The 72089-nt window shown below is 42.1% G+C and overlaps 1 protein-coding gene and 2 long non-coding RNA genes across 4 annotated transcripts; 2 read left to right on the top strand and 1 right to left on the bottom strand.

The window, feature by feature from the left end:
• The first annotated feature begins 15123 nt into the window (after window positions 1-15123).
• crb2b (crumbs cell polarity complex component 2b) lies at window positions 15124-37407 on the top strand. Of its 2 annotated transcripts, none has more exons than XM_040196155.2 (13): window positions 15124-15403; window positions 18608-19303; window positions 20009-20204; window positions 21650-21789; window positions 23048-23233; window positions 23324-23437; window positions 29659-30615; window positions 31420-31964; window positions 32662-32827; window positions 33869-34730; window positions 35207-35323; window positions 35488-35614; window positions 36868-37407. In XM_040196155.2, exons 1-13 carry the CDS (start codon window positions 15334-15336, stop codon window positions 37087-37089), a joined length of 4398 nt encoding a protein of 1465 aa, XP_040052089.2. In that variant the 5' UTR covers window positions 15124-15333; the 3' UTR covers window positions 37090-37407. The 2 variants fall into 2 exon arrangements, with proteins under 2 accessions (XP_040052089.2, XP_077943442.1); XM_078087316.1 differs by having other exon boundaries at window positions 15197-15403; window positions 18713-19303.
• Window positions 37408-41347: 3940 nt separating this feature from the next.
• On the top strand, window positions 41348-64606 carry LOC144386364 (uncharacterized). Its single transcript, XR_013452066.1, has 3 exons — window positions 41348-41471; window positions 63675-63720; window positions 64473-64606. It is a non-coding gene; the product is annotated as an uncharacterized LOC144386364 (long non-coding RNA).
• On the bottom strand, window positions 63090-66202 carry LOC120831329 (uncharacterized). The gene is made up of 3 exons (XR_005714047.2): window positions 65785-66202; window positions 65601-65661; window positions 63090-64669 (listed from the first exon to the last, which is right to left on the bottom strand). It is a non-coding gene; the product is annotated as an uncharacterized LOC120831329 (long non-coding RNA).
• Window positions 66203-72089: the final 5887 nt, after the last annotated feature.

Below are 72089 nucleotides of genomic sequence, written 5' to 3'. Positions count from 1 at the left end.
TATTATTGATTGAAACCTGTTGAAGATCACGTGTGCTGCATTTGAGAAGAAAATGTATTTTTCCGCAGTTAAAGTGCTTCTGCTGTAAGTTGAAGCACTTAAAACTATTCTCAGACCGACTCAGTAAAAAACACCCTGTCATCAACAAGTTATAGGCTACTGTATAATTTAACTGTCATGTACAGGAGCTTTAAAGATTCTTTAGCATCTACAGACATGTTCTTTGAAGTTCCAACTAAATACCACTGCAGCTGTAGAGAAACCCAGAAGAAGCAGAGGGGCACAAAACAACCTCCACAACCGGTTCTCATTTTACTAGTTCTTCAAGGAGTGCACCTAGTGACAGTGTGGTTCCATGGTAATGTAGCTCTAACAGCTTGAAGGAGCAGGACTGAGGGGCGGGGCTTAGCCAAGCTCAATGATGGTTGATAAATTTTGCAACTGCGGCTCCTCTCTATGGTGCTGATCGAACGTCGTTTGCAGGACGGGAGTTGTGTGGTGAGCAACTCCATAGAAACATATCAGGTCCCAGTGTGACAATTCTCCATAGTGGTTGTATGTGTCCGTTTGTGTATGATCAATGAGTAAAATAAATACCCTTCCGAGGTAACAAATAAACATGATACGTATATTTAATCTTAGCATACTTGAATATACTTGTAGCCCTAGTAGGACTTTGGCGGCCACTGCCTTCTCTGGTTCTTTTGTAGTCAGACATTTTATTCCAATCCAATTATCCAACTATGAGTGTAGTTAATGAATTACTGTGGGATTTTAACAGTATCTTACAGTATTTCATAACAAAGTGTAACAAACAGTTAAATGTTCATTCATTGCATGTAAATGTACTGTCAATGTTGTAAATGACCAGATAATGCAATAATGTGTACGTTCTGTGCATGGGAGATAATTTAGTGATTTATTGTTTACATTCAATGGTAAGAACTGCTGGAAAAATAGGATATCAACTCTCTTTTCTTTTTTCTTTTTTCTTCAACAACTTTTCTTTTCTCTGTTTTTTGATTCTATAGGATGCAGTAAGGTAGGGTTATCAGATGATAAACACATCTTAAAGATAATTTCACTTTCATCCTCAATTGTTCTTCATTTGTTTAATATAATTATTTCCTATTACATAATGTTTGTGTAAAAAATAACTTGCCAAGACAAAGACAATTTGCCTGAGATTCCCAAAAACATATGCTCATGCACACTGTAAATTAGGGTTATCATTAAACATCCTTACTAGTGGCTTGCTAATGGATAGAGCATACACTTTATTCCCAGAAACAGTTTTCTCTTCAGTTCCTAGAACATCTGTCAACAGACAAAACATTTTAGAAAAGGTAAGATCGGGAAAAAAACTCATCATCTATCATTTTGAATGTTTGCCTCAGTAGTGGGCGATGTGCTTCATGGCCAGGCTTCCATCCATCCATCCATCCACTAGTGAAATAGTTGCTTCACAATTATAGCGTAATAGGGTGAGGAACCTTTGACATTACATTTGGCCTGCAGCTTAATATTGCGGTTTTGCTCTGCAGTTTTTTTCTTCTTAAACTGCACTGATTGCTGCACATTTGTCTTAGATTATTTTTTTCAGATTATAATACTAAAGCTCACCAAGAAGTGGACAGGATGGTGGAAGTAGTCAAGGGGAAGGAGAGGAAGACGATGAATGTTTATTTCTGCATTAATGTAGTCAGTCTTGTTTTATATTACAGAGGCCATGATGGCGACCCTGCGACCCCCCTCACAAAAGGTCAGAGTTTGCTCTTACTCATGTCACTGATGTACTGAGGGTCCTGGTCCTGGAGAGCTACTCCATTGCTTTTTATAAATACCAATTATTGTGCAATGTTTATAAATGAGGCCCCAGGACTCTTCCTAGAGTTGGCCTTCCAGCCAGACTGAGCGATCGGGGGAGAAGGGCCTTAGTCAGGGAGGTGACCAGGGGCCTCATTTATAACCAATGCGTACGCACAAAAGAAGGCGTACGCCGCTCTCTACGCAATAATTGGTATTTATAAAAAGCAAACTTGACGGAAAAATGTGCGGCCCTTTACGCAAGCTCGGACCCATGCGTACGCACAAAAACGGGTGAAATGAGAACCGTCGGCAAATGCAAGAAACGCACAAAACGTGTGTGAAAGTCTGTAAAACTAGACTGATAGAACCACCATCAGACATAACCAGCATCAGATGTAACCACTGTCCACAGAAACCTGGGGGGAAAGCACAAAGTCAGTAATGTTGGTATATGATGACAGTATTAGGAATGCGACTTATAATAATAATAATAATGATACCAGCAGTAGGGGACAGCAGGGCCATGGCAGGAGGCAGCAGCAGGGCCCAGATAAAGCAATGATCCATGGAAACCTGTGAGGAGAGACAACACAAAAACTCCATCAGTGATGTGCATTGTTGAGATATGAATTTGTATCAGGGAGAGAGAAGAGGGGAGAAGCTTAGTGAGTTGTAGTTATATGAGAGTCTAGGCCTACAGCAGCGTATCTACAGGCTGGTCCAGGCTGACGCTAGCTTAACTGAATCGTTAGTCACATGACAAACATCCAAATTGACTGAGGTGTGTGCTTGTTTCAGGACCCTTCTCCGGCCTTCCCCTCTCAGTGCCTCATGTCTGCTGATTGTGGTGGGAGATTTGGTCAACAATGGGGGATAAAGAATACAGTCTAAATCAAACATGTTTTTCTCTGTTTATTCCTTGGAAGGGGAAAACAGTTACGTGCTCAGACAAACAGGGCAAACAGGGCAGTGCAGGTTCTTTTTCCTCAGAAGACCAAATCCGGTTACAGATGGAATCAACAGAAATCTGATTAGGTTCCAAGACAGGTGAATCATCTTATCTCTACATTTCAACCGTGACACTGGAGACATCTTCTTCTTCTTCTTCTCATCTTATCACACTTCAGCTCAATACGAATAACATCCGACCCAAAAATGAACCCACAATAACGTTCAGATTGAGGGATGAAGTCAGATCATTCAAATCATTCAGAGTGACTTCAGACATACCAGGTAAGTAAACCATATGTCTGAATACCATATTCATACATAGAGGTCATTTAGCAGACCCTTTTATCCAAAGAGACTTACATTACACTTTAAACCCATGGCTTTTTCACATTTTTGCCCAGGGAGCAATTAGGGGTTAGGTGTCTTGCTCAGGGACACTTCAACATGGAACATGGGGCAGCCTGGACTCAAACCACCAACCTTTTGCTTCCCAGCACACCTTCTCTAACCCCTGCGCCACAACGACATTGTAAAATTTGTAAAAGAAATGCCAATACTGCCTCTCATAAATAACACAAACACCCGTTTGATCTGCAGCGTAAAACAAACAGAAATACAAATTAACACATTTTCAAAAAGAAAATTGAAATATGTTCTGCAATAATATCGGCATGTTATACAATTCATCCTCAAAACACAGCTGTTGCTTGTCAGATGCAATCAAACAGACGGTAATAAAATGCCATGATGCCGTCACAATGCGTAATGACACTGATGGCTGATCTTGCGCTCTTAGAAGACGCGGCACATGGAAGGATTGGCGCTGTTGTGCAGCGCACCGTCGGGCTGTTTAAGGGCAGATGGCGCTGCCTCGACTGCACTGGAGGAAGGTTATTGTTTACTCCTGAAAGGTGTGCAAAATTGTGCTGCATGTGCTGTGCTACATAATGTGGCACAACTTCCAAACCTTCCTCGACCCCCTGACGCCGATGGCTGTGTTGGCCCAGACCCTGTCCCCGATCCCCAATCATTGCCGCCAGTCTCTCATCAAGAGGGGACAGCTCCGGTGTCAGGCACTGCTCATCACCTGGCCAATACCATTCCTACAGTGAAGCATGGTGGTGGCAGCATCATGCTGTGGGGATGTTTTTCAGCGGGAGGAACTGGGAGACTAGTCAGGATTGAGGGAAAGATGAATGCAGCAATGTACAGAGACATCCTCGATGAAAACATGCTCCAAAGCGCTCTGGACCTCAGACTGGGGCGACGGTTCATCTTCCAACAGGACAACAACCCGAAGCACAAGATAACAAAGGAGTGACTTCGGCACAACTCTGAATGTCCTTGAGTGGCCCAGCCAGAGCCCTGACTTGAACCCGATTGAACATCTCTCGAGAGACCTGAAAATGGCTGCGCACCAACGCTCCCCATCCAACCTGATGGAGGTTCTGCAAAGAAGAATGGGAGAAACTGCCCAGAAATAGGTGTGCCACGCTTGTGGAATCATACTCAGAAGACCAGAGGCTGTAATTGCTGCCAAAGGTGCTTCAACAAAGTATTGAGCAAAGGCTGTGAATACTTATGTACATGTTATGTTTTCATTCTTAATTTTTAACAGATTTGCAAAAAACAGTTTTCACTTTGTCATTATGGGTTGTTGTGTGTAGAATGTTGAGGAAAATAATGAATTTAATCCATTTTGGAATAAGGCTGTAACATGACAAAATGTGGATGTGAATACTTTCCGGCTGCACTGTATAAAGAGATCATAACCCAAAAATAAAAAGCTCACCATCAGAGATACTCTTAGACCTCATTTAATAAATTCCATGTTAAACATTCAAATTAAACGTGCAAAGTGAAGCAGCTTTTAACTGTTATTTAAAGTTATCAAAGTGAAATCTGTTTTGTGCAGGAGCTTTAAACACTCTTTTCAATTATGAAAAGAGCATTAGGAACCAGGCACGTGCACCCAAGGACAAGGTGTTCATGGGGCAGTGAAGAGCATGTTAGGTCCTACTCACCTTGAACGGCCGCACACTGATGCCTGCACCTTGTAAATTGGTTGTCATTTCATGCTGCATTATTATAGAGGCAGGAGGCCAGTACGCCAAACCGAATATTAAGATAGTGGACGACGGGAGGACGTCGCATTTGGTGGGGCAGCCAAGGAATAGTGGTAATCGTACTGGTGGAAAGCATTCCAGTCCAAATTGAAAATATTTCTACTTTTTATTGTCCTCCACTGTGGAATTTGAATTGGATGTAAGTTTTCTCACTCTGGGGATGTTTGCTGTAGAACATAAATAGTACGCAGCATTTTTTACCTTCCAAGCGTTGCAAGATGAATTACAGATAGGGAACTGATGCAGAAAAGTTATTAGATTCCTTTTAAACTGCATCTGATTGAGGATTCTGGTGCTTTTGATGAATTTAGTCTCTCACCTCTATTCTGTGTTGTTTTTGTGTGATACAAATTCATTATTGGTCTTTCTTTCTTTAGGTGAAAATAGTCTCATCTGAAATGCAATTGAATACCTTTACATTTTCTACGTACTGTATGTGAAAGCAGATGTTTAGGTGTTTAAGCCTTCCTGACAGCTCAGAGGTCTGCATGTTTATGAATCTACAGGTTTATGATTTTTTTCCTTTTCTGATTTGGAATAATTTGGAAAGCCTCACAAGACTGAAAGTTAGTCACTTATACTCCTGATTCTCACTGCAACTCAACACGTCAGTTTGTATTTGCAGCAAATGTCAGCCTACTGCACAAAACAAGAGCGGAAAGGAAACAGACACAACTGATGTTTATGGAATGCCGTTTTAGTCTAAATGAAAAAATACGTAAATACATGAAATATGCATTTGAAATACATCATGAAATAAATAAATGAGGCAATAAATACATAAATATTAAATACATTTAATCATTTCATGGTACTTTTATTTCATAATCCAATACATACATAAATATTAAATACATTTGATTATTTCATGGTACTTTTATTTCATAATGCCGTTTTTCATTTCCAGATTTCCAGTTTCACGTTCTTATATGCAAAGCAGGGGACGTGGCTACATAGCCACGTACGTAGCGCAAATGGCCTCCAATTCATAGAGTGAGATCTCCGCAAACGTCGCTTTGCCGCTCGAGGGGTGTACACAATTTTGGAGGAACATACCGGACAAATATATCCACGCAAAAAAAGGATAAAAAAGGTTAGGATCGCCCTCTCTGCCAACCTCCAAGGTGTATGTGGACAACAAGACCGGGTAAATATACAAACCATGACTTCCACACACACAGACATCATTCTCTTGGTAAAACGTTACTCCACCTAGTGTTGGCGGTGATTTGCTTTGCAACATGCGCAACCCTTTTAGAACCATGAAGTAAAACGAGTCCATCGACACAACAAAAAGCAGCTGCATTTGCAGAACCACCCCAGAGCCTCTAACAACAAAGTATAACATAATACAGAACAATTGTGTGATGTTCACCATCGCCATCTTGTGGGCAGCTCGGTCAGCTACAGCTTGCTGTTCTCCTGCATCACTGGCTCCGTCCTCAGGATTAGCCAGCCAGTGCTGCTGGATCCTTCCTCAGTCCACTGAGTTCAAGTTCAAGTCACCTGTGCTCTGTGCACCGGGTTCAGTTGGTGGACGAGTTCATCCCAATGGTGTGGTTGATGGGGCAGAGGTCGGGCTCTGTGCAGGCCACACCAAACTGGGAAATCTTTTCTTCGTAGAGCGCACTCTTCACACAGGGACAGGAAGGAGACAAACACAATTGTTCTTTATTATGTTGTACTCTATTAGTATAGGCTCTGGCGTGGTTCTGCAACTGCAGCTGCTTTTTGTTGTGTCGATGGACTCGTTTTAATTCATGGTTCTAAAAGGGTTGCGCATGTTGCGAAGCAAATCACCGCCAACACTAGGTGGAGTAACGCTTTACCAAGAGAGTGATGTCTGTGTGTGTGGAAGTCGTTGGTTTGTATATTTTCCCCGGTCTTGTTGTCCACATACACCTTGGAGGTTGGCAGAGAGGGCGATCCTAACCTTTTTAGGGGCTTTTCAAGGGGTTCTTGCATGTCCCTGCGTTTCTCTGAAAACGCATAACCATAAACTAGGCTTAAGGGTTGCACAACAAAATGTCGGTGTAGCCCATTTGCTACAGAAGAAAGAAAAAATATGTCACGGAAAACCTAGCAAAAACAAACACACCACGGGAAACAGTAGAAAACTCTCCGTTGCCTTCGGTCTGGCCTGTCTTGGCGGTGGTTAGTCTTCTGTGTATTCTGCCACGTCCCATAGGTACTCCAGATATAGAGATGAAAATACAAAAAAGGAAAAATGATAAAATTCACAGCCCTGCGATTGGCTGGCGACCAATCCAGGGTGTACCCTGTCTATCGCCCGAAGTTGGCTGGGATGGACTCCAGCCCCCCCGCGACCCTGTGTGCAGGATAAGCGGTTTGACGATGGATGGATGGATAAAATTCACGAAGGCGTTTTGAAAAGTTTCATATTGTGCCCAATGTAGTGTTGTCACATGACCAATGAAGTCCCTGTTAATAGTATTGGTTATTTCAATAACCTAATAGCCTAAGAATAGGCAACTGCTATTCAACCAAATTTGAAAAAGAATCAGATCAAATCATCAAATCATCTTAGTTAAAAGTTAAGATAAAAAACACATACACATTTGCAAATGTCCATCTTTTGCTTGGTCAGATCTACTTAAGGCATCAGTGAAATGTGTCCAAAATCATTAAAAGCAATGTGGTTACAACATTTTGTGAACATCCAAGCATAATATACATGAACTAAATCAGAGTTCATTCTTGTTACAGGTTAAGAGGTTTTGTGTTTTGTAAGGATCTTCTTGCTGTGAGGCGACAGTACATCATACAAGGCTGACTTCCAGTTTGGCAAAAGAAATCAGGAAATATAATGTGTTGAGAGCAATGATCCAATCCCATTTAGTGAGAATTTGATGAACTTAATCCAACCCAGGCAAGCATTTGGGTCACAATATATCCAAGTTCTGCAGAACTTTGCAATCTTTACCAGATCTGAATTATGTGGCAATTTTGTAATTGTAATCTGGCCCACAAAATGCGATTATAGATATTCTCTCACAAACTTTAAATTTACTGTTTTGAATTTAGATTTTAGATGTAGCTTTTTAAATGCATTTTAATTGTTCCGCTTAAATGCACTATTTTATTGTACAAGGAAATGAATAGCAGTACTCTGCTTTTCTGATCTTGTCTTTTTCTCATTTTTTAAACTAATCTGAGGAAATCTGTCTAAAACTCCAAATCCCAGTTGCTGACTGGACAAACAAGAGTCTAGCCAATATTCTTTGCTATTCAGCAAAGTAGTGTTTTAAAAATCATTTAGTAATTGGATCGTTATATGTCAAATAAGCTTTGCTCATTCAAGTTAAGTTAAGCTTTACACACATAATTTATTTCTAATGTATGTACCTGTTGCATTATATGTAAACATATGACACTCTCTTAAAAGCGGTATAGAGCAATGGCAACAAAGAGGTCCAAACAGTACAATTGATTAAAAAAGACGTCTGGTCTGTCTTCTGTCCCCTGCTGTGAATTCCTGGTAGTAATGTCAGAGCTAAGCTGAGATACAGACACAATCTTAAACAGCACACGGAATGCAATGTTTTACTATTATATTTGCCTTCCAAATATTACCAAAGGATGTCTGCTTTGATCCTTCCAAGCTTTGTTTAAATCCCTTTCATTACTTGAGCATTTGGGCCAGCATACTCCAGACCAGGTCTGGGTGATGACGGGTTAAAAGAGGATGTTGTTGAAGGCCGTGGGGCCCACCAGGGGGCCACTGCTGCGAGCAGCTGTGTTTCTGGCTTATTAGCCCCTTATCAAGATTACTGCAGACTGGAGGCTAGAGGACAGGACAACAGATTGAGGCCTGACAATCTCTTTATACCATACAGAGAAAATATCATTAGAGGAAGCGGTCAGCTGTTTGTCTGAACCACAGAAAGGTTCTTGATCAACTTGGAGATTAAGTTATGCTTCTGCTTAGTTTATTGGAAACAAGTAGATGAGAGGACATTTCGCCAGAGCATGACGACATATTAATAAGAGCTAGAAGAGGACAAAGACCCCCGCACAGACAGGTAGTGCGAAAAGGCCCCAGTTGGTGTGTAAATCACTTTATTGTGCTAATCAGGTATTAGAGACAGCCGGAGTAATTAGTGAGTCACAGAGAGAACACGGAGATTTGCACTGGCATTGTCAGGCGACCACATTACTCCATCAATGAGAAACCCCGGGGATTTGGTCATGCATCTAGGGACATTGCTTTTTAAGATGCTTGAATGGCCCAGAATCCTCTTACTGTTACTATCCAGCCTAATTCTCAGTGGAGGAATTGCAGTGTTGCTGTTATCACGGCCTCATATGATGGTCTGATGTAGTGATCTAACGTGTATTTGCACAGGCCAACTGAGGTGAATGAAATGTCCTTTTCACAGGTTACATTCACAGGTTACCTGTAGTTACAACTGCGGAATATATCAGTAAATTTAGAGAAGGCCAACAGTGTGGAAATTAGCCTCTATATGCTCTGATTTGATTCATGGCCCCTTGCAAATGTTGATCATTTAACAGACTTGTACGTTTTGGCAGACTAATGAATGCGTTGAATGTTGACATTTCCCAAACAATACAAAAGGTTTCCAGAAACCTACACTGCCCGGTGGATAATATTGTGAAGCGATTGGTTAAGGGTTGGGCAGAAAAAATGACCTGCTTTAGGTTAGAAAAACAGGTTACTGCACTTGTTTTTTTACATTTTACACAACAAGCGTAACAACATTACATAACAAGCGTAAAGTTACCGTTGAATTTTGGTCAAAGAATTCATTAGATCTTGAGATTTTATATATAAAACATCTATATTTGAAGGCTTCATGTTATTCAGACGTGGATCCTTATGGAAAAAGGTGTGTAAAGGTCTGTAGATGACTGTCTGTAGATAATTGTCTTTTAAATTCCACAACCCCGGTCCTCATTAGCACTCTGCCTCAGCGCATGGATGATGTTTGAATACCGTTGCATCGTCATTTCGCTTCCACTTATAGTTTAGTACACAGCGGTTGTGGACATGCAAACGTGAAGGATTAGATGTTTCAATGCCTCCCCATCTGAGCTCCAGCAGCATTCTTTGTTGGCAGATTTCAGAAGAGGGGGAGTGAGGGGGTGAAGTTAAGGGTCATAAGGCAATTGGAGCCCTTTTGAGATGTCATTGTTGTGTAGGGTCGGACAGGAATGGATGTTAAGATGTGCAAGCGAAGGAACTGTGTGTGTGTGTGTGTGTGTGTGTGTGTGTGTGTGTGTGTGTGTGTGTGCACCCTTGTGAGAGAGAGCGGCAACTTTACAACGAAGCCCATGAGTTCTGAACATCTCAGTCCCTCAAGGCAAAGTGTGAAGCTGCAAGGTCTCTTAAATGGCCGCCATTACATTGTTACATACTCTCTTTGAAAGAACTATTAACCTTCTACTCCAGGTGCTTCAATGGTGCATCGTGTTACTTAGCACACTGCCGTGGTCAGTAGTTAAGGGGGGCACCTCAGTGGGCAATGACTGACTGTCATAAAGCTCTGTTACCTTTCAATAGCGGAATTAGCATTTGCAGCCCATTAGCAAACTGCTGTTGCTCTTCCCACCGCTTGTAAAAAATACCACCAACAGTGTCTGTTGTGTATGTGCGTCCCACCAGAGGGACCAACACAACATAACGTGTTATTTATTTGTACTTAACTGTGATGATTTTAGATTGTGCATGTCTAAGCCCCACACCAATGTGTTATGATGTGATGTTATACCTTTAACCAAAAAGGAAATTTAAGATGCGTCAAAGATAAGGCGTTTATATAACTTTACTGTTATTAATCTTTTTGCTGAGTTCAACAAAGCACACAGGAAGACCAAAGCCAACAACGTGTCTTTCTCTACCTGGCAACCAGTTCCAAACGACACCAGTCTTGTTTAAGATTCATTAGAAGCATCGCTGATGTGTTTAAATGGTTTTAACTCTGTGGCACGGAGGAAAAAGAGGTTGGAGATTCAGTTGAGTCCTTTAAATCTGTTAACCATCACCTCCTCTATATTTTTGTCCGTATAAATGCTAAAAAAAAGTGAAAAATCATGACCATCGAAAGAAAGCAACGTTTACTGTTGGTAGTTTATGGAACGCAAAACTGGGCCTCAGTTAAAGGTTCTCAACTAAATTGAGGATGTAACAGTTGGTACGTCTGTTTAGATGTCTGTGATGTGGTTCATCTGTTGCGCTCCATAAATCTCGCCGTATTACCATACAGTGCAGGTGCAAAAGCGGAGACAATGTTGGCATCCTGTTACCTGCTATTTTCCAGGTGTGAAGTTGATTGACTGTGACTGTATTTATATTGTCAGCATGTTTGTTTGGCCACTCAGATCACCTGCTGTGGGGCCACAGATCGGCGTGGCACCCTGGAGGAAGGGGAAGGGTTGCTGTCTAAGAACATGCACTCTTGACCCTTGTAGATCATTAGAGTATCCTTGTTTTCTTCCAGTGGGAGTGAGACAATTATTGATTGTATAATGAATCAATTGGTTAAAGTTGATAAAATAATGCTGAGTGTTTCTTCTCCAGGTGAACTCTGAGCCCATCCAACCAAACCTTCAGCGCACCTATGTCACAGTGTATTTCTTACCAATCCAAAGATTTTAAAGTAGTATTTGAGTCGTCTGCGAAAGGGATAAATGTACCGAACAGTGTGTGCCGGCCAGTCAGCTGGACAGCAAACTCCTTTTGGCAGAAGATCATTTTTAAGAAGGCTAAACGCAAACAATTGTGGATTTACACACAATATTTTGTACAAAAAACACAAGCATGTTTGTCTTCATTATGACTTTGAAACTTTTGGACCGAGACGAAAACAAAGAAGGACTAAGTGTAGCATGATTGCGTGTTAGAGAGAGAGCGAGAAAGAATGAGTAGAATAGTAACAAACTTATTATACTATTACAGTTGTACTTATAAACAAACAATGGCGCTCTTTGCAACAGTCGGGCAGGTCATTTTTGCTGCTGCATGCTGGACATTCTGACACTAGAAGTGAACGGTTCCCAGCAACTTAAGCCCAATTGTGGCTCTGAACAGGCACTGCTGGGTGTTTCTGGGTTTAGAGCAAAGGTTGTTCTTGCAGAATTTGAAGGTGTAGTTCTCCTTCCTGAAGACATCCAACAAAACCCCTCAAAAACTCATCAAATTGTCTGCCTGGACACAACAAAAGGCATCTTTGTAGAAACGCAGGCGCTTCATAGTAAAGTATCAACTGTTACCGTAACTGTTTGTTCATTCTGTACACATCTATTGTAGTCTGTCCATCCGGGGAGAGGGATCCTCCTCTGACCTTCTCCCTGAGGTTTCTTCCCTTTTTTCCCCATGGAAGGGTTTTTCATTTTTTGGGGAGTTTTTCCCATTTATAATTGTGTTCTTATGTCATTTCAGCAATCATAACCTGAGACAAAATGGTTAGTGCATTGTTTGTTTGATGTAAGGGGGGCAGAGGATGTCGCATGTTTACAGACTGTAAAGCCCTCTGAGGCAAATTTGTAATTTGCGATTTTGGGCTATACAAAATAAAATCAATTGAATTGAATTACCGCAATTTATATATTGCGGCGGCACGGTGGCGTGGTGGTTAGCACTGTTGCCTCACAGCAAGAAGGTCCTGGGTTCGATTCCGCCCAGTTGCCTTTCTGTGTGGAGTCTGCATGTTCTCCGCGTGTCTGCGTGGGTTCTCTCCGGGTTCTCCGGCTTCCTCCCACAGTCCAAAGACATGCTCTGGGGATCAGGTTAATTGGGGACTTTAAATTGCCCGTAGGAGTGTTAATGTGAGTGTGAATGGTTGTGTGTCTCTGTGTAGCCCTGTGATTGGCTGGCGACCAGTCCAGAGTGTCCCCTGTCTATCGCCCGAAGTTGGCTGGGATGGACTCCAGCCCCCCCCGCGACCCTGTGTGCAGGATAAGCGGTTTGACAATGGATGGATGGATGGAATTTATATATTGCAACATGAAGGAATACAGAAGAGAATTGTCAAATCCATTGCCAGCAGAAAACACGCTTGTAGAGTAGCTTGCTAGCAGTAAGGTTAAAGATTTAGCGGTGGAGGCTACTACTAGCCTATTTACAATAATGTCTACATGTTGTGTCATAAGAACGATAAATAGAGCGAGTCACAAATCTACAGTGAGATAAATTGAGGCATTATTTGTAACTGACTCTTCCTTGACGTCTGGTAGAGACAACAGAGAAGAGCTGAGGCTCCAAGTCAGCCTGCTGTCTTTCCCACTATTGTGTTGCTGCTTTAATGCCGAGCAGTCGGTGACTGAGGAATGTGGAGCTGTGGAGCTGCTGTGACTCACTACTTTGCACATTTGAATGTCGCTTGTTGGAGGCCACCTGCCCTCCCGCCCTGACTCCTCGCTGAGTGTTTAATCAAACTTTTTTGTTGTTGTGAACGCAGCAGTTAGGAGTTAAGCCTGACGCTGGCATCGGGGGCCTTGGGGATGCAGTTGGGGGTGGGAGTGCGTGTAGGAGTTGGAGGTGGAGTGGGGGTGAGTGAGTCATTTGTCAACCTGCCATAGTGGCCTCCACCAACCAGAAAGGTGCTCCTAGAGGTGGGGGTGGAAACTGTGTGAAGTGGGGAGCAACAACTCATTGATTCGCCAACAGCCCTTGAAAGTGTAAAACTAGAGTACCTGCATACACAGCTCATACGAGTTTGGTAACGTGTTATTTGTGTAATATCCCCAGCAATTTCCCTTCGATAACGAAAACACCTCAGTAAAATCCATCTAGTGGCCCATAATGATAATAAAATTATACTTGTTCGTTGGAGTTCAAATAATCACATCCACACAGAAAGTAGCTGGCGAAGACCTCACACTTTCTTCGGTAGTCGGGCTCATCAACAGAGCCCGGTCCCCCACTGACTGACTCTGACATTCCACCAGTCCCTTTCTTACCACTGCACGCGTCACTTTCACTTGTATCTTTCTGTTCGCTGGTGCACCTTCTTTTTTAACTTTAACTGCTTTCATTTTTTTCATTTTTCAACTTGTATTCCTTTATTTAACCCATAGTCTTGTATTACTAACCATAATATTACATTTTTAGGATATTTTATTTGATTCTCTTGCACTGTGTGGTTTTGTTGTCTATTGTCGTACTGTCTGCTGTTACGCACCAACCGCCAAGTCAAATTCCTTGTATGTCTGAAATATTATGGCAATAAATGTTTCCTGATTCCTGATTAGCAGGTCAAAAGGGATTATTGAGAGGGATCGTTTGGTCTCTACATTGTTTTCATGGAACTAGTTGGAGTAACGTGTCTCCTTACAGGCTATAGCACATATATACAGATCCATTAAATAGGTATAAAATGAAACAAAAATGTTGACTGTGTGGTGCAACCCTTGAAATATTTGACCAGTATATAGTCTTATGCCGGCAGCAGTTTATTTCATTCAATTTATTTTGTAATTCATCTCCAATTTTATATCCAAAATTGTTTATCCACTAAATTATTATGTAGCGGATGTCTGAATTTGAAAAATAAATTGCTTTGTTTATCATTTCTATTCTTTGTAATCTTCAATTATCCAAAATAGTAACTGCTACTGTGGATAATCTTCCATACCGCTTATCAAGTCAATCCGAGCTAACATTGGGCAGACGGGACCACCCAGGACTGGTTACCAGTCAGTCACCGGGCAGACATGGAGACACACGACCATCACCTGTCACAATTATCAATTAACCCTCAGAGCATGTCTTTGGCCTGTGGTAGGAAGCTGCAACACCCGGAGGGAACCCCCCCACACACACGGGGAGAACATGGGAACTCCACACAGAAAGGCTGCTCCAAACCCAGGACCTCCTTGCTGTGAGGCGACCTTGCTGACCTCCAGACCTTGTCCCGCCAAACTGAGTTAAATAATATATTGATGCCAACGACTTTTGCTCTGTATCTTGGAATGTAACTGCAAAAAGTATTTAGACATTTGTTTTGTTTTATTATGACATTGTGCCGTTCACTTTTTGGGACGTGATCATGACAAGCATCGCTTGATTGATTGGTAAACGGTAAATGCACAAAAATAAATCCAAATATATAAATATTGTCAGTTAGCATTCTCAAGCGTATTATATTAGATAGACCTAACAAGTGAGCCAGTGTTGAGTCCAGTCCAGAACTCCAGGTCATGTCTTCCTCCCCTCCCTCTCCACTGGGGCGATTACTCTGCTTCCCTCCAGCCCAGCTTGGTCTCCACAGAGACTCAGACACACTCCAAAACACACATTCACACACACTCAAACCCAGAATCCTTGTGGTCAGGGCGCTGGAGTTCTCTCTCTGCACCTAAGTTGGAGCAGCTTGGACGAAGCGCTTCAGTGGTCTGGATGGACAACCTGTGAACTGAACACCATTGCTCTCCACTGGCTGAAACCTCAGCATCCTGTTTTACCATGGAGTTAGGAAGAGCTTGGTCCAGATATCAGAGGACGGTGCTGATCACCATGATGATGTTCAAACTGGGTAAGGCTTGCACATGTGTGCTCAGATACTACAGCAGCAACAGAAACATCTTAATATACACGTGGAAACATCTGAGTAGGAACTTTAAACTATTTAAAATTCCATCCACAGATGAGACTCTATGCCTAATTGTGTGAAGTGCACAGTGTGCGTGCACATGCAGGTCCATGTATTTATATGTGTGTTTAGGAACATCGTGGAGAACTAAAAGATGGTTTGTTAAACCGTTTTTAGGATTCTTTTTTCTTAAACTTTGTTTATTCTTAAACAAAGTTAATGGAACAAATCATTTTATGAATAATGTATACTTCATTTATAATAATAATAACAAAAATATGTATTGAATTGATCTACCTGGTCGGTCTTTCAGCATTACATGGCATTAAATAATAGCATCAAAAGTTACTGTTAACTGTAATAAATACAATTTTCAACAATATCTTAAAAATAATAATTTGTAACTCTATAGTTTGATTATGACAGCAAGTGTTTAGTGATTCATTTTTTAGAAATACCACCAATCACAACTTCCCGATTTGTAATTTCAGAGGCTCTTACTAGTTTCCTTACTACCCCTTCATTACTACTTTGTGTAATGAATCAGTTTGTACTGGGGTGTGTCTCAGTGTGTGAGTGTGTGTGTGTGTGTGTGTGTGTGTGTGTGTGGGGGGCTGGGTAAAGTTGTGGGTCGACCCCACAACCTTATGAAACCCTGTTGACCCATTTTTCCCGCGACCTTCGTTTGTGTGAAGCGTCTGCAGCTCGTTTTTTAACGGTGGTGAAGCAGCAGCTGGGATTGGCTGAGGGTGTCATTGTTGAAGATCACCATGGTAACGAGCTGAGCGTCCGGCTGCACTGCTACACAGCTTTTTTGTCTTGGCTCTGAATGGTAGGAGTGATGGGTATTAAGGGGCACGGCGAGAGTCTTGGCACTCTGAGCTCCTAGGGATTTAAAGCAAAAGACAGCAGCCGAAACACTCAGAGTACATGTGATGGTGAAAATGAGGTTAACAGGCGCGTAAGATGCAAGGCTTTTTCATGTAAGACTACAGACTTATCGTTAAAGAAAAGAACAGATCAGCAGATATACTATTTACACCAATTAACTAAGAGTGAGCAGCTCAAAAAGGGAAGCAGGAGCAGAGACAATATCCCAAAAATGCAGAGGGCTGCCATCTCCTGATGATACACACAGAGGACACAACTGCCCTCTTGACTTTTATTTTTCTTTCTTTATTTATTCATAGGATTTGATCCGATGACAGTTAGGAAATAGTGCTGCATAAAGATACAAATTCTACATGTATGCAAAAATAATACATCAACATCCCTGGCAGGATCCAGCTAGTAACTAACTTCTTAGAAATACTTTTAATCTCTTCATACCAGAATGAACACACAGTGATAGGATCATTGATGATCCACTGGCTAAAAAAGAAACCAAACTAAACAGATTTGCTCTCTAACTAGCCAGAAACCTTGTGTTGTAAAGGAAGTCTCAGGAGAAAAAAGCATGTGCGTCTCTGACTCGCTGTGTAACTGTGACTGATTCACAGAGGATTTGTGCATTTTCTTTGTATGGAGCAAAGCGGCCACCTGCTGTGACGTCTTTGGAGCACAAAGATGAACTGAGGTAGAGCTGCTCGTCTCTTGTGGTGATTCAATAAAATTCCTCTTGGGACTTCCCGCTCTGTGACACATCGCGTTCCCGCCTACTCCGCCCTGCATCCCTGCGTCTTTCTGTTTTTCTGTCCTGCGGGAGTGAAATGAATGTAATCTCAATAGAATCAGCTTTGTTTAAGACATGCAGAGGTTCTTAAAATATACAGAAACATGTCTTATTTCAGCGTAACAAATTCCTATTGTCATAACTCAATTTCCTGTAAAAGTGGAGGTTTAATTGTTTTGTTCATGTTGTTCAGGGCTATACATAGTTGTTTTCAAGTATTTGAGAGATAATTATGGAGTTATTCTTTAATTTTGTTTATGTCAACAAAGTTTGTTTCCTTGTTAATACTCTTTTACATCTCGTTCCTGTCTGTTTCTCTGAGCCCAAAGCCAATGTTTCCACCAAAGACGTGGATCTTTAAGATTTCCATAATCAGTTGTATCAATGTAGAATTGATCCAAGGGTTAAGACAAGCTAAGCTGGAGGAATGAGTTCCACTCAGGTGGAGAAACTTGCAGTGCAGGCTTTTTTCCGATACCTCACATTTTGCCAACACAGTACCTGTAGTTGTTTCCACCCTAACATTGATCATCAAGTAGTTTTGTTGCATTTAACTAAGTTGCTTCTTGGGAAGAAGAATATTCTGAAAAGACAGCATGCATATATGTATACATATGCCTGAGATATCATCTCAACTGATATTAGTTGACCAAAATGTTATAATTAACTTGAACAGTCTGAAATGTTTGGTGGTTGGATGGAATCATGGGCGACCCCCAGATAGAACAAAGAAGTTCTAGCGTCTTCTATAGGATCAGATGAGTCGCCGGTGATGGACACCAGAGAGAGTGCAGCTTTAAGTCAGGCCTGCAACCAGTAGTGTGGGTTTTCCTGCTGTTCAATTGGTTCGAAGACCAACTTTAGAGTTAGATTTTTCAAAAGCTGTAAATACATGTCAGGGAAGCAATGTTAAACCACCACCCCACTGACTCAGTGAGGGCTGTGGTGAGCAGTTGATCCTGGCTCTGCTCAGCGTTATTGTTTGACTGAGAGGCTGGTACCACTCAGTGCCAGGAATCAACCCCGTCTGGCCATAACCATGATCTATGAAGTACTCAGCAAAGGGGGGAGGGGTTAGGAGGAGCTGTTATCAGCTCTCTGGAATGTGTGAAGGGTTGATTGCATTTGGAAGGAGGGGTGAAAAGTGAGGAGACCCTCACTGTCTCCGTCAGCTTTCAGATTACAGCCAGTGCAGGTTAAAGGGCATGGTTCTGACTGAGTTCAGCTCTGCCTGCCAGTGCAGGGAGAAGGGAGGCAAAAGAGAACCGCAATGAGAAAAGTAACTGTATGTGTTTGTTAAATTCCTCCTTTAACAGGAATATCATTTGGAATGGACAAAGATAAATATGCAATATCAAAACATTTTATGGGTACTACCTCTCTCAATCCCTGTCTAGAAATTAGGCGTGTTATAAATGCAGATTTTTTTACAGAAAATTGTTGCCTTAATGGCCATTTTGTCTCCTTCATTCCAGGGCTACTGTGCACAGTGGCAGCAGACTCGTGTTTGTCATCTCCCTGCTACAATAACGCCACATGTCTTGACCACCTGGGTGAATACGTGTGCATCTGCCCCCCAGGACCAGTGAGGTACATCGGCAAAAACTGTGATGAGCTGTATGACGCCTGTATCGAGGCACCTTGCACCAATTGTACCAGCACGCCTGGCACAAACGAGTTCACCTGCCAGTGCCCGGACGGCTTCACAGGGCTCAACTGTACTCAGGATGTCGATGAATGTAAGAGCAACCCCTGCAAAGGTATCCGGTCCAATTGTGTCAACGGAGTCAATGGCTATTCCTGCCACTGCCCTCTGGGACTGGGAGGGGAGGACTGTCAGAATAATGTCACCACTTGTTCAGAAACATCATGCCAGAATGCTGGCACCTGTATGGACGTCCCTGACATTGGGCATGGCTGCCAGTGTGCTGCTGGGTACCAAGGGAGGAACTGTGAGGAAAACATTGATGAATGCCAGTCTGAGCCCTGTCAGAATGGAGCCATCTGCAAAGACGGGGTTAATGCCTACCAGTGTTTCTGCGTGCCTGGATTTCAAGGCTACCACTGCGACCTGGACATCAATGAGTGTGCCTCCCGACCCTGTCAAAACAATGGCACATGTCAGGATGAGGTGGATCACTACAGGTGTGACTGCGCTCCAGGCTTCAAAGGTAAATCAATGTTAATATTGGCACAGGTATTTATATGATGAATTCATTATATTGGATCAGAGATTCCTGATAATGAGCTGACATTTAAATATGAATGAATGCCTTTTCATCAATGAATGAATGAATGTTGAATGTATTCAGATGTCATGTTCAGGCTGGTTTGGTAAATCTGACGCTCAAACGTTAAGTGACAGTCATACTCGTTACTCCGAGAGGTTGGAAGGAGATATATGAGATTAAAACGTTTATTTTCTACCTGAAATCATGTGTAGCTAACATCAGCAGAGCTTATCATTGACTGGCATTAGTATTCTATGTGCTACCTACTTAAGAATACTGAATGTGATTTAATTATTGCAACACAGGATAAAGCTCGTGCTTAACTTTCACATTTTGGCTTCTATTTTTCAACCTGTTTTCACCCTGAATATTAAATTATTATTTGATCATTTTTCAAAGTAAACCTGCATAGTATTTTTGGTGTAGATATAATCTTTGAATAGAGAGCAAGATGGGGTGGGCATTTATACCAGAGACTGTATGAACAGAAGTTGCATGGCTCTGTTTAAGTGGCATTAGTCTGCGTTGCTGTTCTCCATATGGAGCTGCAGTGTCATTGTGTGGTATCTGTATCCGCTAAGGTAATTAAGTACGTTGCCAATCTCAGTCCTTGGCCTGCTGCCATCCCCGCTTTGTACCCTGCAGGGATTAACTGCCAGGTGGAGATCGATGAGTGCGAGGTGCATCCCTGCCAGAACGGTGCCACCTGCCGAGACCACGTCGCCACATACACGTGTGAGTGCATGGCCGGCTTCCAGAGCCAAAACTGCGAGGTCAACATTGATGAATGTGCTAGCATTCCCTGTTTAAATCAGGGCCAGTGCATTGACCTGGTAAACAGGTAGGATCCCGCACATACACTTTTCACTGACTGAACATGTATAGTTAGAATGATTTGGGGTATTTTAATTGATAATTCAATATCAAAAATGTTTGATAACCATGTGGTTGATGACTTATACATACACATAAGCCGTAGTACATGTAAGTGGAATCTCAATTTGGTTATCTTTGAGGTCAGACAAAGGGTTTTTTAGGTAACAAGATGAACACCCATACGGTTGAGGTTGAAATACTTGTCAGCTGGCGTGAGGTCATCTGCCTATCAGGCCTCTAAAGAATCATTCATAATCAGCAATTTGGGTTTAAGTGTATCCCAAGGAGACAATGGCATTGTCCAGTGGTGCCGGGGATGATCCCACTAGCCTCCACTAGGGATCGAACCGCAGACGCCTGGATTTGAGCACGACGCTGCTCTCCACTGATCTTCAGTGATCTGCAATCGCTTATTTTGTGAAAAAAATGCAATTCCACAATTAATCTGTAGGTTAAAAATGTTTATATCTTATGTATTCAGAAAAGGTGTTGGTACTGGTTTTATTCTGCTGTTGGTACAAAACCCTGTTGTGTAGTATCTGCTTAAAATGCAAAAGTGGTTAACAGCAAAATTAAATTAAAGATACAGCAACACAAAGCGCTGTCTCAGAAAAAAACTACAATCCAGAGCAGATACAACTTGACAGGGTCTCCATTAATGATTTGGCTCAAAGTCAAGCTTATGTTTTCTAAATGAAGCTTTCATTAATTTTTATCTTCATGTTTCAGTAAACTACATTATAAAATTATGTATTTAATCAGATTTTGGTTGAATCTAATGAAATGATCAATGCTTTTACGGTTTCAATCATACATGAAGTTGGACTGAAGGTGGTATGTGATTGTGTCTCTTGCATGTTGGTTTATGTTAGGGCTCTATGTCGTTCTACGGAGGCTGCATGGCAGACTTAATGTCTGGGATAAGAATTGATCCACTTACTGCCGACCATGGTGATAAGTCATTAGACAGACAGAGGTGTTGAGAATACCTGGTAGTACCTCTGATTAGAGGAGGACTCTATTTTACATAACAATTGATGTAATATGGTGCATGAAAAGAGGAGATCATAGTACAAGTTTGGACAAAATAATGACGTGGTTAGATGGCACCCAGCTAATCGTCGGCATACAATTTCTGTGCAGTTTTTCCGATTTAAAATATTTTGGAAACAACATCTGGTTTCCAAACATGCTTATTAGTTAGTAATATTCACAAAAGGACTGTAACATTTGGCTGAATAACTTAGCACCTTCTTCCTATGATACAAAAAAGTAAGGTTTCCTAACAAATAATAGTGGTTAATTTGTACCTGTATTAACCATTTAGGGCTACCGGTAATAAATAAATAGCCTTGCAAACCATTTTGATTTACTATACATTCGTTTTGCTTTGATGTGTCCTTCCTCCAGCTATGAGTGTGACTGTGAGGACACTGGCTTTGTGGGTGACCACTGTGAAGAAGATATTCCTGAATGTGCCTCCGACCCTTGCCAGCATGGAGCTACCTGCTTGGAGAAGATTAACGAGTACAAGTGCCTATGTTGGCCAGGTACAGCATAGCTCACCTCATTAAACAGTACGTCATGTTAGTATTGTATACCTGTTACCCCCAACCAAACATCATCACTGTGTCAACAATTTCTTGATATTCAGTAGAACAACAACCAAGGGCTCCTTGATCACTGAAGTGAAATCATCAAAGATTATGCATTTTGAAATGTTCACCGAAAAAAAAACGCAGGGACTGGATAACCTTCTTCCCATTCAATATATGCACATCCTATGTATTGTTTGCTGAGAAACCAAGAACTTTGAAAAACCATGTCTCCTTCTCTTAGAAGTGCAACATAACTCAAATTGAAAGAAAATGACTCGGGCTAGACAATAGACTCGTGTTTAAGTTGTCTTCCAAGATCATTGTCTGAATATGTCTGAATGGAGGAATACTAACTTATTTTCTGCGTTCTTTAAATTAGAGTTGTGCTACACAAATGCTAATCTGTTTGCCATTTGACACTGTGACACTGTACACTTTTGCCTATCCATCCATCTATCCATTATCAAACCACTTATCCTGCACACAGGGTCACAGGGGGGCTGGAGTCTATCTCAGCCAACTTCATGCAAGAGACAGGGTACACCCTGGACTGGTCGCCAGCCAATATCAGGGCTAACACAGAGACAAACAACAATTCACACTCACATTCACACACCTACAGGCAATTTAGAGTTACCAATTAACCTGATCCCCAGTGCATGTCTTTGGACTGTGGGAGGAAGCCGGAGTACCCAGAGAGAACCCACGCAGACACAACACAGAAAGGCCACTGGGCAGAGTCGAACCCAGGACCTTCTTGCTGTGAGGCGACAGTGCTCAATTTCAGTGGCAAAAATTCCATTTCCATTCCTTTCTATATTCTGACGTTTTTTTTTATTGTATATCATTCATAGCCTGTTGTTAGTAAAACTGTGTTTTTGGTTTTGGTTTATGGACATATCCAAAACTCCCCCTTTAAAAAAACTGTTGAACTGTCTGAATCTAAAACCTAGCTTCTTGTGTCAATGTTCCCATTTCTGTCATGCATTCACATATGTACACATGTAATAGGATATAATCTAACAAAGAACTTGTAATACCTAAAAGTAATTGTATTCATGTTAGTTAACACCTGTGGAAGTTTCATGTAGGATTTTATTTGTTTAGATTCTTACAATATGCACCTGTAGCTTCTTCAGTTAACGTACCTGTGGGGGTGCAAGTATTGCATTGACAAATCCTTTAAACATCTGTGTTCATGTTTGCCCAGGCTACGAAGGAGAGAACTGCCAGCTGGATGTGGATGAGTGTGCAGAGCAGCCCTGTGAGAATGGTGGCGAGTGTTTCCAACGCTCAGATACCCGGAACTACAGAATGCTGCCCGAATTTGCAGACGCCAATTTCAGCTATAAGGAGGCAGCCGGGTTCATCTGCCGCTGTCTGCCAGGATTCACTGGTAAGCTAGTTATAAACCATGTTATTTCCGATATTTTGCCTTATTAACTGATTAGGACGTTTGAATCTAATTCACGTGTTCCGTTGGTAGGAGACAGCTGCTCGGTCAATGTGGATGAATGTGAGTCTGCTCCATGTCAGCATGGAGGAACCTGTCAGGATCTGGTCAGCGCTTATCAATGTGTGTGTCCAGACGGCTTTGCAGGTAGGTGAAACCTCTTATCTGCTCGGCTGCTCTATCTCCTGAACTAAAGTGAGCTGCTCTTCCTCCAGAGTCCCCCCATGCAGTGTATGTCCCAGTTCATCCTCCCTCCACATTGTGACACTGTCAGACATACAGCACTTTCACAAGGCAAAGCAAGGCAAGGCAAGTTTATTTGTATAGCCCATTTCAACCACAAGGCAACCCAAAGGGCTTCAGATAACACTATTAAAAAAGCAGGTAAAGAAAATGAGATTTACAAACAATGAAGTAAAAACAGACATTAAAACAATAACCAAGAATAAGTTGGATTGCAATTCATGAAAAAAAAATCTAAAAAGAATCTTGAATCTGGTTTAATTAAAGGCAGGAAAGAAAAGGTGAAAAATCAAACAGAGAAGTCTTAGTCTAAATTTAAATCCAATGAGAGTCGCAGCAGGGCTGCAGCTTTCTGTGAGTTTGATCCAGACGTGTGGAGGAGAAGATTTGAAGCTTCCTCTCCATTCGTTTGGTTCTGACTCTGGGAACAGGTAGGCAACCCTTCCCAGATTACCTGGTGGGATTGGGATAGTTTGTAAGGTAGCAGCAGACATGTATTTTGGCCCTAAAGCATTCAGGGCTTTATAAAAGAACAGCAGGATTTTAAAGTCAAGTCTTTTTTGGACAGGAAACCAACGTAAAGACCTCAGAAGTGGAGTGAGGTGATCCAAATTCTTGCTCTTAGTGAGGACTCAAGCTGTAGCATTCTGATTACTCACTTTTTGCAGACGTGTGAACAAACCATTAGACAATAGTCCAGTCTACTGAAGATGAATGCAGGGACATGTTGGTCCAAATCCTGTTGCGACATACTGTAAGTCTTCAAATTCTTGATATATTATTCAGGTGGTAATAGCTGATTTTGTAATTGTCTTTATACGGCTGTTCCTATTGAGGTCTGAATCCATAATTACACCTAGATCTCTGGCTTGGTTTGGGGTTTTTAACATCAGCGATTGAAGCTAAGCGCTGACTTTCAGGTGTTCGTCCTTGTCCTCAAAAACAATTCCTTTTGTTTTATCTTTTTTAATAGAAAAATAATTCTGGCACATCCTTGTTCATTTATTCAATGCATTTACCCGACCCTTTTATGGGTTTATATTCCCCTGGCGATATAGTTATGCATATTTGTGTGTTGTATGCATACTTTTTTTCCTTCATAATCTGAGGCAGTGGTATTCTTGGTCCTTCAAGTAGGATTCAAACCCGTTTAGTGCTGTGCTAGACCGTCCCACCCAGATTTCTAGTCTTTCCAGAATTTCCAAACAGTTGACCAATATCATGGACAACTGTTTCCAATGCAGAGAGATCAAGTAACTCTAAGACTATGATACTGTCACTGTCATTGTCTAAGTGGATGTCATTAAAAACATTAACAAGAGCAGACTGTAGTGCTGTTGGAAGCCTGACTGGAAGACATCAAAACAGTTATTTACGTCCAAGAAGTCAAAATCAGTTTACATAAAAAGGGGAGGTTTGATATTGACATATCATTTTTCTTATCAATAAAATCCCTAACTTTGTAAGTGAATCTACCTACTGAGATGCCAGAAAGGGCGGGTGTGGGGGGCTGTTTTTTCCACAAATGTCACAACCTCGGTTTGGACATTTGTGTGCAAGGAGTTTTCCTTCTCTTCAAAACCTTTTCTGGACAATCATCTCTGAAATTTGGTCCGGAACTGAGCCATAACCGAGCCATAACAAACCATATCCAACAGGAATATTTAGTACTGATAAGTAAACAAATTCACACCGTTCAAAATAATAGTGTCTTAGATACAATCTCCACTTATCTCTTTGAAAATGCTGAAACACAACTTCAACAACTTGTTGTGCAAATCATTTTCACACAGCGGTGCTTATTATTATGAAATTAATCTTTTTTTTTCTTGGGGGAGATAATGCAGAGGCCATTGTATGTGCCTCACAAGCAATGTCAGCGCCTTTCGCGCAGAGCATCACTTTACACTCTAACCATTATGGGTTCTGAGTGGCAATGGGAGTTGTTGCTCTTTTCCGCACGTTGTTAGTCGGATCCAATAGGAACAGACGATCGAAAAAAGTGGAAACGTGAAACTTCCCATCATTACTGTCCACACACTGGGCACTTAAATGTGGTTTTAGCCTGGTATTACCATGTTTTATAGGGATTTTGGACTGTTATTGATGTTCTTGAGGCTATTCTTGAAATTTTGTGTGATATTAATACATTTCTTCACCAGTATCATATCAACTGATTTTTACAAATCAGAACACTCAAAAGGGTTCCTCTTTATCCTGACAGAAAATCATGGCCAGATATACCACGTAGTTACAGGGTTATTACACTTTTTATCATGGGTATGCCATTTTCAGAGCAGAGGCCAAAATAAAGCCTCAGGGTTGTTAAAGTATATCAGAGGTCATATCATAATGAATGAATGCACACAGAAGGAATCACGAACATGTTGCAACATCCATGATTATTAAACGCATTAAATCAAATGTGCTGCAGGGTTAGGGATAGCATCTCCCTTTAAATACACACATTTGTGAATTTCTATTAAATTCAAATCTAAAACTATTAGTGTACATCAGTATAATCCCAAACCATATATTTCTAAATATGTGTATTATGTTTTGTTTGAATGGACAAATGTCCCTCTGCATGTATTGATTCATTTATTATTATATTTGTCCATGATACTGATTTGACCACAAAGTGGACTCTGGTGTTTCGGTGAAATTGAACCACGATAATTCGAAAGAATACATTTTTTTCAGTAGAAAAGGAAAAGGGTAAAACTAACTGAAAACGCTAATTAAGAATTCTAAAAACGGTTGCTTCTTATTGAGGCTGTAGATGTTTTGTTCTCTCCTGAACTCCTGTACAAAGGAAGTCAACAAGCCTCAGAAAGCTGGTAAATTGAATTGAATTGAATATATTATACCATTCAAATTAGGATATCCCTCCCTCACACACACATCTTACTTAATTTTGTTGGATTACTCTAATTCTGTTCGTTACATGAAGTTTTATTTTGTGTTATACGACAAGATTGTATAAATCAGATTGGACACCGAAACACAACTCTATCTTACAGTAATCACATGATAAAAGTTGGTCATAATACTTTTGGTTTGTTTTGTTTTGTTTGTGGACGTGTGGAGAACTAGACTGAATGTCACCAGTAGACGGTGTAAGCCGACAACCTTCATACCAAGTCTCAAGCTCTCCTGGGTCAAACAATAAAGGGTTAATCTTCCTCCTGCTGATCATTCCTCATGTCCAGCCAAGGTATTAATTCCTCATTAGAGGAGATTTGCCTCCGAATCCCTCAAAAGAGGAAGAACAGCACCAAAAGTTTACCTTGAAATGGAAAATCTGGTTTTAGAAGTGAGGAATTCAGCCAGACGCACTCGTCAACAAAGCGAGAGGCTAATTTAATCTGTTAACCGTATCCTGCGATCTGGAGGCCACAACAGACCCGAGGATAGGAAGGGCAGAGAGGGCATATGGTATGGAGGAGCAGAAAACAACAAAGCCAATAAAAGGTGCCATATGTCAGGCGTCCACCGTGGGTAATTAAACAGGGGTCTCCTATGATATTTGTCAGGGGGAGGGGAGATTACAGAAAAGCTGCTTAGGAGCCTAATTAAAGCCTGGTGAAAAAAGACGATGAAAAGCCTTGTGAGCAAAACAAGGGTCTATTTCCAAATTATATGCACTACATTTTTTGTGCGACATTTTTGTGGCTAGTCACTATGGCTAGTGGTTTTCCAAAGTTACTAGCCACTCAGCGATTTCATTCAACAACAATTTTTGTTGTTGGGAAATTGCTTATAGTTAATAGTATAATAGAATAGTTTGATTAAAGTTGACTTTACCAAGTGTGTAAAGCTCCTTTTGTATGAAAACACATGCAATGGATTTAGAAAAAGACAAAAAGAGTTGCTCATTGCATATGTGCAGGAGTACTTTATTGTGTTTGTCCGTTTAGTCACAGTGCTTAGTAACGAGCTAACAACGTTTGCAGGACAACTCAAAACGTGGCGTGTGAATTGGTTGAGACGCGTGTGTTTCACGGTCAACACGTGAGGCTTGAGAACCCTGCAATGAGTTTATTATTTTAGAAAACGGAGCAGGCAGGTCCACATGGACATCTCTGCTGGACGACCCTCTGCCGAACAGCCTTGAGTTGTTAAACTAGTCTTAGTCTCCAAGCACATCTAAAACCAGCGGCGATTAACTCTCTGAAGTGAATTCAGCCTGCTAGCTAAACTAAGACAGCTAAGCTAAGGAAGTGCGCACTCACGTCGTCGCGGTCTGTAGTCGGTTTACACGAACCACCGGTGTGACCAAGCGTTCTGGGCCCGTGGATGATACGCTCATGACACATTAATAACTGCCTTCACCCCTCAAATCACCCTTTTGTCTCTACGGCAACACTGGAGGGACTTACTATCTTAAATACAAAACCATCCCAAAAACAGAATTGCACCCGCCAAAGTAGCTAGTAAGAGTGAGTGCTTTATCCGCCGCCACAGACGAAATCTACTTGCATTTGGCGGGTGGGAGGGTGCCAATGTCAAGCCCTGAACAGCAAGCAAATAGGACAACTCCATGTAGTTCAAAAGCACAATTCAATTACTTTATACAGCACATGTGCGAGTCTTACAGGTGCAAGACATGTAAGACTAGTTAGACTCGTAGCCTCTTTTGTCAAAGTGAATATACACTAAAAATAGGGCTTTTAAATAAAACTACATCCAAGTCTCTATAGACTGACCCTTGATGTTTGACTGACAATTCACAATTAAATTCATCGCTTTAATCCTTGAGTTTGTTGAACATTGTCAACCAAGTTTCAGTTTTTCAGTTTTTTACCTCCCATATTTGAAGATTTATTTTTTTCATTGGCACTAACCCTTTCTACTTTCTTAGTCACTAAAACTAGAGCAACTAGAGAACTAGATCTGTGTAGGTGATCAAATCAGGGGCAATGGTGGATGAGACTAACAATGCAAACAATAATGCCTGAAACATTGGTCCTGCAGCACCTCCTGCAGGTTAATTCTAGCAACTCTGGACACTAGTAGGCATCCACAGGCCAGCACATGAGGCAGGGAGGGGATGAGACACTGCATTCCTCTTGTCAAACACTGACAGGAGCCAGCTGGAGGCTTAGTGCTCTGCCCGGGCTGGGCTGCAGAAAAGAGAGGAGCAGTCGGTGTGAGGGAGGGATTCAGGGAGGAACAGAGGAGGGAGAAAGAGAGGGAAGAAAGAAAAGGTGGCCAGGGCTGCTTTGTAATCACTTCTGCCTGTCTACCAAGTACAGGGTGGGGGAGTGGACGCACTTTTGCTTTGTAAGCAAAAGAGAGGGAGAGAGAGGCTGGTTGTGTTATTTCTGTCATCCAGCAGTGTGAGGAGTGTGTTGGTGGTTAAATCAGTGGATCATGGGGGGAAGCAGGTTGATGCTGCTGCTGCTCTGCTACTGCCGCTGTGGGCTCTGGGGGCTGACAGGTACAGTATGGTACAGCACTTTAATGCTACATTAACAAAAAAGTTGCGTGCTTGCGTATCAGGGTGTAGTCCTGGCACAGAGAGGACAGACAGCTCAAGGGTTCCTTGAGTGTAGAGTATTTTAAGGGACTGTGTTAATGCAAGTTGACTGCTGCTGCCAAGGCTTATTGTTGAATGCAGTTTGATGAGTGGCTGTAAAAGCTTAAACCAGGCAGGTAGACTGTAAATCTGACACATGGTGTAGCTGTGAAGGTGTGTGTGTGTGTGTGTCTGTGTATGTGTAGCAAGTTATTCTGCAATGCAGTGTATTATTTTAATATCTAGCTGATGCAATCAGTAGGAAGGACACTGGTTTATTTGTTATAGGGAAATATATGCAAATGTTATTCATCTCTTTCCTATCCTAATTGTGCAATTTTTGTTTGTTTCATTCAGTGATGACACCATTGAAACCTATCTACCTGTTCATCTGTATGCATGCATGCTAAACTGTCTAACTAATTTTAAAATTGAATGTACTGTTTAACTTTCCCCCTGATTCAACCACATTCATGTGGTTAAATTAATAATAAAAATGTCTTCAAATGTGAGACATTGGTAGTTTAGGATGTTTTTTGGCTTCATAGGAGTTGTTGTGGTGTTGGAGTAACTGGTAGCACTAAAAGTGGGTTTCTCCATGCAGGTGTACACTGTGAAGTGGACATCAACGAGTGTGACAGTAATCCTTGCAAGAATGGCGCTATTTGTGAAGATGCTGCCAACTCCTATAAGTGTCATTGCCCCGAACCAGAGCCTGGCCAGGAGCCTTGGGGTGGTCAAGACTGTGACTTCAGTCTGGTTGGCTGCCGCCAGCACCAGTGTCAACATGAAGCAGGTTGCGTCCCCCTGCTGACCGATGATGGAGAGCACACCTACACCTGCCTTTGTCCTCCTGGCTGGGCCGGAGAACGCTGCAATACCTCCACCATCTTTTCCTTCAATTCCAAGGGCTACGTCCACTTGCAGCTGCCTTTTTCCAAAAACCGGACGAATCAAGAAACTAAGGACCAAGCCAGTTACAAACTCCACATGCACCTCAGATTCAAGAGCACTCTTAAAGATATGGTTCTGTACTACCGGGGAACCAAGGACCACTTCATCTCCCTGGAACTAGTTGGAGGGTCCCTTCGGGCTAGGGTGAAATCAGAGACGGTACTGCAAGTAATTTACCATGGCCTAGTCAATGATGGTGAATGGTACACAGCCACTGTGACCATGGATGAGAGGCTGGTTCTGGTTGTAAAAGGACCTGGCTGTGAGGAAAACTGCTTGGTGAAAAATGAAAGCTACAACCATCTTATCTTCCTTCAGCCAAGCTCCTTTCAACAGTTGTATGTTGGAGGAGCACCACAGGAATATTTAGCCAAAACATCCAGCGGAAGGGGGTTCATTGGCTGTATGGAAGACCTTCAAGTTGACCATAAGCTGCTTCTGCCTCAGGACCTCATCAGAGAGGAGAATCATGGCTTGGAACTAGGATGCCTTAAAAAAGATTGGTGTAAAGATGACCCATGCATGCAACGTGGGCAGTGTGTGGACATGTGGGTTCATCCCAGCTGCGAGTGTAATCGGCCCTATTATGGAGAAAGCTGTGAGAAAGGTGAGAGTGCTCAAAGCGTTTGTCATAGGTTGAGGGTGCTAAATTTGACTTTAAAACATATCAATCTTCCATGGGAGAGAGGAATCTATGGCTAGCGTTCACCGTGGGGGTCTCTAGAACAAAGTGTATGAGGAACTGTAGGAATCTTTTTGCAAGTGTGATTCTTTGGTATCCCACTCAAAGTAAAGGTCCGGTTTTTAAGTGAGGGTATGACACTTCAAAAGATATGAATGAAATATAAACTGAATTAGTTTAAACAATTAGTTAACAAACTCTTGGTCTAGGCAAAGCTGTCTATATCAAAGACCTAGCTTCTTTATCTCCCCCACTGTGTAATAGAGAACGTTCTTATTGATTTTTGGCACTGCTATTAGGCCAATTTACCTGATGAGAAGTAGTCTAGTAAACTACTATTGCATTGCCGTAAAGTTTGGGGAAAGGAGGAAAAATGGAACATGCTCAATCAAAGTGCTTTTCAATAAGAAAAATCATATCAGTTCAGAACAAAAATAATCCCCTGGTTTTGGTTTACACGCCAAAGAGACTGGATCATACACTTTTTATGATGCAACTCAACCAATGACCTCACTGGAAAATGTACTTCTTCCGAACTTAACAATTGGGTGTTCTTGTCCAAAGTGTCCTAAAAATGTTTCTCCATAGCCTCACAAAAATAATAAGCCGTCTTTGATATTTAACGTAAAACTGAGTGCTTCTTCAAGAATACCAAGATAAAACATTGCTGGTATAAAGCGAGTGTTTTGGTTAGATACTGAAAACTTGTTCCTCTCACCCAAACCTCAGGTTATCCATCCTGGACCTTCGGTCATGAGAACACCTCCACCAGTTACGTCGGCTTCAACATCACGCAAACCCATGGCGACAACTTCACAATCTCCTTTTTAATGCGCTCCTTCAAACACAATGGTCTGCTTCTGCAGCTCCATAGAGAAGGAAAGCCCTACCTGACAGTCTATCTGAAGGAGGGCACTGTTGCTATTTACAGCCCTCACACCACACTGCTGTCGGAGGCAAGGAGTGTCACTGATGGCAACAATAATTTGGTGACTTTAAAGGTCCAGTACGGCCATGTGGTTTTCCCCAAAGCAGGAAATCATCGTGCATTAGGAAACGTTAGTATAGAGGCAGGGGACGTGGCATATGTGGGAGGACTTCCTGCAGGCAATAGTATGAATGCCTGGGGAGGAAATTTCAAGGGCTGTCTGCAGGACATTCGTCTGGACCACAGTCATCTGACCACTGGGGATCCTCTAGGTGGGGTCGAAGTTTACCAGGCCAGTACAGAGGAGACCGTGCTGCCAGGATGCCATAGTGATGACACATGCAAGGTAAACAATTAACACGGTTTTGTAAACCTTGAAACAATTCCATTTTATTTGAAGGGTGCCACAGTAATCAAAAACAAAATGTGAATCAATTTTAAGGCAACTTATGTGGAATCCCCTGATTTGTTGCATTAGAAAAAAAACATGTCTTTCCCATTGACCTTGTAGAAGTGATCGTTGTATCATTACATGTATTTAGCTATGCTAACAGTGATTCTGTAATGCACAATGTGAGACTGATTCTATCAAATGTCGGGTTATTATGGAAATGTACAGAAAGGTTTCACTTCATTTGAATGAATCAATGTTTTGCTCGATAGTGCTGCATGTCTTAAGGCTCAGTTGTAAGTAGTTTTTAAAAAAAAGCACACTGAAGCTAGTATGACAATATACCATTCCTGTTGATATGTTATGCTAGCATTTTCGTAGCAGTGTAGCTCAGGCAAATGAGAATGTACAGTTGAAAGTTCCTTTTCTGGGTCTATACCAACATTAATTCAAACTAATAGTTTTTGAAAAATTAAATGTAAACACTGCTTACCATGTGCTTAATATTGTGTCAGCACCTTGGAGCACTGTATGATAGATGGACCACACTATATAGCCTGAACCCTATGATTACTATTGGACCACTGCTGTTGCTTTACGAGACTTTACATATGATCACTTAATCCATTCATCTGTGTTTGTCTGTGTACAGGATCAGCCGTGTTTAAATGGTGGACAGTGTCAGGTTACCTGGAACGACTTCCAGTGCAACTGCTCCATGAGATACGATGGCCGACTGTGCGAGACCCGTCTGTGGTGCATGGACAACCCTTGTCCTGACGCAGTGCGTTGTGTCGACTTACAGGATGGTTATGAGTGTAAGTAAAGCTTTGACAGAGTACATATTATCCAAAACAACAAAGTAGCAGAAATAAAACAATCAATAATAATGATGATTTAATCATCACCTTTTATACAAGAAATGCAGCACAAATTGAACTTTGAGAACAAAACGTTAAATACAAAACTTAAATAGACCATGAGTGTCTGGTCTGTCTCCTCCCTTGCACTCCCTGTATTTCAACATTCAAATCATCCACAACCTGAATCACATTGTTAGAGTACACACATGTTCCTTATTTTTATGGTTCATTATGTTTTTCAAACCTTACACTCGTAGAGTTTGTACTGATCTCTGATACATCAGGGTTATGATGTCAGAGTTTTACAGCCTTGTGAGAAGCACAAGTGAATTATAAACACAGCTGCTACTGAATGTCATATGATCCTGCTCCATTAGCTGGGGTCGACAACTGGCAGATACATCTTTGAGCTGTGAGTACAATATAGAGAAACTACTTCTCTCGCCTGTCTCCCTCTCTGCCACAGTGCTAACACCAGCATCATGCAAGTGATGTTTGGTAATGTAGCAAACCACTTGATGATTTCATCTGCTGGCTACTAGTTACTTTTGTAGTTAGTGCTCATTGGAAAACAGTTGTCAACATTTGGTTTACTAAAGTGAAACTGAAACCAATCCTAACACAGAAGGTGTCATTATCCTACCGCCATTGCATTGTGCAATCATCATTTACTTCATAATGTAAAAGGAACATACTTGACTTTTTCCAATAAAGTTGGATTTGATATGCGGCCTTCTTCTCGAAAGATTGAGAACTTTGCTGAACAATTATAAACTGTTCAAAGCAACTAAGATAAGCTCAACAATGGTTACACACCTGAAACGTACTTCAATGACCACTTCAAGGGATGGAGGATCAATATGTGGTTTGGCAATCAGTTCATCAATCTTGTAACATATACAATAGAGTCTTAAAATAAGTTTTGAATTAACATGTAACTTGTACACAGGCCTTGGTTTCAGTAACATACTTACTCATCATCTTCTCATTACACAGGTTTAACTGAATCCATCTTTCAGGACAACGCCCTTCAGTATGTTGCCAACAGCTCCCTGCTGAGCCCCATAACCAACGTCACCATGGATATTCGGACGCGGGACGAAAACGGGATCTTGCTGCGGGCCGTCAGCGGAGCAAAGGTGTTCTGCCTGGGTCTGCTCAACTCCTCCCTGCTGGTCAAGCTGGACGGCGGGGCGAGTCAGGAGCTACTGGCCTTCACAAGTGATAGGACCATTGCAGATGGCGCGTGGCATCGAATCGAAGTGGCCATGGTGGATCCCACGCAGTTAGCGTCCCGCTGGCGTCTCACAGTTGACAGGCAGAGAGTTGGTGGCAGCTTTCGCATTGGAGGCAACCTTAACTTCCTCAATGACACCAAAATCTGGCTGGCTGAGAAATACACTGGATGTTTAGGGGAGGTGAGAGTGGGTGGAGTCTACCTGCCACTAGTAAATGTTCCAGAAGCCCCTCAGGTCAGCCAGTTTTCCAGATTGGGTGGGTATGAACCAATGCAAGGATGCCAAGGTCCACCGATTTGTGATTCCCAGCCCTGCTTGAATCAGGGTGTATGCCAGGATCAGTTTAATGAGTTTAACTGCACCTGCAGCGCCGGATGGGAGGGGGAGCTGTGTGAGAGGGAGGTAAATGAGTGTTCTTCAGGTCCCTGTGTCCACGGTACATGTAAAGACCTTCTAGCACACTACCAGTGTGACTGTGAGCCTGGATACACAGGGAAAGACTGTCGGGACGAGGTGGATAACTGTTTGGAGTTCAGCTGTGTGAATGGAGGAACCTGCGCGCTCAATGTGGGAGTTCACACATGTTCTTGTCCTACCGGCTACGTTGGCAAACGCTGTCAGTGAGTAAAGACTTCCCTTGCTTATATTTAATAGAATAACCATATAACATACTGTTGTCAAATGACAAGCATTGTCCTCAACATCCTTTGTTGAAGACCCTTTCAGTTGTGTGGACCTGTGAGTGAGGAACTCTTCAATCAGGGGGGGGGGGGCGCTGGACGCTACGGCGGACGGGGGGGGCGCGGACACCGTGGTTACGCTCTTGGGCATTGAGATAGTTCTCCTTCACACTAACGAGAAAGGTTTCAGTTGGTTCCAAGTTGTCCACCTAAATGCATTTTTATGGAAATGCCATCTACTTTTAAAGTTGATCTGAAGCACACACCTTCCCATTCCATGCTAAGTTAGCGCTGCTAGCTCGTCCGTTCTGCAGGCATTAGGAGCACTGTTTGTGCCAACACTAAGGTCACCTCCATGTATCACTACCAAATCCTACATCACAGTGTATTAAATATATGTGTGTCTGTTTCAATAGATGGCGTTTTCCTCCAGCGGCGTGCGATGCAAACACAGATTGTCTTAACGGAGGGGTCTGCATAGGAAGTGACTCTGGAGGCAACTGCACCTGTAAACATGGTTATAGTGGTCCCAGGTGAGAGAAGCACACTGCACACTCCTCACACATACCTTCCGCTCAGGGAAAAGTGTGTCTGAACCACATCCATGTACAAAGGTCATGACTGTGTGTGTATGTGTGTGTGCGAGCTGCTCCTCTGTCAGTCAGCATTGCGTTAAAACCCTTCTGATGTGTTTCAGGTGTGAGACAGAAATAGACGAGTGTGAGTCCAGCCCTTGTCTGAATGGGGCCACCTGTCTGGACAGACTCAACCACTTCCAGTGTGTGTGTGTCCTGGGTTTCAGCGGGACATTGTGTGAGAGAATCGTAAGTGACGGACCCAGCTTAACATCGACTGACTTCGAGTTGATTCACTTTTATGACTTACATGGTGAATTAGAACCTGAGAAATTGATTTAGGATTCAAGAAACTGCCACAGGAGCATTGCTAGGAAACAACACACATGTGCACTTCACATAGCTCGGTTTGAATTACACGGCCCAGCAAAACAGAATTACTATCCAGTAATAAAATACACAATTGACCCAGTCCAGTAAAAACCTCTTCAAATTGGTATCATTTCAGGATTGTTAAATTAGCATACATACATGAAAATAAAAAATAATAATAAAAAAGCTTTCTATAGGAAAAAGTGAAAGTAAGAATACCTGTTAATTTATAAAATACTTTTTTGTTAACAACGAATACTTTCAACACATAATAATAACTATGTATGCATTATGCATTATCCGCTAAATTTTGTAATGAATTAAAAACTAGTGTATTACACATTTTTATTTCAAAGTAATATTATTGGAACAATATAACTGACAAATAAATTAGGTTAATTTATAGTATAGTTTATAGTAAGTACCAGAAGAGACATTTGTCTTGTATCAGGATAAGCAGCATAAATAGCATGAATAATAGTCCCTGTTCAGTAGCAAAAGTCCTGTTAGAGTGAGGTGAAGTTGTTTACCACAAATAATCAGAATCCAAATGAAAATCAGAAGCCATTTATTACCAAATATGTTACACATAGAGGAAATGGACTTGGTGAATTGGTGCAATATAAGGATGAAATAGAATAAAAAAGGATCAAGAAAAATAAGATACGAATATACAGGCAAAAATTAAAACATGATAAACAGATAAGACTGTTAAGACAGAGTAAGATAAAGAACACAACATTTCGTACCAAGTTCTTGTAAACTTTTAGAAAAGAGAAATAAAGGTTACTTACTGCAAAAATGATGAATGGGATCTGCACGGCGCAGGAGTGGATGTGATTAAAACCACCCAGAACATAATTGATACCGTCTATTGATAATCAGGTCAGAATGAGAGCACCTTGAAATATCCTGATTCTCTTCCGACAATACAACTGTCATGATGCAAGGTAAAGAAATAGGCAAACCAACTATTATGTTTCCTCAAATTTCTCTTTTAAAAATGAAAATACATTATTTATTAGCCACTGAGAAACACATTAGCTGTGAACATATTCTAGGCAGTGCCAAATTAGACATGGTAGCGAAGAAGGAATGGTATCAGAACATTCTGTCCTGTCCTCTTGCAGAAAGAGGAGCATAAGGAGCGAGTCCCCTGGCTGGTGGTGACCATCCCTCTAACCACCCTGTGTGTGTTACTGGCCATACTGGTGGTGTTTTGCCTCGTCATTACAGCACGGAAGAAGCGTCAGTCAGAAGGAACCTATAGCCCCAGTTCTCAGGAGGTGGCTGGTGCCAGGCTGGAGATGGGTAGTGTCCTCAAAGTGCCCCCAGAGGAGAGGCTGATCTGAGTCCTGCCTCACTGCCTTACATCCTGTGGATGTATCCATGTAAAGGGCAGAGAAAACTTGTGCTCTGCAGTGTCACGCTGATGGCCTTCCTGACCCACAAAGAAGCAATGGATGATATGTCAATGATTGATCCTCCCCATGGGAAAACTACTGACCTCAATGTCTGATGTATGGACAGGTGAAGACCAGAGGCTGAGAGAGACAGTCTCTTGATTACTCGGTAATGGAATGTTTTCACACAGGCTGAAACTTTCTAACACCCTACCGTTGGTAAACTAAGAGCAAGCTCTTCATTATTTAAAATTCAGCAAAGCAAAAGATTGAAAACTTCCTTCACCGATTCCACTGCTGATACTGATTTTCATGGCCGGAGGATGAAGGATATGTAGAGGTAGAAGAAAAAAATGGAGTATTAATTGCATAATACTATAAGGGCTGAGTATTGACCACCAACACGTTCCTTGTAGTAGTATCAGATTACACATACAAGGCGATGTCTGTTTTATAGTAATACGTTTAGGAGATAGACCCTCATTTAAATCCTGACTATGTCTAGAGGAATAGAGTAATGCTAGTCCTGTATGACTCTCTTCTGCCATAATAGGCTGACTATGGCAAACCCTGTTCGAAGGTGTTTTCTGTGCGCTCGCTGTTATTTTTTTTGATAGTAAGGGAGCGGAGCCAGTCACCATGGTATCTACATCTAATTAGATACAAACCCTGTTTTTGGATTAGCTGGAGTAATGCATTCACAGAACTATAGAAGCCCCTTCCGCACTAAAGAAAGGGGATAGAAAGTCAAAATTATGAGATAAAACGTCAAAACACAAACGACACCTTTTTTCAACCGTAGTGGACCGTAGATGACAACCAGATACATCATTTACCATCATTACCGGCACTTCGACCGCACATTAAGACCGATGCGTCCAGCTCGCCGACCGGTAAATGAAGTCCGAAATTGTGAATTTCTTGCCAACTTTCAATACGGATCGATTTGGAAATATTGAAATAATGAGATAAGATATGCGCAGGCTCCTCCATAGGAGGAAATGGGCTTCTATAGTTCTGTGAATTCATATCTCGAGATACCATAGTGACTGGTTATTAGCCTCGCAAGCAAGGAAGTTCACGTTCCGCGAGCGAGCAAATATCTCGCGCGAGACAGACTTTTGTTCGCGCACGTTTGATTTATGCGCACTCATTAACCTGATTTGCGCTTTCGAATTATGACAGGGATTTGCCGCCATGGGTGACCTTCACTTTTCCGACAGTTATGTACGGAACGTTATGTACGTTATGCACGTTTTTTTTCTTTTCAAAGGGGAAACAGCAATTACAAAAATCGGCTGAAGAAGGAATACATTTTTGATTCAAAGCTCATGGCCTGTGTTCTCTTAAATACTCATTGACATGTATCTGCAGGTTTCATTGACTTTGTTACGAGTTGATTCTCTTTATTTGGGCTACTGCAGTCTGTGAGCTAACAGGGCATCACTGCAGCCAGGAGTCAATTCAATGAGTTTCATTTTATTATGTAAAGCCCCAAAATCACAACAGTCAAACACTGTTTTCTCAATATGTGATGTATTATATTATACTGTCATGTGCACTGTATATGCAACCCAATGCGTTCCTTTTTAATACTGTGTAATTATGCTGTGGGTTCTTATCTGAATTATTGTGTTGCATATAATGTGCTGCATGATTTCTATGCCACAGTTTTTTCCTTTTTTTCCAATATTGTCAAGGGGAACTATATTTAGTTGCAGGAATCTGCGGTATGGTCTCAGGTGTTATCAGTATTTGTGAACACATGTTAAGATTCTTTTTGAAACTTCTTTTCTTTTTTCTAAAAGATTCCTAAGAAGTCAATAAAGCAAAGAAGGGTAGGCAGGATGTGGTTAGTCTGTCTTAGTGTAAATAGTTGAAGCAGGAGAAACAGACTCCTAAATGCTGTGTTGAACCAACCATAATATTGAATGTAACATTTCCATTTTTCAAAAATGTGCACAGTGTATCTCTCTATCATTAGTATTGTAACATATCAAGTCACCATATCATTACACGGTTGTACAGAGATCATTTTTAGGGTAACTAATGACTCGAGTCTTTGGGCAAGTAAGACACAAGTTACTCACGTTAATAGACTCAGGTTAGTAAGGAATCACATGAGTCACTACTAACATGTTTGTCATGAGTCATGTCAAGGCAGTCTCATAGGCATTTGTCTTGTTTTTATTTGACTACACTTCCAGTTGGCCTAAGTAGACTATCACACACTTTATGTAACGTAAAATGCTTGTTTGTTCACTAATGTTGCAGATAGAGTTTACATTGAAGTTTGTTTCGCAAGTCTTCTGCATAAGGCTGCAAAGGGGGGGATTTTTGCATCAAATTCCAATACAGAGGGGCGATGCGTAACTGATGGTATTTGATGCGTTGGGACAGAGAAGTGGTTGCACTCATGTTGGTGAAGGATGGATAGTGTTCACCATTAAATAGTTCCAACACACAACTCCCCGTAAAACAACCAGTTGCCCATTTTTCTTTGTACAGATTAAGAAAATAAGAAACAATGCAGGTTAACAGGTGTTTATAGCCACAAAGAGCCGTGGAAGCGGTTCCCCCTGCTACCAGTCTTTATGCTAAGCTAGGCTAAGCACATCCCACGTGACTCATATCCATCCTCACAAATACTTAACAACTTTTATACTTAAACACCATTTAAGTCAGTGGTGGCCCGTCAAACACGATCCCTGTCGATCTCCAAAACAAAATAAAGATAATTCATGAACACATTGGGCCTCATTCTCAAACATTTTCTGAAGTGTCTTCTGAAATGTTTTCTTACGGACTTTCTGACGAAGACCAACGTCAGAAAAGATCTCCGCCTGATTCATGAACCGACGCAAATGGGTTCTTACACAGCCAAAGCGTCAGCTGTGCTTCCCCAAATGAGGATTCCTAAATTGAACGCGTGTTTCGTGCGTCTGTATTCCAAACAGAAACGGCGTGCCAGCTCCTATAAGGGCATGCGATTGTAGGGACTTGTGCACAATCGACAGACTCCATATGACGCAAAAGCAGCTTGAGACTAATGAAAATCACGAAAAAGCAGAAAGGGAGCACCGGTCGAGTAAACCGAGGCCTAATCTCCCCGGCGCAGATGCTGCTACAGAATGTAGATGTGTCCTTTCTAATCCACTGTGGACATATCCACGCAATTGAGTTTAGTGCTTTTTTATTTATTACTTACATTTGCAGTGATTGTTTAGTCCTTTTGATATCACGATGGCCTCGTAAAATCATGACTATAAATGTGAAACGTAATTGTTAAAGATTCAAAAATGACCATATTTATTACTATAATTATTTAAATCTGTCTGATTTTATGTGAACGTAATCACCAATGTTTCAAAACCATTCCTGCATATTGATACAGAGGAGGTTGCAGCAAAATTCCAGAAAGCATTTGCTTTGCCAGGTGGAGTGGACATGGAGATGTTTGATATGCAAGATGACACAGAGCTGAAAGCCAGGTCAAGGGACAGGAACTTTAGGGAGTTGTCAGCAGACAGAAATGTCCTCTCCTCAGCGCATGTGCACTAAAAGTGAGTGCCTACTTTGGTTCAACTTCCCTGTGTCAAATGATATTTTCACAGATGAAAATCACCAAATCAAAGTAGCCGGCTTACTGACAGACAGCTCACAGACCGGTTCCCAGAGCACCCTCTCTACCCCTCCATCACGGACAGTGATCAGTCACAGCCATCCCATGACTGGAGTCACATGACTTCTGATGGCATTCTGATGGGACACAAAGCTAAACTGAACTTTAATTACATTATTGTTGTGTAGTTGAAAAATACAACAGTTAATATTGGTAGTTCATCCGGCATGCTCATAGCACATTAGTTTTTTCTTGTCATATTGTATACGGTTAACAAATCATCTCCTTTATATGTTGCACTGAAATTAAGTGATTTAGTGGGTTCTTTGTCACACAATTGGAAAGCTTTTACCAAAGTGTTTGATCTGATTCCATTAGGCCAAATAAAAAGCCTCAAGTTGTAAATACAGTCTGGACAGTTTTCTTTTCAACACCTCAATAGGTAGATCTTGCCTGTCACCAAGGCAGAAGTCAGGGATTTTGGTCTTAAAAAGATAGTGGCCACTGCTTTAAGAGTTAAAGATTATTTCTGGTGTGCGTTGACCCCTGGACCTCGAAACCGCTGCGTGCTGCTGACAGTTAGATCGGAGAGGCCGACACGGTAGTTGAAGATTGGGATCCGTTTGCATTAGGATTAAAACAAACAGAGGCACGGCACACAGTGGAGAATTGTGCAGAGCAATTCTTCCACGTGCGAAACAGAAGGAGGGTGAGTAGCAAAAGAGACACTTCACACACTGCTAGGCTAAGCTAGCTGCTAGGCTACTTCTATCTCAACATTTACCCTGCATAGCACACAGTCTGCAGGGGACCACCGCTGTGTCCCTAAAAGACAGTGTTTTGAAAAAACATCCTGGATAAATGACAGAAGATTTTGAAGTTGGCACTTCAAACATAACCATCAAATGAAGTTGAGAGCAAAGTGCACGAGGACAGCAGGAAAAGACACTAGTTTGGGCGAAATATACATTTAACATTTACCATTTACCATTTAGATTTACATTTAACATTTACATTTAGATTCAACATTTATATTTACATTTAACGTTTGGATTTACATTTAAAATTTTGATTTGTATTCAACGTTTAGATTTATATCTAACATACACATAGACATTTGTTTTAGAGGATATTGACAGTCAGTTTAAAAAGCCTCTATATGTGTAACAGAATTCAGGAATATGAGATATCGAGTGCAATGTTCTTTTCTATTTTTTAATAGCACTTACGCCTCACAGCAAGGGTTCGGGTTCGACTTTCTGTGTGGAGTCTGCATGTTCTCCCCGTGTGTGCATGGGTTCTCTGGCTTCCTCCCAAAGTCCAAAGACATGCTCTGGGGATCAAGTTAATTGGTAACTCTAAATTGCCTGTAGGTGTGTGAATGTGAGTGTGAATGGTTGTATGTCTCTGTGTAGCTATGCGATTGGCTGGCGACCAGTCCAGGGTGTACCCTGTCTATCGCCTGAAGTTGGCTGGGCTAGACTCCAGCCCCCCCGCGACCCTGTGTGCAGGATAAGTGGTTTGCAGATGGATGGATGTAGTTAACAACTGACTATCAAATGAAATTAACACCATTTAATTGAATAATATCCCAACAATGTGCATTGTCATTTTTTTAATTGAACTGAATCATAAATAATACATGCAATATTAATAAATACACGTGTCAAGTGAAGTATAAATACATTGAAATGAATTACCAAAAAGCTGTTGATTCAGGTTTCAAGTGAAGTCAATAAAACAAGCCAAGATATTATATTCATCTCATACATCTGTGTATTGAGACTCTATCACTACTCGTTTCAGTTGTGTTACTTTTCGGATCTTACAAGTACCTGGATGACCACTAGATCTAGTGGAGGTGGTAGAGAGGAGAAAGATGGCTACGCTATTGTCCCTGATGGAAAACCCCTCCCACCCATTGCAGGACACAGTATGAGCACGGTGTAGCTCCTTCAGTGGCCGACTCATGTCTCTTGATGCACTTTGCTGCTGTTCTTATTCTTGTCTCAATCTTAAAGTTGAGAACAACCTTCAGGATTGGCTTGTTGCCAATCAGGTGTGCAAGCATCAATTGCTGTATGTCCTGCCTGCTTGTTTCATCTTTATCTGCATTTGTCTTGCTCGGTGGTGCTGTTTTCTCTCTGTATGTTATGTGCCTCAGTGTTGTACTGCACATGTGCTAGTCTATTGTCTAACACTTTCCTTTTCTTACGCTGTGCATTGGTTTTGTCTAAACATTGTCCGTTTGTCTATGAATTCTAGTTTAATTTCTTGATGGAAATGGAAATTAGCCTTTCTGGCTAACTGTGGCTCACTTACAACTGTTGATTGGTGGGCATTATCCCTGCAAAATAAATAAATTTATAATGAGACGTACATGTTTTCAACTGCCTGTAAGAAGACTACACACTCCTAGAGTTCGTCCACGCTTCGCTAAAGGTTCTCCCGTCTGTCCATTTTTATATTTTATGTGAAATAACTTCTCTAAGTAACATACTTCTCACTTCTCCAAGGCTTATCAAAACACAGAAATATGATTGGCTGAGTAGCATCACGTGATTTACAATTTCTGTGATTGGTCGGTGTGTTTCCTGGACTGCTCAACCAGTTACTTGGTTTTTGGTCAAGATCTGTTCATAACCGTTCAGAGTTACTGCAAAAATTATGTATCAATCAAGTATTTCACTAAGAATAACCTTAAGTCAACATTATCTCCGTAAAGGTTCCCTTCAGTAATGTCACTGGATACCTTTTAGCCCTGATTTCTACTCTTACAAACGACAAACAAACGGTCACAGTTTAATTGACATACTATATTTCTTTATGGTGTTAGTTAGTCAAATTTTCTAACCTTTAAATGTGGTAAACATGTGTTTGTTTTCATCCTTTATTAAATTTCCTTATTTCTCTACATTGTTTCATTGAGGTTAGGCTCTGTTTGATTGTGAACGCATGCTGTAACCCAAGTTTAAAAATCCGATCAACTCACGGACTCCTGTCACCACTGTAACACGTCAACCGCGTCGCTTCTGACACCAGGATACATGCTGACATTTTCCTATCCAAATAAACTTGATCATAGACTCGCGCCCTGGCCCTCAGAGGGGGGTTCATGGTGCACCCGGATCCCCTCCCATCCCGGTGCACCTCCTCCTCCACCCATCTGCCCCTCGCTCTCCTTGTCTGGATGGCTGGCTGGCAAGTGACAGGACTGACAGACGAGGCCTGTTCGTGGGTTAGTATCTTGTCGGCAGGGAGCGAAGCCTCCCAGCGGTGTCAGCCATCATAGTGCCAGCTCCAGGTCTAATGAGGGAAACCGCCGCCTCGGCATTCGCTCCCCGGTGTCAGGAATTGGCCGACAAATCAGCAGTGCATTACGGGCCCAGCACAAATGATATGTTGACAAATGCAGATATTTCACTTTTAATTGACACTAACAGACAGAGATGATCCGGCTGCCAGGGCTTCTGAGGAGACAAGGACGAGACAAGATGGGAGAGAGATATAGGGAGAGGGAGAGAGAAAGAGAGAGGGGGTGGGGGGTTAAAACAGTGTTGGAGAAAAGAAGATAATGGAGTAGGCCTTGGAAGATGTTTAATATTTGCGCAGGGTGTCATTTCTTTCTGTGTAATGGTTGAGTGGGAGAATAAGGGGGGGGGGGGGGGGTGCGGGGGGGGTCGAGATTAGAGGTGTGTGTTTCTGAGACATGTCAATGCTGACAGCTGCTGTATTATACGGCAGCCTCAAAGCCTCACAGCCTACTGACTCTTCTAAACCCAGACAACAGTGGCTATATTCATTCAGCCAGGTGGGCTTTCCCTGTAAAGTCCCCCATCTCTGCCTGACAATCTGGATCAGGACACTTGATATTCCGCAAGGCATTTACTTAAAATATTGGAATATGAATAAAATACAACATTTTTATACATTACAGCAGCTCCCATTAAGCTACATAATACATGTTTAATCATATCCATTATGCTGTGTTGACAATTATTTTGTTTTTTTGAGACCATACAGCTAAATTCATAGATTACTGGTTGACTATACAATCTCATTTTAAATACATAATATAAAGACAACTCCATAGCTGGCATTCTTTGAAAAAGGTTAGCTTCGTTATATCAAAATATATTTGGTTTGTCAAGCAATTCCATGAAAAAAATGACATATTTAAGTTATTGTACGTTATTTTTCAAATCCTGTTTCATCTTGTGTTCATTATCCCATTTTTAAAGGTTGCTATTGTTCCTGCGCAGTGTGCAGTTAGCTTATCAGACATGCCTCTCACTGTGCATCACCTACTTGGAAGATTGTCTTCTTAGAAGACTGTGACTGACTATAGTTTATCTCCAATCATTCACCTCAGCCTGTTTCTTTTTTTCCATTATTCTTATAGTTCTTTTCTGTATGCCTTTTTTGTATGTAGCATTGACTATTGCCTATTTTGTCTTAGGCCAACTTTTAAAAATTTGTACATCAATTTATTATCTTCCTTTGAATGGAGTCTTTTGTCCGACTATCACAACATTCCTAAATGTAACAAAAGAATTGTGTGTGAATATGGATGTAACATTGGATGAAGTATGTTCATATGTTGTGTATGTTTTAGAAGGACATTGTAATACTACTAGATTAAAGTTCATGATGATGTTAAGATAACAACAAACACCAACTTCTTGGTGTAATTTTGGTCTTCTGACTTGGTTGGAGGGGCAGCACGGTGGTGTGGTGGTTAGCACTGTTGGCTCACAGCAAGAAGGTCCCGGGATCGTCTCGGTGTCTGCGTGGGTTCTCTCCGGGTACTCCGGCTTCCTCCAACAGTCCAAAGACATGCGTTGGGGATTAGCTAAATTGGTGACTCTATATTGCCACGTACGTGTGTGGATGTGAGTGTGAATGGTTGTCTGACTCTGTGTTAGCCCTGCGATGGGCTGGTGATCAATCCAAGGTGTACACCGTCTCTCGCCTGTTAGTTAGCTGGGATTGACTCCTGCGACCCTGCATGAAGGATGAGTGTTTTGAAGATGGATGGATGACTCAATCCATCCTCATTGCTGCACTAAACATGCTATGCAGGGACATAAGAACAAAACACAGGTGTTGCTCATAACGGTGGCTGTGTTCTATTAATATGTCCCAGTGAGCCATGGCAGGCACGAGCACGAGCAGTATTCTTCCAAGAAGACCCAACCCAAACTCTGTAAAATCTCTCCTCCAGGAGAGTTCTTCTCTCAAACGGGAACAGCTAGACCCACATCAGCTTTACCTCACAATCAGACAACGGACTGGCGTGAAAGGGAAGCTGCACATGAAAAGCTTCTGGTACAGCCGGAAGGTTTGGCTAGCTGGATGCGGCCGAGCTAACGCCGTATTTTGCTACACAAAATTGCTTTTTAAATCAACGAAGACAGATTTTATATTTTACATTTAGGTTTTTACATTTTATATTTTGGGCTGTAGAATGTCTACACACTCACCCTTTTAACAGACAAATTACAGCAAAGGTAAAACATAGTTCCCCTTTTTATCAACATGCCAACTTTTCAGTCTGGACAGTTGTACAATGCCAGTGTGTGAGAACACACACACACGTTAATAATAACTTGGATCATTTTTCCATTCAGTAATGAACATGAATCCAAATCTATCAACCAGAAGGAGGTGATTACCTTGGTGGGCTTTCAAAATGTGTGTGACAGCCAACAACTTGGAGCCCTTGTTCTCAGACCATGAGTATCCTGGCCATGGAGCCTGACGGAGCTGACCTGCTTGACTTTGGTGCCATTTAATCAGGAATTGGAGACTCGCCCTTTTCAAAACTGGCTCTCATGTGCTAGACTCAGTGAAGGAGAGTGAGAGAGAAGCTCTTCCTCCTAAAATATTCAATTTTCGTTAAAACAAAGACCATCTATATTTTGACAGTTTCAACTCAATAATCACAGATTTCAAAGTTTGAGCTTTTAAAATGAACTTGCTTCCCAATATTAACATCAGCATTAATACACGTGTACTGTCTACATAAAGGGCTAAGAAGTACATGTGGGTCTATAGCCCGGTATCTCCATGTTTAAAGGATTTATAGGGATGTTTGCTTGAAGTGAATCGCAAAATATATTTCTTCAGCAGTAACATATAAACTGATTTGCCATTTTCGGATCAGAGGCCAAAGAACAGCTTTAGAGGGTGGATGAGGTTGACGGCGTTTGACCAGCAAGTGCCTTATAGGTGAGGAGAAGTACCTTCAATTCTAGTCTTGATTTAAAAGGGAGCCAGTGCAGAGAAGTTAATACAGGAGTAATATGATCCCTTTTCTCACTTCTTATTAATACGCTGTGCTGCAGTATTCTGAATACACTGGAGAGGCTTGAAGAGACTTACAAGAGCAGCCTGATAATAAAGAATTGCAGTAATCTAGTCTAGAAGTAACAAACGCATGAACTCATATTTTGTAAAAAGGAAGTTTCTGATTTCTGATATGTTTTATCTCAGAGTAATAATAAAATACAATGAAGTAAAATAGGATAAAATATACAAGCAAGAATTAACAATATGAACAGATAAGTACATTAAAACACGTATGGCTTACGTTACATCTTTCTCCCTCCACTGGCTTTCTAGAGGCAGTTAGTACATATGGATTATTAAAGGGGTGATTGCTAAATGTGTGCCATTTTACAGTGAATTTGGGCAAGACAAAAGAAAACCTCAAGTTTTCAAGTGGGAGCTGAACATCAGCTCCAACACAAAGAATGCTCAGCAGAGGTTGTTCTTCCTGAGGCAGCTGAAGAAATTCAACCTGCCAAAGACGATGATGATCCACTCAGTCCATCCTCTGCTCCTCCATCACCATCTGGTACGCTGCAGCCACAGCCAAGGACAAGGGCAGGCTGCAGCGCGTCATCCGCTCTGCAGAGACGGTGATCGGCTGCAATCTCCCGTCCCTGCAGGACTTGTTTGCTTCCAGGTCTCTGAAGCGAGCTAAAGAGATCGTAGCCGACCCCTCTGACCCCGGACAAAACCTGTTTGTGCCCCTTCCATCTGGCAGGAGGCTGAGGTCCATCAGGACTAGTGATGTGTTGTTCGTGAATAACGAGTCCTCTCAAAAAAAAAGATTCGGTCATTTTACTGAACGGTCGGTAATATCTTACCCCCCCCCCCCCCAACCCACCCCCCGTCAACAAATGACTCGAAGAAAGATTTGTTTGTTCACCTTACCACCACCCGTCCCCCGTCATGAACGAATGACTCGAAAAATGATTCGTTCATTTTACTGCACGAGATTCAAAGAAACGAGTCGGTAAAAACTTCCCTTCGCCACACAAACTCTTTCTTCCCGTCAACAGTCAGGCTCATCAACAGAGTCCGGTCCCCCACTGACTGACTCTGTCATCCCATTTTCCATCAATCACCCCCTTGATATTCCACATGCACATACAATACAGTTGTGTAGAGTATGACTATCTCTTCGGTGGTGCACTTTTTAAAAAACTTTTTCATTTTTAACTTTTATTATTATATATTATTCAAACTAGCCCATAGTCTTATATTTCATTTTATTCCTCTTGCACTATGTTGTCGTACAGGCACGTGCACAGGCATTTTGTGGGGCAGGTGCTCAAACCTTAACAAAAGGGCACCAATCGCCAAAATGATGCATGAAATTAATAATAAAACAAATAAATAAAAAAATACAGTAGGATATTTCCCGGTCACATTTACACATTTCTTCCGACAAAAACTCTTCAATGTGATCCCTTCTCTCGTAAAAAAATCTTTGTTTTAATAATGGTGGTATTGTGCTATGAAACCGGAAAAGTGAGACTTTGGAAAGGATGTAGTTAGCAGACCAATCACAGCCTTGCTGGCTGCATGAAGCTTTTGACGCTAGTCTAGAAAAATTGGTCGACGCAGGCAAGCACGCAAGGGGCTCTTGCGTCTGCTTGTCCTTGCATCTCGCCTAGTTTTAAGGCTTTAAGCCTAGTTTATGCTTTAGCGTTTTCAGAGAGACGCAAGAATACGCAGACGCAAGAGCCCCTGCCCCTTGACCAATTTTTCTAGACTCAAAAGCTACGCAAGCCTCCTGCCTCTAAGCCTTCATCCTTTCCGGACTCTCACATTTCCGGTTTCATAGTATAATAGCGCCATTTTTAAAAGGAAGATTTTTGAAGAGAAAATTAATCAGATTGAAGAGCTTTTGGCGAAAATATGACCACTTCTACAAGCCGTCATTGGTGGACTATAATTCATGGAGGGAGATCTCGAGGGGAACAAAGTTGTGGAGGAAAATACGGGACAAATGTGTCCTTGATGAAAAGCAGCAGTGTGGATGCACGGGGCAATAAAGTCTATGATGAATAAATAAAGCAACCAACGACTTCCACACACAAAGACGTGACTCTCTAGGTCGTCTTCAACAAAACACGTTACTCCACCTGTTGTTCTGGAGGTGAATCGCTCTGCAACACACGCAAGACTTTTAGAACCATGAATTCAAACGAGTGCGTCGACACGACGGTGCGTAAAGACGCAGACGCAGAAGGATGCGCCAGCCTTTAGGCGCTCAGCACTGCACGAGCACCAAGAGGAGGAGGAGGGGCGGGGCTTGTGAGCGCCAAGCAGCATGTCGGAGCGAAATTCTCCCAACTCAAATAAATGCCCTGTCAGATATCAAAACATATTTGGGGGTAATTGATGACAGAGGGAGTAATTGTTATTCTTAAATATTGAATGATGAAACAATTGGGCTTCAGCAGAAGGGGCACTTTTCTTATCGAGGGCAAAAGGGCAGGCGCTTGAGCATCACTAGGGTCTACCTGTGCACGTGCCTGCTGCTTACTGTGGTGTAACAGTGATCCGCGTGTTCTCCTCCCTGGTGGGGCATTTAATAAACTGTTTGTACTTAGGAAGTTCTTGGCTGAGATTTCCTTTGTTAAAGTCCCCGAGGACGATCACTACAAGGAGTCCGGGTCGGTCCGCTCCACACGCCGTATCTGGTCGGTGTGTGTCCGCTGTGCCCGCGTGCGCGTTGCCCGCCGACGGCGTGTAAACATCGACCAGGATGAATGAAGCGAACTCACGAGGGAAATGAAGGGTTTACATTTAATGATGAAATCTTCCCGATCGGGAGAACAGTGTTGTAGAATTATTGTTACGTGGTTGGTGTAGAAGCAGATTCCTCCACCCTTCGTCTTGCCGGAGAGCTCCGGAGGAGCGCGGAGTCCGGCATCGATCCACAAAGCCACGTCTCCGTGAAGCATAAAACGGAGGATGCAGAAAAGTCTTTACGAGCAGCTGAAGTTCGTCCCGTTTGGTGCACAGTGAGCGCACGTTGGAGAGAAAGATGCCTGCCAGCGGTGTGCGAGGGATTTAGCTATTGTATCACACTTGAAAACGCTCAATGCCTCCCTCAAAACCATTTTAACGTGACTTTTTGACGTAAGCCACCTACATCAGTTTAAGGGAAAACTAGAATATTATAATGATAATGATGAGGTAACTGCTTTCGGCGACTGTGGGTGAGTGGGGAGCGCGGTCGTCCTCCAATCAGAGGGTTGTGGGTTCGATCCCAGGCCCGGCTAACCCGCATGTCGTTGTGTCCTTGGGCAAGACACTTAACCCACCATTGCTCCTGTAGCTGCGACTACAGTGTGTGAATGGTAGTTACTGATGGCAGGTGTCACTGTGTATGGTTCTCCTGTCATCAGTGTATGAATGGGTGTGAATGGGTGAATGATGTCATGTAGTGTTAAAGCGCTTTGAGTGGTCAGAAGACTAGAAAAGCGCTATACAAGTACAGTCCATTTACCATTTACCATTTGCTTTCTTCTGATTGTCCCTGCAGTTCCCTTCATGACCACCAGAGGGCAGACACAAGCTACAGCTTTAAATGGAGAACATCCGAGTTTCAACGTGTTTGTTTCACATCCACAAGCTTTGTTCATCAGATCAGTTTAAATAACTAACCCTCCAAGCTTCCACATCTCTCTCATGAATAAAGCTTTGGCCCTTAGTGGTGCCTGCACTGTCTCCTGGCAACGCTAGACTGCTCTCTAAAGCTTAATACACAGTCACTCTGACAACACACACACACACACAGCACGGGTAATAGTTGCGGGTCACAACAGAAACATCATTAGATATCCAGCTGTCAGCCACTTTCTTGGATTCTAAATTGGTAGAGTGGGTGAGAGTGATACAGCAGAGCCGAATAATGACTCAATTGCATATTGTCTGATCTGTAAAAGAAAAAAAAGAACTGGTGGGTTCACACCTTAAGTGTCTGCTGGAAGTGGAGGCAGGCATACTTAAAGTACTGCAAGAATCAAGTCGAGTCTGGGCTGAATCGCTTGACTCCAGGGGTGTGTACGTGTATGTGTGTGTTTCCAAGGGGTCTTTCTCACAGAAGTATGAGTTTAAGAGAGTAAGTTTCACACGAAGGCAAGAGAGTATTTACTCTGCTGATGAATTTGTGGTTAATTGTGAGTGTTGGTGTGTATGACTATGTGGGGGGAATGTTAATGTGTACCCTTGGGTAGAGCTGATAGAGAGGGAGACATCCCTCATTAAAGTAATTAGACCTGTAGGAGAGGATCCCCTGGCCCAGAAACAGATATGAGGATACACACACACACACATAACTGTGAGGTCCTTTAATACAAAAAAGAAAAAAGCAAGGTTCAACAAACCCTCACATTACACCACACAAGTTCCTTCAAACAAGGTTTTAGGATCAGGATCAGGTTTTAATTTTAAAGCTTTGTCTCAGACCTTTGCACATCAAGGCTAAGATATGCCCAAAAACAATGCACGTGTTTTGCCCTCTCTACATGGTTAACGCTGTATTTACGCGGTTACCCTTCCAATTTACAGCCAGGATCCTAATTACACAAATATTATACCAAATACATCCTTCTTTCATTGGCTCCCTTTCCTTGTTAGGTCGGACTATAAGGTGCTTTTATGAACTACAAAATGTATAAAAGCACTTTAAACTCTCCTCTTCCCTTTCTCGATTGCTTAAACTTTAGAGGACATTAAATAGAGAGAAAACAAAAATAATACAGCTTTTGTACTTAAATGTAATTAAATTGAAATAGTCCCTGCTTTGCAGCAGGTATTCACATATTCCCCAACCTCTTCTAAATGTCCCCATTATAATACAGTAAACAACTGGCTGCCACAGCTTCCTGCGTTAAAATGTAATTATACAGCATAGCAACTGTAAATTACAAGCAACACAAACACATAACGTATTGCATGGATCTAATCTGTTTTTTTGTTCAAACAATGTATAATTTCCCCAGCATCATCATCATACACAGAGCGCATGCGTCATATGCAGTCTTAGTCCTAATAGATAGTGTGCACATTACAAGCAGAGGACAATGTTTGCTACAAAATGACACGTAGTAACTATGATTGACAGATGCTTATTCTGAGAAATACTCAAATTAGAAGAGCCAGAACAGAACAGCCAGTGGAAGAGTAAAATGAATGCTGTTGGAACTTCATGAAGATGCTTAAGTTGTACTGTATTGACACCGGCCTGCAGTAGGGAGAGGTATACATTTATTAGTATAAGGTTTGAATGAATTAGATTAGATTCGATTCAACTTTATTGTCATTGCACAGGGTACAAGTACTGAGGCAACGAAATGCAGTTTAACATCCAACCAGAAGTGCAAAATAGCAAAAAGTGCAGAGTATGTGCATATGTAAAGTGTAATAAGTGAATAAATAGATATGTACAGTAAGAAATAGTTATGCAATATGAACAGTAAGAAATGGATATGCAATAACAGTGCAAATGTTCAGTGGCTGGAGGAGGGTGTGTGGCAGTCAAGCCAGGGTGGAGGGGGGAAGTACAGTCACTGAGGGAGATGTGTGCCCCCACACACATCTGTGTGGAGGGCAGAGTTCAGTAGAGTGACAGCTGCAGGGATGAAGCTGTTCCTGAACCTGCTGGTCCGGGAACGGAGCACCCTGTAGCGCCTCCCAGAGGGGAGGAGGGCAAACAGTCTGTGGCTGGGGTGAGAGCTGTCCTTTTCGATGCTGCGTGCCCTCCGCAGACATCTCTTGCTCTGGACAGCCTCAATGGTGGGGAGTGAGGAACCGGTGATGCGTTGGGCAGTTTTCACCACCCTCTGCACTGATTTACGGTCCCTGACAGAGCAGCTGCCATACCATACTGAGATGCAGTTTGTGAGGATGCTCTCTGTGGTACAGCGGTAGAAATTCTCTAGAATCTGAGGAGACAGATGGGCCTTCTTCAGTCTCCTCAGGAAGAAGGGACGCTGGTGTGCTTTCTTTACCAGGGATGAGGTGTTGAGGGTCCAAGAGAGGTCCTCAGAGATGTCGACACCAAGGAACTTGAAGCTGGCGACACGCTCAACCTCCGTCCCGTTGATATGGATGGGGATGTGTGTGCCAGTTTTCTTCCGGAAGTCCACAATTAGCTCTTTGGTCTTCTTGGTGTTGAGGGCTAGGTTGTTGTCGGCGCACCATACCGCCAGGTGCTGGACCTCCTCTCTGTAGGCCGACTCATCGTTGTCACTGATGAGGCCAATCACTCAATTACTGCATCTAAGTACATATTTGTACACAGGCGCAATTTGACAGATTATCATTTTACAATATAAATGTATGACAAGCTGATACAATAATGCATTTAAAAAGGGGGTGGTGTTCCACAAAAAGAAAGTAATCAAGGATAATGTTTCATAAAATACAAAATGGTAGATGGGTACATTTACAAAGCGGCCTTTTTGTTTAACTGTTCATAGTCATAATTCAGCATCTCTTCAGACAGATGTGTGTCCTATTTCATAGACAGAGGTTCTGCGGGTAGGAGAGTGTTCCGATTCTTTTGTGTACACTAGTCCCATGAGGCGTGGTGTGGAACCAGATCAATACATTTCATACAACTATCACAAGCAAGCTATTTTCATCAATAAAGATGCCTGCATCCGAATCAGTCATGCCCTTTTATTTCCACGCACAGGTCAGCCTGCTTTACATTTGGAAATGAATTCAAATGAATGTAATATTCGTCCACTTACCTATTAGTGAGGACTTTGCCAAACATGTTTAATAAAAGCCAGAAGAATTCACAATGAACAATTCAAGTTACTTTTCTCTACTTGTGCAATGAGTGTTAAAAGTTCAATTATAAAAAATGTGCACAGACACCTGGTCTGTAAACATTAGCTGCAGCTAGCGCTATTTAGAAGTCATGACATTAGGTTTAGGAGCCCGTCACATGTTGTGTCTAACGAGGCGTGGAGAACCAGCCGGACCCTTTTCCTCCTGTCCTGCTGTGGCTTGTCGGGGGCCTGGTCTCTGCCAGCTGCTGGGTGCTTGTGTAATATCTGGTCTCACATTTCGTCTCTGCTCTTTTGTGCAAGAAACCCTGTCAAAATTGTTGACCAACGAAATGATCACACCTAATTGAGGATATTTTACCTTACTTCAAGCATTCTTGAGGCAGTGATTCTTCATGGTGAAATGGAGTGAAAAATAAAAAAGACTGCTGCAAAGAATTTAAAAAGTATGTTTTATATATATTAACTGTCTAATCTATTTATCTTGAGGGGGCAGAATTGGCTGAACCAGGTTAAATAGTAATGGCCCTTCAGGGATGCTGTATCAAAGCAAACATACCTGCGATGAGTCATTGATCATTTAATCAGTAATATTTCACCTGGCAGTTTGGGGCAGTTGGAGAATGTGCACAGAAGCAGCTTCAGAGAGAGGAGAAGGACTGAAGCTATGAGTGGAAACGTAAAGTTTGAGCTGAAGCAGAGCTTGGGGTGTCGTTAAGCCCATTTTACGGGGGCTTCAGATTCCCAGAATATTCTTTGGATTATTAGCTTTAATAAAAGTTTTTTTTTTTTTTTATCATTGAGTCATTGAATTACACTGTTTCTATCATAGTTATAGTTCCATCAAGTTATTTCTAACTGTAAAATGCTACATATATGCGTACATACTGGTTTGTATGTGTATATATATGAGGGCGAGAAACATTAATGCATTAACCTATGCAGTTAATGTGGACTAGATTAATGCAACAAAATATTTTAACGCAGAAACGAAACGGCCGCTAGCTGCAGTCAGTTACATCAAGATGGAGAGAGCTTTTTGCATTGGAAGTAACTGTGCAGAGGAATTACTCAACGTGTCAAACAGAAGGGGAGTGAGTAGCAAAAGCACCACTTAAAGCACTGCTATGCTAAGCTTGGTGCTATGCTAAGCTTGGTGCTAGGCTAAGCTATCTGCTAGGCTGCTTCCATCTCAACATCTAACGTTACCCTGCGCGTTACACAGTCTACAGAGGACCAATGTGTCCCTAAAAGGCCGTGGTTTGAAAACATTCTAGCTAAATGTGGGGAGATTGTTGGCATTTCAAACACAGCCGTTAAATAATGGAGAGTTGAGCAAAGTGCACGAGGACATCAGGAAGAGTCGCTAGTTCAACATGATCCACCTGGTGGAATTCTGCCTCCAAGATGATCCAAGTTTTGTTATTTATTATAATAATTGTGAAAATAGAACATTTACAACTTAAGTCATTAGGTGGAACATTCAAATCTGAAATTTTCTCATGTAGGAATTTGAAATACATTACAAAAGCAACCTATCTAGATTGTTTGTACGATTGCTTCTTGAGAAAGCTGCAAGCATTTCTGCAAGCATCTTCTAAGGCAATGTGATGTGAGGGTTTTGGGACAGAGGATGTCTAGTAAAGTAAAATCTTGATTTTGGACTATACAAAATAAAATGAATTGAATTGAAAATGTTTGGTCTGCTGTAAACATATATGCTTTCATTTTATTGTTTCAAACCAACTTTTTTATGGTCAAGTCGTAATCTTCAGCATCAACGAAAGGCAGCATAACATGTTTCATTACCTCCAAGGTAAAGGAAAGATCACAGCTGTTGGACAGTGCACACCTTACCAACGGTTTTGGGGGGCGTGCAGTGGGCTACGTTCAGTCAGACTTGGCTGACGGCTGAATAACAGAGGAGCTGGCTGGTGAACTTGAAAGTCCAGCACTGTTTGACTGTGCTTATAACAGAGGAATCTAGGGAGGAGGACAACAACAGGGCTAATTAGCCAAAAGGAGCTGACAGGGCACAGCCAAGTGGGGGAGGCATGTGGGGGCATGGCCGTCAGAGCAACACTGCTTTATTGGTTTGCAGGTGCTTTATTAAATATATATTTTTGAGCTACACATCAACTAGGCTGCAAATTACACAGTAAGAAAACATATTATTCAATTGCAAACTACAGTTAGTCTATAACAGTTTATAATTTAAAAGAAATACAGAACTAATTTCTTTGGATTTCAGGTCTGGAGAGTGGCTAGGCCACTTCATGACCTTTACAGCTTGTTAAAAAAACATTTGGCCTGAGTGCTGAAGAATTTCCTCGAGTCATTTAAATAAAAGTTTGGCCAGAGAAACAATGTTAATTCAGAACTCTGGGGTCTGCACCTTCCCACATTTATCAATGTTAATCAGTGCAAACTCTATCACATATTTTTACGTGCCTAAGGTATTTCCCATGGAAACAATAAAAACAAATAAATAAAAATAAAAAGTCAATGCTATTGTAAGGCTCATTCAAGTTGTTGTGGTTATGGTATTATTTTGAAGTGAAACATTTTTATACAGTATAATTACATTCTAGCAGTGTCTAACATTTTACAGTAATTAACGGTTCATGGACATTACAGTAGTAAAATTTAAAAAAATAACGGTAATGCCTTTTCCAAGCAGTACTGTAATATTTTTACATTACTAAGCAGTTATTGTAATTTACAGTTGCTATGCTGTTGAATTACATGTGGCAGTTGTTTACTGTATTATAATGGGGACATTTAGAAGAGGTTGGGGAATATGTGAATACCTGCTACAAAGCCGGGAATATTTCAATTTAAAACATTTAAGTACAAAAGCTGTATTATTTTTAATGTCCTCTAAAGTTTAAGCAATCGAGACAGGGAAGAGGAGAGTTTAAGGTGCTTTTATAAATTTTGTAGTTTATAAAAGCACCTTAAAGACCGACCTAACAAGGAAAGGGAGCCAATGAAAGAAGGATGTATTTGGTATAATATTTGTGTAATTAGTATCCTTGCTGTAAATTGGAAGGGTAACAGCGTAAATTCAGCGTTAACCATGTACAGAGGGTGCACTGGTGTCTGGAGAGATTCACATGCTGGGCCATGAGGGTTTACCCTTGAGCAGGGCACCAAACCTAAGGCCCCCTTAACTTCTGGGACACTGTGCTGGGCAGCCCATCGCTCTGTCATTATCTCCACGTGTGTGGTAAATTATGGTCAAAATGTATAGTCTTAGATGGTCGAATCACATTATGTGAACTCAAACTACTGCTTGAAACCTGCTAAAAAAAGGACACATTAGATGAATATATCCGCTAAAGTCTTTATCTTCTTTTCCCACTCTATTTGTCCTCTTTTTCTTCCTGTCAGGGTGGTGAGTAACTATCCCAGCTGCGTTGTGAGTCGGATGTATGTGCACTTTACTCTATATCAGACTATACATTTGTGTGTCCTTTGTGTATTTGGGTATGTGTGCACATCTCTTGCCACTGTGAGTGGCAGAAAGCTGATTAACGGAGTAGTGAGCTTCTCAAAAAAAGGCACATCCCGAAAAACACACCGCATGCAAATGTATTTGTCACTCTTGACAGAATGTCTCAATTAAGGCCCCAAAAGCCGAGCAGAGCCGCTCTAAGCTGCCAGCTTCGCTGACCCCCCCGAACACAAGCATACACACATAACGTCCACACACTTTCTTAAAAGCATAGGAAAAAACTGAAAAAGACAAAGACGAAAGAGAAAAATGAAGGGAACGGGAAAGAGGAAGCCTTCAGCAGTGTGACAGCGGGGGAAATTCTTGAGAGCAGTCTGTATCGTAAATTGACAACTGGAAAACAACGGTGAGGCGAGATGGTAATGATAAGCCCGGCTGGAAGCTAGCTGTAATGACAACAATAATGGCAAACTAAACACTCAGATCCGACATCCCTCGGAAACCCCCCCACCCCGAACAAATATGACGGCTATTGTGGCACAAAACTCTGCTGCAGCAGAGTTTCTTCTACGAAGACACACACACACACACGTGGAAAACACGGGTGTAACTGAAACACACACACAAAACACACACAATGTAAATACTCAGAATATATGCAGACTTCGGATACATATAGAGCCAAATCCAGGACAAACGCTATGACCATTTGAAAAACAAATGTGAACGTTTTGGTCTTGAAGATACTCAAATAATGTAAATGTAAATAAAAATAAGTGGACAAAAAGTATTTCTTAGTTTTGACTGAGTTCTTTAATTCCCAGCTTATATATATATATTTTGATATTTGTGGAATTATTTTTTTCGGTGGCAGATTTTATCCACAAAGACCACAGAACGGCGGGGAATTGGGTCTGCCGACCTTAGGAGGAGGGGAGCTGGAATCAGCGGTAAAGGTGATTTGAGACGGGGTGCCGGACTCTGGTGCTCTGGCGACAGAAGGCAAAGAGCCAGGATCGGCAATGCCCAGGTTTGGGGTCGGGGGCTGGAATCGGGGTGTCGGGGTGAGGAGTTTGAATGTCGAAATCAGAAGCCCGGAACCGGCGGTTCCAGGGTCAGAGATTGGGTGGGCAGAATCTGCGTTGTCGGGGACGGGAGGTGGGGGGCCGGAATTGGTGGGGTCAGGAGTCGGAGAAATTATTTCAGGACAATCTGCAGTGACACACAGTTGAGTAACCCTACTGTAGGAAAAAAAACACAGACTATGAAAGACACACAGAAGGTACAGATCCATTATAAAAGTAGCTGCACTCACACTTCCAGACTTGCCCTCTCTCCAACGTCGGTGTAGCAAGGAGCTGATGGCTGACGTGCTGGTGGCTGGCTGGATAGAAATTTAATTAATCTCCAGATCCAGACAGTGGAATCGAAAAGTGAGAAGTAGTGGAAGAGATAGAGAAAGCATACAGAAAAAAAGACACCAAACGTCTGTCAGGCCTCTGGACACATCAGACGCTGAATCTCAGAGGCCCAGTCTCTGTTCCTTCAATGCGGAAAACATGGCAAAAGAGACAATCTAGTACATATACACATTACAATATTTTAGTAGTTGATGAAATTACAGTTTACAGAAAAAAAAATTCTGGTATGTAAAAAGATTTTTTTCGGTTGTCCTGTTTATTTTACATCTGTGCATTGGCCACAATGCTCACACTTGAACGGACGGGGGGGCGGCTCTGGGTCTAGGGCCCTGTTCCTCTAAGTCGATCAAATGTCCTATTATCTGGCTAAAATTAACGAGATGATTGTTATCAGGCTATCTTGGTTCCTCAAAAGACTGATCCGCGCTGCAATAGTCTCGTTAGTTTGAACTAGATGTCAGTCATCAGGATAATTGTGCGTGCGCATCCTACGTTAAAAGGCGGAAGAGTGGATCACCGAAACCAGGATTTTTAACGGTACAACGGCAAATAAACTCAAAGGAAGAGTCTTTTTTCTCCGCTGACGAGTAGCAAATTATTATGAATGCATTTAATGAGATAATATGTCTATTTGAATCATTTCTGTCAGATAAATTGATTGAGTTAAAAAGATGTACAATATGTTCAGTATTGTGCATCAGGTTAACTTAATGTGAGTGTGAATGGTTGCAGGGTGTTAGCCCTGCGATTGGCTGGCGACCAATGCAAGGTGTATCCAGTCTCTCATTCGAAGTTGCTGGGATTGTCTGCAGCCCCCCCTGCGACCCGGTGTGCAGGATAAGTGGTTTGAAGATGGATGGATGGATGGATGATTTGGGGAACCGAAGAGCCTGATCTAAGTCATCTTATCCTTAAAATGATCTGGCTAACTCAGTTAGGGTTGCCACGCTGCTGCCAGCCCCAAGCACTAAACAGAAACAAAGACCCAGATTTAGCAAATACAATATTTTGCAAAATACCTCCCGGGGGAAAATCCAGATTTTAGTTTTAGATACAGGAAACTACCAACAAAAGATATTCTAACTTAACAAAACAAAACAAAACAAAATAAAGAAACACAACAAAATATATAAAAAAACCAAACCGCAGTGCTTTTAATCCCAGCATGGCTTTTCTCTCCACCTGGGCCGGCTCACACCTGGTTTGGGCCTCCCTTAGGAACTGGATCTGGTGTACAAACCAGAACCGTGACCAATGGCCAAATCATTTTTTCTAAAACACGGAGGATAAAACTACCTACTAGCTCAATGGGTTGTCAAACCAGACTCCGACACATAAAGGCACAGCATCCTGTCATTATGTGCAGCCTTTATACCCGGAGTAATGGTGAAACAGGAAGTAGGAGGGGCCTGAACCTACAGCAGATCAGGAGGGACATTTTCTTACTGGCTACATCTGTCCCAAGTCTTTTTTTTATCGGGGTCTGTCCTCTACTAGGCCGGGGGTTATTTGGTGCAGCTGCAGGCCCAACTTGTTGCAGTGGGGTTAGGTGCATCTCCAGGGGTGGGATCACAATTGAAAACAGGTAGAGGTTTTAACATGCTACGGTTAACATGTCGTACCTCTGTTAGCCTCTTTGTGGGCCAACAGTATACACTGCACCCTCTAGCCCTGGGGGTTTCACCACCAGGAAACCATCAGGTGCCCAAGCATCCTGGATTTAGTTTCTTCCTTTAATGGAGAAGTCTAGAAGGTAGACATGTTTTCCTGACGAAAGACTTCCTCCTGTGCTGCGGCCCACTTCATCCTTTCCCGTGCATTTCCCACCGCCACCTGCAGTTGCGCTGGTGGTCCACACTGCCCAGCAAGAAGTCTATAGACAGCCGAGGTTCACGACCAAACATTAGAAGGAAGGGTGACTGTCCCCTCTTGCTTGGTGTGGTGGTATTGCAGTTGAACAGAACCTGTTGAAGATATCCTGGCCATTTTGTGCAGAAAGTCATGAAGGGTTCTGTTAAAGCGTTCACATTGGCTTCCTTGCGGGTAGTTCTAAACTTCTTGATGCCATACACGCCACACAATTGTTGGATTATTGTGCTTTCGAAACTGCGACCTTAGTCGGAGTGTATTCGGGCCGGGACACCAAATTTGTAAAACCACTCCTTGTCAACCCATCTGCCACAGTAGCGGCCCGCTGATCTCTGGTAGGGATCACCTGGGTAAACTTGGAGAAGACATTAGTCAGCACCAAAACCTGTCCCCTTTCATCTCCAGCAGGTTCTAAACTGCAAAAGTCAATGGCTGGTATTTCGTTGGGTCTGGAGGCTAACAAGTGGCCCATAGGGGCTTTAACCTGGGGCAGTATATTTTTAGCAACACTGCACCTCTCGCAGGCTTGGCACCAGCCTTTGATTGTTCTTCCCATTCCTGGCCAATAATGTGTCCAACTGAAATGTATTAATTTAATTCAATAATTAGTGAAATCAATTATCTGTATTTTGATAAAAAAAAAAAGTCTTTATGTGGATAGAGTGGCCACAGAAAGAAAAAATATGCATATTGTTCCCTTAATTTATGAAATTGTTCCTACGTTTTGATCAGTTTGACACAGGTTATTCATTTGTAGTCGTTGGGGACGTACTGTCCAACGGGGGGTAGTCGCTGCGCACGGCAATAAGAACGCTTGGCTGACGCCTGGGAATTGTGTCAAGGGGGGCGAGCGCATGTACTTGGGAGAGAATCCGGTCATCCTTCAAAATGAAATATTTTTCAAAAAGTAAAAAATGAAAAACAATTGAGTTTTTTTTTCTTTCTCTGTATTTGGGGACCTCTGGTTTATGATATAATTACAAGCAAGTGTTGGGGTGGGTTATTTTTATGTTTTAGAACCTAAACAATATCTATCACATACAGTGGCTCATTGCAGAAACTTTTCTACCTGTAACAGGTTTTCTGGTTGGGTGATAGATAATAACTGGAGTTTTTTTACACATGAAAATATGTTTTAAAGTCCTGTGTTTGTTTGACTCCTTCATCACCCTCAAATACCCTTACTGGACTTGTCATACGTAACGTTTCCTGACATTCTTTGTAATGTGCCGTGCATGAATCTAGGTGTCCTTTATCATTTGCTCCACTTGTCATACGTCCACGTAAATGTTGTGCATAAATTACAGGTTGCATCTAGACCTAATCAACTCAACTGAAACAAAGATGTCTGATTATAATTCCACATCTTGTTTGTGTCATTCAATCAGTTGGGTTGGCACTGACAGGACATCTCCTTTTAAAAAAAGGACCGATTCAGGTTTAGATTACACGGGACCATTTTGTGATTGCTCTGTGTGTGTGTGTCTGTGTGTGTGCAGGTACGATTATGCTACATGTATGGGCCTGTACATGGGTTTGGCTGTGCTTACCTGTATGTGTCTGTGGTCCCTAGGCATGGAGGGGCTGGTGATGGGGCTAATTGGGTGTAAAGGGAGGGGTGTGAGTGTGTGTGTGTGTGTGTGTGTTTGGGTATTGAGACTCTACAGCTTCAGCTGCACCTGATCCTGCTACCTGATTAAGCTGTGTAATCTCCTGCATGAAACAACAGCTGACCAGCTCCCCTGGGTGTTGGCCACACCCACACACACACACACACACACACACACACACACTCCTGCACTGGTGGCCGTGACAGCAGGCACCTTCGTTTCCCAGAAGACAGTGCTCTCTATCACACACCTGGTTTCTACATCTCCCCTGTCTCAAAGGTGAAGCCTCACAAGAAAAAAACAGGTGAAGACAGCAGCGGTGCTTTCTTCTGGAATCACATCTGTGACAGCGGGAAAACAAAGTCTTATGCCTGAGAAGATCATGGCATGTTTAGCGTTGATAAAGTTCACTTTTCGGCACCATCAACTAATCACATATTGCCCAGGATTTTAATTTGTATAGCCCACAATCAGAAATAACAAATTTTCCTCAGAGGGCGTTAAAATATAGAAGCAAAATGCTATTTGGTAACAATGCTAACAATAATAAGAGCAGGAGATAAGGTGCAGCCACACGATGTTCAGCCATTTGTATACAAAATGTACACAGCGCAGTATTTCCTTCCGTTAAAACATGACCTATTGAATGCTGCTTACACAGCTCATATATACAGTGTATTTCACTGTATGAACCTGCACACTCACTGCAACATCTTGTCAGCTCTTTATCTGCAGGAGAGAAGATCGATCTAGTGGTGAAAAGTTATGGAATACGTGTGTTAAAGTAGTAAATTACTTTCATCCTTTGTGTTTGAGTGGTACTTGTGATGTACTGTTTATTAAAATACGCAACAGAAGAGGCACTACTTAAAATGAGTTTATTTTTCAGGTAATCAGTGGCGGCTAGTGGAAAATATTGTAGGTAGGGCAATCGAAACAATTTGAGCAAACATCCCAGGTGGATTTAATGCAAAACAATTTAGGTATCAATAACACATTATTACTTTGCGGTTCAATTTTTTATATTCATTCGAAAATGAAGACAAGCCGGAAATAATACTTCCACAATCTTTTTTTGTCACCCTCACATTCAATTCAGTATAATGTAAATATGAAAGATAAAATCTGTGCTATTTAATTCCTCCAGAATCTCATCTGCCTGTCGATACCAGCCTCGACGAGAATGTGAACGCTTGTGGCAAAGCCAATGTTGCCCCAGGCTGAGACTATTTAAGGACGCTGAGTGGCTAAATGTAATGTTACACATCATTTTATTTAACCAGCAATTGGCTAAATTGCTTCTTAGACCCGCCTTCTAAGGGCAATCTTGAACTGCGCATGAAGAAAGGACGTATATTTTACAAATATTCCTGGTTACATTCCATATTTCAAGTTACAAGTTTTATGATTTAATCCTTTTTTTTTTCTTCTTCTTCGATTGGGCTCCAGGTGGGGTGACTCCCGATTTCACTCTATTGGCCTGCCGCCACTGCAGGTAATACTGCTATAGTGGAAATACAAGGCTTTTCTTGTAATGTTTTATTCTGACATTGTAGTATTGATTCCAGGATGGTACTTCCTGAAGATAATGTTTTTTCACCTTTCAGGGTGAATTGTAAATGGCTGTTGACTGCTTATGAGGTTATTTCGGGCTGTATTTATGGATTGATAATGCTTACTCATGATATATCAGTTGAGCCATCGATTTCAGTACATTTCATGTGGATGGATAAATAGTCTGTTTGGGAGGATGTAATTGTATTTTTAAAATTATTTTTCACTCCAAGTGTTTGTCCTGAAATATTTTGGAAGCATTTGCGATGCTTTCACTTTAAATCATATTCCTGGACATAAGTGTGTTCTGCAGATTCATTTAACCGCAAATGATTTACAACCTAATTTATGGTCTTGCAGCTTCCACTATTGTGGAGATCGCCTTTATGTAAAACGATGTAATTATGTTTTGAATTATGAATTATGTAATTCTTTAAATGATATTAGTTCAAAGGTAATTTAATACAAGCTTATACTACGTATAAGATTATAAAATCCCTATCTCGTGAGATGTACCAGCGATAAATATATAGTTAACCAGCCGGTTGTTTACATTTGTTTAATGAATGTCAGCTAAATCTTAAAAAATCAGTATTTGGGAAACAACACACATGTTAAACACAGAGCATGCCACTGTGGAGAGTCCGGTGGATCAGCTATTTTACTTTTTAGATTTTGGTTGATTATTTCCAGATATTTCAAACATTATGGAATGGCCTAACCCACTGGAGGTATCTGATGCTCACAACCACACGACTCCAATAACTTCCCTCCCCCGGCAGCGCGCTGTGGGAGCTGGTCAGCGGCGTCAGTCGATTGATTGAATGCAGAGGAGAAGGAGGAGAAGTAGGAAGGAGCCGCAGGCCACGAGCAGCAGAGGAGGTGGAGACCTATCGGAAATCAGTGCACCATGAGCATTTCTGCCCCATACGGGCAAAACACGCGCTCAGACAGCTGCCACAGCCCTGCGCACACTGAGAGGCAGCAGGGTGAACTGTGCAGCGTGCACACTGTCAGGATACTCTGCCTTCACTTCCCATTGATTTCACCAATAAGACGTCGTGAGATTGAGGGGATACTGACAAGGAAATGCAATATAATGATTCAATTTAGGATGCCACTGTGCTTGTTGTTTTTTGTTGTTTAGGACACGTTTTTGTTCAAATAAATCCAGCTGCAGTTTCACCGTAATGGTAATTTTACAAAATTAGATCAGTCACCTACTTACACTTTGTTTACAAGTTTCATTATTTATATAAAAAAACAAAAACACAACAAACTATATATATATTATATGTATAGTGTGTGTGTTTGTGCCATGTAAAAATGGTGACTCTTGTTATTCATTTTTGAGATTTGCTGATATGCAATTGGATTGATAAATATAAGGTTCATTCTTCCAAGTACCACAGCCGTATCTGTAGACAAATGTTTTCTTTGTAACTAAATATTTTGTATTATTAAAAAGTATAAGAAGAGAATTTATGCTTAAACCAGATGTCTGTTTCAGTTTAGTGTAAACATTAGGGCTTACATGTTTACTGTTGATCTGTAGTAAATTATATTATAAATGCAAAATAATATCCATGGCCCTTTAAGATAAACAAATCCTGACAGCTATAGTGCCATATCAATTATTATATTTGCTGAAGACTTGCTGAAGAGATGTCAACTGTTTCTTCACAGAATCAAGTCAAACTGAATCCTCAAATGCATAAGAGTAATAAACAACTGCTGTGGTTGGAAAGCAACATTCATCAGGCCCCTTGGTGAGTTTTTCCTTCACTCATTCATTTCAACACGAACGCTGAACTAACTTACATTGTTATGTACCCAAGTAAGGAGACCTTCAGCCCTCTTCAATCCCAGAGAGGAGCAGCTTCTATAGATACAAGACAACAAACAACATCTCCAAAGTTCTAGTGCTGTGGTTAATTAGAGCCTATTTATAGGCCTGGTGGTGTGTGGGGGAGGGAGGCGGTGACGCAGAGGCTGCAGTACCTACCGAGGCCTCTGGGTGCCAGTGTGGTGTCAGCAACAACGGGCCCGGAGACGAGAGCGGAGACAAGGGATTACTGATGAAAGCGGTGGCCAAGCCACTTGAAGGCGAGGAGGAGCTGATGTTCAGAGGCAAAAAGCGACTGGAATCTTTTCTTTTCTTCTTGTCTATGTTATTGGGTCCGGCTGCACCTCCCAGTTCCTCTGGATTCTGCAGCATGTGTGTCTTTTCGTCCTCTTCGCCTGTTTTCCAGTGTGCGATGGAGGTATACCATGGTGTGGCAGACTCGTAGGCTGCCTAATTAATGCTCCAGAGCCTAGGAGGTGTGTGTGTGTGTGTGTGTGTGTGAGAGAGAGAGAGAGAGAGAGAGAGAGAGAGAGAGAGAGAGAATTTGCACTTCCAGTTGTATGTGCTCTGTGTGACTGTGCTTGCACAAGCATTTGCAAGGTTTATGCATGTACCCCCCTCCCACCCCCCGCCCCCCCTCCCCAAGGCGCGAAGCAGACTGTAGGGGCTGGTACAGGAACAGAGCTGGGATCATGGAGGCAGCACTGCAGGCATCTGCCCCCAGGAAGCAGCACCAGCCCCGCACAGCTGGCACCGAAGCCTTCATGAGCCAGGAAATGGCACACCTCCCGACTATCCCCTGCAAGCCCACTCCCCCCACAAACACTGGCCTCACACACTCTGTGCACACTGTTCATCAAACCAGATAACATCCTTGACTTAATATTGTGTGTGAAAAAACAAATGCACGATTAGGAGGGGTTTCATTTGCTGTTTGTCAGTCACACGTGTCACGTCCTTTTTAAGGTATTCAGGAAGACAACAGAAAGGAAATGAGAAACATCTGCATTGTTTGAGGGATCGCTGAGTCTTGTGCCATTAAATATTTCACATTTATTGTGAAGTGTAGTAGCTGCTAAACAATTGTTTCAGAATTGCTTTCAACATATTTACATCCAAAGTTCTTTGGGGAATTCAAATATGGACAATTTGACAATTACAGCCCCCCTCCCCCCCCTCCAAGCCTCAATGCCACGGATTCCCCAAAGAATACACGTGCTTTACACACATGGATGTGTGTGTCTATCTACCTCTCCCTGGCTTTCATGTAAATGTACTTTGATTTATTGTGGTGAGTGGGTGTTTGTGGATGAGTATGAGGATGCTTGCTCCCATGTGCAGAGGGCAGGCTTACAATTCATTTCTGTGTGTTGTGTCCATCATTCTCTGCACACGCCCGACACCCAGCTGACAGAGCGACAGGCCCTCACCTTGGATTACTCCCGTGCTGAGGAGGCTGCTCTGGGCCTGGCCGCCAGGTCGAGCAGGGCGCTAACAGGCCCGGGCCTCAACCATCCTCTGCACCCACACACAGGCAGGACTTCGGGGTACAATTAGGCGGACAGGACGCCATACCACCGTTCACCTGTCAGCTAGACCGGCGACGTGCGTGGGGTGCAAATTGACACGAGTGCCACAACCGGGCCGACAGGAGATCCGCGGCAGGGACAAATCTCGCTAACAAACCCGATGTCCTGTCAGTCAGTGCAGGGGCCACCTCACATTGACCCCCGGACCAGGCGTTGGGCTCTGCCTCTTCCTTGGCACTCCCCTGGCAGACGGCGGCCACCGCAGGCCCTGTCACTGAGCGTAGACGACATGGTCACATGCAGGCAGAGCCAGCACCACCATCAGCCGCTCAGTCATTACCTTCCATCAGCCGACCAGAAAATAGACTGGTAGAATCTGTAGGGGAAAATGACCTAAAGGCCTGACCTGAAAATGGCACAAAAAGCTGAGAGATGGTGCTACTCGCTCCCAAAATAATAGTCTGTGTCAGCCCACCTGGCTGCTAGCCACTGGCCATATCAGTGCCTCCCAATTGAGACAGAGGGGAGTCTAAAATTGCATCTACGCTCAGCTTTAAGGAAAACACAACATCCAAAGTAGTTTTGCTCAGCTTGACAAACAAAGTTGATCATTAGAGATGAAAATAAAAATCAAACTTCTTCCGTGCGGGGTCAGCGGAAGAACAGAGAGAGAGAGAGAGAGAGAGAGAGATTATGGCAGGCAGGGAGTAGGAACTCCGCTAATCCTGTTGTCTGACTGAGATCTGCCATTCGGAATGTTGCAGGGGTAATGCACCGCTAAATTTACTGACGTTTGTGCTAATCCATTTAATTCTCTTTTAAGGGGGAAAGTGTTCACATGAGTGGGCTGCGTGTTTTAATGTTGATGATTTAAAGATGGATGGAGTTATGGAAGCGGACAGACCCATGCACGCAGCCGGTCGGCCGTCTTGGGCGAGGGGATGGAGGATGCTGTGGGTTAGAAGGTAACAGCGGGAATGGAAAGGGAGGGTGAGGTGGGGGTAGAGGGGGGGGTGGGGGGGCTTCAGGTTGCCAGGATGGACATTTGTCCTATCTTTCCATCATTCTTTCTGTTTATATCTCAAAAAAGAGTTGGTAGCGAAGGAGGAAGGTAAATCACAATTATGCCCTTTATGCCCTTTAACACAAGTAATGGTTCTCCATTCCGGGGACTATATGCAGGCCAAATGCTGCGACTGTAAGCAGGGCCGGTCCCCCTGGCTAGGCGGGCTCATCCCAGCCCATTGTTCTCTATCAGTGGACAAGGCTGATTCCTGTAATTAGCTGTCAGCGCAGAGCCCTCAGCAGCTTAGTGCTGTCCGCTCAAATCAAACTAATGAAATGCAATCCGCTCAAATGTCCTGGATGCATATCTGTAACAGGCCTGCGCACACGAGAGGGGAGGCAGGGGGGGGACTGCACCACGGCAGGCAAACATCCCCCCCTTCGCCAAACTTAGGATTCAAATCCATGCTCATTAATCCGTTAATTCAGCACATTTTTGACAGCCAATTAATGCGGATGAGGAGTGGGTGATCTGGGCAAGACAGGAGGTGCCTGCGCACGGTAAGAGGACCAGGCGTCAGGGGCTGAAGGGATGGAGGACCCCAGCATCACTCAACCATTTCCTTCTTTTTTCCTTGATCCTGGCAACCAACAAGCCTCATCATTTCCTGCACAACTGTGGTATTTGTTCTCTTCATCCGTCTATGAGTCGAGGAGAGAGCGCTCGTACAGCAGACTGCTGCCCTGCCAACGCTATATTTTAGCGCATATCATTTATTCTTTCAGGAAAAACTTGCAGAAGAAAACGGAGGCTGTTTTTAAATTGCACATGACAACGCGTCTGCAATACGCTTCATCTAATAATGAAGATATTATTGCATGTAATCGTGGAGAAATTACAGAAAGAATAGAAACAGGGCATAGTAAAACACTTATTGAGAGAAGAAACAAACCTTTTTCAGAAACTAATTATTTTTATTTCACAGCACCAGTAAAACTGGTAAAAAGCTACATTTAGCCGACAGAATTTTGCCATGTACGGTATCCTAATGTGTAATGACTTATTTACAATATACATATATATATATATTGTAAATAAAGACAATAATTCACCTTTCAGATAGGAGTCAATTCATTCTTTTTTATTATTAATAAAGAAATAAGATGTATAGATCATCCACAGGTAAGACAACACAGGAGAAAGAATGATTCATTATTATTATTTATTATTGATTATTGAGGTTTTTCAGTCTTGTCCAGTTTAAATATTCTAGTTTTCTAAATATATATTATATTTTTTATTGTTCTTGTTCTTTACTTGTGTGTGGGTGTATTCTAGTTTGAATGTATGAATAAAAAGTATGACTCTAAATTCAATACAACCGTATTTACAGCAATGTTGAAATAATTAGAAATACATAATGTAGACAGCACTTCTATTTCTAAATACAATAATTAGCACTATAATACAGAAGTCAATAGCATTTAAAAAATGCCATTGAAGCTTTCGTACTGTACATGAGGAGAGAAAAGCTGTGTGTGTGCTGGACACTACTTACAGGTGCTGACTCAGGTTTTGGTGAAATATCAGTACTCTGAATGGAGATCATTCAGTTGTGTTTCCATGCCTCACTGACCCCTTGTTGCGCATGTTAACATGTATGTGCTTCACATTAAGCTGTCACTCACTTCATTCATGGCTTCTCTTTACTTCTCCTTTTTCCTCTCTCCTCATGTGCTTCCTTCCTCCTTCCCTTCCTGCGCTGTGCAGGTGTGTGTGCAGTGGGATGTGGATGTGATGGAAGCCTGGAGGCTTTAAAGCAGCCAGGGCTTTGCTGTAGTGTTGGTGGGCTCCTGGTCTCCACTGAGCCGTGATCAGATGGGTCTGGGCCGCTCGGGGACTCCGCCTCGGGCATTCAACATCACCGCCGGCCCCGCCATGAGTGAACACTGTCTCTCTTCAATTAAAACAGTCATCTGAATATTCCAATCACATTGCTTAATGACAACTCTCTGCCATCCATGCATGAAATTGAACTAGAGGTCAATCAGCCCCAATGAGGAGCGTGACTGGGTGGACAGGCTGACCTAGGCAAAAAGCCTGCGATAGGAAAGTGCACTCAGATATTTCATTAGTTTTAAAACTGGCTATCAGATGCAAAAAAGCGAAATATTATTTTTATACTATTTTTACTTTGGCATAAAATTTGCCCGACGATGTCTTCCGAAAGCCAATCGGCGTTGAGATGCTCCGCCTGTCATCACCACCATCCTGCTGCACAAGCGTGAATATACTTTGTGAAACAGCCACTCACCAGAGACAGACAGGCGTTCCGCAGCTGAAATTGGACAGCTGTAAGTTAGTTGGTGTCTAACCGAGAGACGCTGGCACTGATCCGATGCAACAGGTCATCAAAGTGGCCAACAACTACTCGCGCGAGTTCGGCGCTGCGAAAAGTTGCTTCACTTTTGGTGTGAATGTAGCATGAATACTAAACCTTATAAATGAATGAGTAATCACTTTAGAAAGCATGCATTTTAGCCAACGTTGTTTAATTGAATTTTAAACACAAATTACACACATGTGATCCTCTTGGCGACATAATTCCACCAACGACTTTTCCTGCTGTCCTTTTGTACTTTGCTGTGTTCTCAACTCACAACTCTCAACAGGCTGTGTATGAAGTGCTAACAATCTCCCGAAATATAGCCAGGATGTTTTCCAAGGGACGATGTTTTAGGGACACTGTGGTGGTCCTCAGCAGGGTAGATGTTGAGATGGAAGAAGCGTAGCAGCTACCAACATGTTCCGGGCGGTATCAGTCCTAAAGTGGTCCGTTTGCCACTCATCCTCCTTCTGTCTTTGACACGTGGAGGAATTCCTCGACACAGTTCTTTGGTTTGTTTTATCTCGGCCTCTCTGACTGACGGTAGGGTGATGTCGGCTGATGATAATGTCGTGCTCAGCCTTCCCAGGCCACCACTTGTAACAGCATCATTATGTCTCCATTGGGATTGAGTGAACACACTTAAGTAATGTGTGTTCACTGAGCACAATGTAAATGCTCATCACTGTTGGGTACCAAACCTTTAACTAAAACTTTTTTCCCTTTCTTTCTCTCTGTATAATCTTTGTACACACCCTTTAGATTTGGTCTTTTCATAAGTTGTATTGATATTCACTTAAAATGTTTTCAAATCTATATGATTTTATATTTACATGCTTGCTTTCACATGTCTGAATAAATGCCTGTGTATTATTAATCAATACAAATTACAAGATTATTGTTCAGACGTGTACTGGACTAAGTAGTCGAGGCACAGGCTTTCAATTCACAAAAATGGGTTTATTTTCCAAAAACCCCAGTCAGATTGAAACAACAATCAGATAGAAATAATTAACAGATACTATACACATGTTGCCAGTGTGTCTAATGCCATCTCACTTTCACAGCTCTAGATAAGTTAGATAGGTTGATTGTGTCGTGATATTTTTCAGTAAAAGCGGCAAATAATCTATCTAAAGCTTTTTTAAAAACCAGCAACTTAAAGTGAAGCTTGAAGGGTTATAGCGTTCCACCAAATTAGAAGAATCCAGGCTAGTTTAGCGAGACAGCGTCAAAGCGTATAAGAAGGATCTCCGTACTGCAGGATCATCTTATTACTCTTTAAAGAGTAGAGAAAAACAAAAAACAACCACGGTTTCTCTTCAGCACTGTAGCCAGACTTGGTTTGACAGAGAGTCGCCGCTATTAATGAGGAAATTGAGGCTCTTCCGCCTTTAACTAGTGCCGACCTGTCCTCGGGTGTAGGAACCTTGGATGCAGCTGTGGGCCCTGATACCTGCTTGGATTGCTTCTCTTCAACGTTGATCAACTGACTTCTCAATTCTAAATCTTCTACCTGTCTCTTAGATCCGATTCCAACTAA

The sequence above is a fragment of the Gasterosteus aculeatus genome, chromosome 13 (genome assembly GCF_964276395.1).
Source record: "Gasterosteus aculeatus chromosome 13, fGasAcu3.hap1.1, whole genome shotgun sequence".
NCBI lineage: Eukaryota > Metazoa > Chordata > Actinopteri > Perciformes > Gasterosteidae > Gasterosteus > Gasterosteus aculeatus.
Note: the sequence above shows the minus strand (reverse complement) of the source record. Positions and strands in the feature narration are given on the sequence as shown.

What these genes read in the sequence shown, in the direction of transcription:
- crb2b (XM_040196155.2), top strand. Translation starts at nt 15,334, where the DNA reads ATGGAGTTAGGAAGAGCTTGGTCCAGATATCAGAGGACGGTGCTGATC. An exon ending in CTGTCTGCCAGGATTCACTG is followed by an intron (nt 23,234 to 23,323) that starts GTAAGCTAGTTA and finishes TTCCGTTGGTAG; the next exon opens with GAGACAGCTGCTCGGTCAAT. An exon ending in ATAGTGATGACACATGCAAG is followed by an intron (nt 31,965 to 32,661) that starts GTAAACAATTAA and finishes GTCTGTGTACAG; the next exon opens with GATCAGCCGTGTTTAAATGG.